The sequence below is a fragment of the Antrostomus carolinensis genome, unplaced genomic scaffold (assembly GCF_000700745.2).
Source record: "Antrostomus carolinensis isolate BGI_N321 unplaced genomic scaffold, ASM70074v2 scaffold25646, whole genome shotgun sequence".
NCBI classification, from domain to species: Eukaryota; Metazoa; Chordata; class Aves; order Caprimulgiformes; family Caprimulgidae; genus Antrostomus; species Antrostomus carolinensis.
The window spans coordinates 1-54,644 of record NW_010322872.1 but is presented as its reverse complement, the minus strand read 5'-3'; the positions used below and the strand labels follow the sequence as shown (position 1 = coordinate 54,644).

Sequence of the window (54,644 nt, the reverse complement as noted above, 5' to 3'; positions counted from 1 at the left end):
AGAAGCCGCCAAGGGCGCGGAAAAGCGGGTGCAGCCTCCTGTGAGAGGGTGGTTGTAAAACTTGCCCCCTTTGCCTTAAAAGGGGAGGGAGAGAAGAGGAAAAACGTTCCCGTGTGTGTGAGCTTTTTCAGGGCTTGATACAAGTTATTTTATTTTAATAAGGTGTAAATATGCTGCAGGCAGGCGGGTTGAGGGAAGGCAGAAGTGCAGGTGCTGAAGTCCAGGCCCAGGCCCAGGCCCCTCCCGTTTGCAGTCCTGCCCGTGCTCAGACTTGGGTTCGACCTTAACGCTCAGGAGAGCCATTGTGTGTGTGCAGTCATCTGCAAATGCGCTTGGTACGTGCAGCGGCTCGGTCTGCCTGGCACGGCGTTTGGTCATTTACCCAGTTAAATAAGTGCTCAGCAGAATTCCAAATCGTATGAGCAAAGTAGGTTCAAAAAGCTCTATTTAAAGAAAAGAGGGGGAAAAGGAGTTAAGACATGTTTTTGCATAGCTATTTGGAACTCTCAGACTTAAAGTTTTCAGTACTGTTTTGTGAGGTGGTTTTTTTTTTTTTTTTTTTTCTGGAGGAGGTTGTCTTTGGTTTTGTTTTGGTTTTTTATCAGCTATGGAATGGAATGTCTTCGAAGTAGTGTAATGTGTTTTATAGAAGTATCACATGTTAATAAAGCCACTAACTGAAGAATTCTTAAGGTGAAGTAGAGGGGCTGCAAAAAACCCTCCCTGTATGACAAACTGAAGTTACAAAACATTAAGAACTTGGCTACTCCGTAGTGATTACCCTAGTCATATAGCAGGTTATTTCTGCCTTGCTGCCTACTACTGTGTAACTCAACAGCGGGTTGTGCAACCTGTCTATAAAGACTCTGGTTCTTAGACAGATGGTTACTGTCTTGAACTTTAAACCTTTTCCTTTCATTGCTGCTATAATTCATAGATTGTTCTAGTTCCACCCCTGATAAGGTAAGACTTGTTGTCAGTGTTAGTGCAAATAAGTAGGCTGCATGTCTGAGTGAAACTTTATCTGAGTTAGAGGATACTGGAACAGGTCTTTGCTTTAAATTATTTTGTATTGTCCTGCTTCTAATGGCCTCTGTGGCATTTTTAATGTCTTGGATGCTTACTTTTTCTGTGTCAAAGTAGTGAAAATGCTCAGCAAGAGGATCTGAGTTTCCTCAATGATTTGCCAATTTAATATTATTATTTTTCTTAGTAATTTTAATCAGTTCTCCCTATCAACCAAGCAGCAATGCAAAATATATAATATATGCAAATGTACTCTCCAGTTCTTCCATTTCCTTCAGTAATTTTTCAAAGGCTGTGTAGCTTAATTACAACTTCATATTATTCTTTGAAAGCTAACAGAGTGGGCCAGTGCTATAGTAGTGCACTACTGAAATCTGAACTTTTTACACACCAAAAAGTGCTTCCTCCTCCCCCAACTTCTACTGAATAAACTTACTTGTGGGCAGATTTCATTTTTCTTGGAAGCTACCTTTGGAGGGCATCTGCTCTAACCCCCTCTGCTCAAGCAGGGCCACCTACAGCAGGTTGTCCAGGACTCTGTCCAGATGGGGTTTTTTTTTAATATTCTTGGTTTAAAAGCTCTCAAATAATCTATCTCATATATCTGCAGTTCTTTTCTCAAGAAATAGAGAAGTGCTAAAATAATTCTCTGATCCACGTTATACCATGTCACCACTGATTTCTTTTTTTATCTTTTTTCCTTAACATAGAGGATCATGATCTTTTAGGATTTATGTAATTAGAGACAGCTCTTAGAAGCTGTTGATGAGCCTAAGTAAAGTGTAAGTCTAAGGTAAGGCTCTGTCCCAAGGAGTTTAATGAATTAGGAAAATGGTAAGAGATGCAGGTGGCTACAATGAGGTGATAATTGGTGGAATAGAAAGCAACAGAAGAATGACCTAATTAGAGAGATGTCCCAGAAAGATGAACCCAGCTGTAGCATTTTGAAATTATAAGAAGTCATTTGGGTGTTTGTTTTTGTCAGAGGATAAGGAAGTTGCTGGTGCAGGAACGGAACAGGAAGACTGAATGTTGTGTGAGAAGAAATGGCAGAATTTAGATACTAAGTTCCAGTTCCTGCCAGGGAGTGGGGATGTGTCCATCAGCTGGCATATCAGAAGAAAGATGTAACGTTGTTACTGGTTGCTTTCCCAGTCAGGAGAAGAGATTGTGATGGTTTTGCTCTTTGCTGTGTAGGGTTTGGGGTCAATGTGCTTAAACATTTAATGTTCTTCATGAGACACCGATCATATGGTACCTTTGCTAGCACTAGGGGTTGAGTTCTGTATAGCAGAACCAAAGCTGATTTGTATGTTGTATTTTTCCTGATGGGGAAGGGAAAAATGGATGTTGGACTTAGTTTTACATGTATCACCTTGCATTGAATCTGCTATAGTACTGGTGAACCAGTCAGTTTTGATTGCAACCATTTTATTTCCTTTTAAGGCACACTTTTTCTTCTGTGTCTTGAAATTCATTGTGAATAAATTGGTTTACTCACTAGTATTACTGTCAAACAATCTTGTCCTGCATGTGGCTTTTTGGCCTTTAGGTGTTTTGAGAGTGTCTTTTTCCAGAGGAGACAGGTAATAGAAAACCACCTGTATGTGGAGTCTTGCTGGATTTAGACAGTCAAAAGGGACAAAGGGAATATGAAGCATGTGCTTAGTTTAGAATGTAAAATCATTGAAAACCTAGAAAGAAAGGGCCCTTCTTTAAGTATGCAAATTGGTCCTCAGACTTCACGTCACAGTAATATTAGCCTTTAGGTCAGATGTAAATTGTTTTCCTAAACATTAAGCTTGTCCGAACATAAAACTAATGTGATGCGACCTCTTGCTGCAAGCAGCATCAGTGAGGGTCTCACTGTCACTGAATGTAAATTGAACTCCTCATAGGAGATTTCTTGAAGGTTGAGGGTTCTTTTTTCTTTATTTTACTGTAATTATCCAAGAGCAGGCATAGTAATATGATACTGGTTTAAGGAAGCGTACTATTAGTGAGGGAGGAAAGAATAACTAGCAAGTTCTATCAGTTAAGAGCTGGAGCAGAGAGGAACAGAAGTGTATCAGTTTGCATAATGTTACAAGCGAGATCCTGAAATCAGTGGTTTGGACGACAGAAAGTAGATTATAATCATCTCAGTGTGGTGGTTTTATCTGTGATAGCATGTGCTATGTTAATGAATGGCCAAAAAGGTTTCTGAAAACATTTATTCAGCAGTACAGTGATTATCAGGTAAGGCAAATATGATACTATTGCAATAATATTACTGTCAAGAGGAAATCTAGCATACAGACTATATCAGTGTTTACTACCTTGTCCAATTGTTGTAATATTAATTTTAGAAAGTCTTGTTATAAGTTTCATATTGTGAGGTAATACTCTATTGCAAAAATGTGTTTATCTTTAAAAACAAACAAACAACCAGAAAGACTTTCCCTATTTAAATCTTTGTTCTATGGCTTAAGAATTTGTGAGTCTTGCATGTTCCGCATTTGTGGCTATTTAGTCAGAGATTTACAGTAATGTCCTTGGGTTTTCAGGTTAATCTACTAATTGACAATGAAGCGGAGAAGGATTACCTTTATGATGTGCTGCGGATGTACCACCAGTAAGATCTAGCTTTATATAAGTTCTGTAGAATTTTACTAATGTGTTTAAATTTCAAGAGTGAATATTAAAGATTAAGTGGTTTTTCTGTATGCTACTGGAAAAGTAGTTGAAGTAATATTTTTTTTTTTCTTCTGTTTAATGAAGTCTTACACTTTTACAGCATAGCCTGCAGACAAGGAAGGAGTGTGTCTGTAATCACCCATAAAGTTACTTTGGTTTTATGACTTCACAGTTTTGTAAAAGAACTTGGTAGATTTGTATGGAGGGGGCACTTGGATGATGAAACTCTTCTTGGGAAACAGGAAGAGAGCATTAATCAAATTGATTAATATTTCCAAATAATGCTTATTTATTTGCAACAGAGGTTGCAACAGGTTTTCGTTGAGTTTGCTTTTCAAAGACTTTTGCTAACTATTCAGATAAAAATTTGCAATAGTCTTACCTGAAAGTTAAAAAAAAAAAAAAAAATGGTAAGATGATAGGCCTCTTACCAATCCTTTTGCTGAACTGATTTAAACCACAGTTACTTAGGGCCTGTATCATTGTAAATGAGATCAGCATCTGATCCATTGTTTTTTGAAGAAGATGAGAATGTATTTTCCACTCATCATAGACAAGTGGCTCCGACAGACATTGTTTCCAGTCATATCTTAATTAATAGCATCTCAACTGAGTGAAATTTAGACGTTTCCACCTGACGTTTGCACTCAGCTATAGTTATGGATGTATTCAGCTACATATCTGATTCAGTTTCACTCAGGTCTGTCTAATTGCTTCTCCATTCATAAAGCCTGTTGTTTGGAAAGCCAGTTGATTCAGTAGCCCTTAATTATTTAAAATCTTCTTGCAGTTACAAAGTTAACAATGCATATAATAACTTTTCTTCAATTTCTAAAATTGCAGTAACTTGAGCAGAATTTCCAGTATCTCTGAGAACATATGTGGATGATATATCACTTTTTTTAATACCTTATGAAGCATTCCAGCTCAAAAATATGTGCAGTTGCTGTTGGAGTTAATATTTAATGTCTGCTTTACTGTGAATAGCATTTCCAAAAGTATTTGAGCTCAAATCCCGTATAGTATGCATTTTTGATCTGTATTTTCAGTGCATATGCCTCAGAAATACTGTATGCCAGGAAAGGTAAAGTATAATAGAGGGAACAGCAAGTAATATAGACTAAGTTTAACTGGATGTTGGGTAGGAATAGCTGCACTGAATCTTAGGGAGCTGTTACTCCACCCTTGCAGCTGGGCAACTAAGTTTGTTTTCTAAACCTGTGACTATCTCAGTGCTGACAGTATCAAGGAGACTACTTTGCATAGCTCTCATAACACAGATGTTCACAGTGGTTTAACATCTAGGGATTTCATTTATTATTTCATTTCAATTTTGATTTGAAAAAAAATTAAACTTAAACCAATTCTTTGTTCTACCTACTGAATATTGTGTGTTTTTTTTTCTTTTCCTAGATCAAAGCAATTTGTCAGTCAGTTCAAGAGGGGAAGGAGCTTGTAGCCTAGATTCACTTAGAAGGATGCTAACTAGTAAGGAAACAAAAATCTAGTAGATGGGTATATTTGTTCTGGAAAGTTATTTCTAAATAGTTCTGTAAATCTTTTGAGAACTCTGAGAATGAAATTAAAGATGTCAGCTATAAAAGTGATGTGTGTGACCTTAAAAGATAAAAGCAGTATATAGGAGACCAGTTATTTTGAAGGAGGTAGTTGTTATTCCTCTTTTCTTGCAGAAGACTTTGTTTCTCGGAGGCTATTTTGCTTTGGTTAAACTAATATTCTACATAAATAACTTTTGTAGTAGGCTTAAGGGACTTGCAAATTTTGAAGCCTCATATACAGTGAATTATTAAATGATACTCTGTGTTGCTGTGTTGATTACCTGTGCCTGTTTTCTCACTGTGTTTTTGTAGATCTATGAATCTCCCAGTGCTTGTGGGGGACCTAAAACTTGTGATTAATGAACCAAGCAGATTGCCTCTATTTGATGCTATCCGCCCGCTTATCCCATTGAAACACCAGGTGGAATATGATCAGCTTACACCCAAAAGATCACGGTAAGAGAATGCAGAACAATGCAGCATTAAATACAAGCAGGAAATAATGAGTTTCAGATAAATTCTGAATAAAATACCATTTGCTTGGATAGAGGTGGGCATAATTTTTTTACTTTTGCTATATTTACTAGAAGTACAGGTTTGAGCCACCTGAAATTGTTTGACAACTAGTTTAATCTAGTAAAAGCAGGGCAAGGGAGTCAAAAACAATGCTTTCCAATTGAAACGATCTTTTCTCATTTTACCTGCATTTAATAATAAAAAAATTCTTATCACTCTAACCCTTTAGAAGCAGACAGCACATGTCTTTTCTTATGAAAAATACTTGATGAATTTAGCTAACACACATCCATCCAAACATCAGTCAGCTTGCATTTTTTAATGCCTAAATGTTATAAGAGAAAAATAGTATGGAACTTTCATATGGAAGATTATTGCCACAAAGTGTTATGCAGCTGAACAGTCAAGTATCTTCCATTTTTGCAGAAAGCTGAAAGAGGTGAGATTGGATCGTTTGCATCCTGAAGGACTCGGAATAAGTGTGAGAGGTGGAGTGGAATTTAGCTGTGGCCTCTTCATCTCCCAGTTAGTTAAAGGAGGACAGGCAGACAACGTTGGACTTCAGGTAAGAAGGTTATGTTCATGGCTGCTGTGCTGCAAAAAGCCTTTTGTCGAGAAGCTGGCAGTATGAATTTTTGTTTAATATTTAAAGTAGTTATTGCTAAGGTGTTCTATCTCTTGTAATAAAATTCATAAAATATGTAAGTCAATGCTATAGTAAATACCATTACACCAATGGTGAATAAAGTTATTAAAATGGTTCACCAATTTTAATGATACGTAAACCTTTTTTTTGTATTTGGGATGTGATAATTTTTGAGGATAAAAGGGCTTTCTGGAATATTTACACTTCATGAATAGTGACAGTTAAATGTAAGCAGATTGAAAGAGAGATTTCCAAGTAGACTGTGGAAAAGTGTTTTAAGTTTCCAAATTCTGATTAAATGTAGAACAGAGCATATAAATACTAAAAATGTTAATTCTATCTTGTGCAGAAATAATTTGTGTAATGAAGTATTTACTTGAACTACATGTATAAATTGTGGGAGTTTTGGTTTATGCAATGGAAGCGTGTAAAAAATAATGTCTTTTTAACCATTTCCAGTATCCTTCGTAGTGCATAGAATTTCACTTTCAGTAATTAAATTTTAGACAGATGAACTGTAACAAGATTGGCAAAGGTAATCATGTATAGAAACACATCTTTTCTGTATCAGCAATTTGCATTAATGAAGTTTGGGTGTTTTTGACTGTCAGTTCTTGTTTGTATGTATCTTAGTGAACAGAGAAGTGACCAATTGCTAAGGCAAATGTTTGCATCTTTCTGTGCTTTCAAAGCTGATAAGGTGTATCAAAGCTCTGTGTTTCTGAGTAGAAAGGCTGATATGCCTGGCTAACTTCAGTTTGTCAAGTGTGAATAGTTGCAAGTATTGATGTTTAAGAATTATATTTAATACTAGTCCAAAATGTTATCAGACTGGCATATTTCATTACAGTGTTTAATTAAACTAATGTGTTTTGCAGATATGTGTCAGTGGGGGTCTGTTAACAAAAGCTCTGTCAACAAGGCAGTCAAAGTTAGGGCACCATGTTTGTATAATTCATGCTGAGGCTGAGAGCTTTCTAAAAATTAAGTAAGTGTTGCTCTCTGTTTGCAGACATGCACATGCCCTTTTGTTGGTGCATTCACACCTATATATCCCATTCACTAGTTCAGAATCACCATTGAATTAGTCCCGTCTTCTGACAGGCTGGACAGGCACATGACCAACTCCTTGGATGCTTTTAGAAGCTACTTCTTAGAACAAAACCACAAATTTGGGACACACGCCCCCGCAAATTCTGTATTTAGCTAGAATTGAGAGGGTGGCGTAGGACACCACAAACACTGCTAGATGTGTCAGGAGCCTACTTTTAGGCATGGGATTTGCCAATGGGAAACTCCAGAAAAGGCCATTGATGCACCTTCCCAGAGTTTGCACTACACAGACTTGTGTACCTCGTGCATTACATTACACAGTGAGAATGGGAAGTGTAGACAGGGGAGTTGTTCCTGGATTGTGATCAGCTCAGTAGAGAGGTTCCAGTTGCATCCTTCCTCCACTGCTAGAAAACTGAGAAAAAGACAAAACCCAGTCACTTGCATGGCTTTTGAAGACATCTCCTGGAAAATACTGGAAGGCGTTAATGATGCTGAGCAATAAAGGACTTAATAGCCACTGTCTTAAACTGTCATGCTAGTACATTCGTCTTAGTGCTGTGTTGCAGCTCTGCTTGTTTCAGTCTAGTGTTTTGACACGATCAATAGATAAGGAGTTATGCTCGCTGCTTGTGCTACTGGAAGGATGTCAGGTTTTGTTTTTTCTCAGTACACAAAAAGGCCCCACTGGCTTTGTATGACAAGGCTATTGTGCTATGTACATGTTGGTGACAGTAAAAGGGATTGCAGAGGATCTTTGCCTTGTACTGCAACTCAGAATGTGGTTAAGGTTTGACAGACAAAGTAGGGACAAAAAGGAGGAAACTTCCTTGAGGCAAACTATGAATTTGTTAGAGTTGGATTATTAATATGAGCAGATGATGCTTCACAGCTCACATAACTGTCTGACTTCCATTTTTTGATATGTGGCTTTAAAGCTCAGCCTAAAGTGCCTTCATAATAGGTGGCACTAGACACTTTGTGAACCCCACTGAATAACAAGAGCTGACAGGCAGCCCGTTGTTCTAAATTGTTGCTTCTGAAATTTCACCCACCTGCTTTATTTAACTAAATCTCTACACATTTTCTATCCCAAAAATGCTGTCTGAGAAAGGCATAATAGTCTTCTATTATACCATCAGTTTTACGTCTTGCTGGTTTTTAAAAAAAATCAAATTTTTGCATGTTTTCTCCTTTAAGTAGTTTCCAAGTTAAATTGAAATGGCTGAATAATTGTGTAGGCTCACTGAGGCATTTGTAGTTTTGACCCTTTTTAACTAAAGGCAAATGTTTTGTTCTTTCATTAAGAAATGTACTTCATCTTTTTTCTTTTTTTTTCACCTGCTTTCTGATACTTATGTCTGTGGGGATTCTGCTGAATACAAAGAGACAGAGACTGGTATGAATGATGAAAGTGCAAGAAGTATACAAAAGGAGAAATTGGAAACAGTGATGTTATTATGTAAAAACTTCAATTTCCTAGAAGCACTAAATATTATATTTCTTATAATAGGCATTTTACTCGGGAAAAGTTAGGTTTGCAGTTTTTCTTTTGAAGGTCCATCATCTCCCTGTTAAGAGGAAACAGTGATATATAATAACAGAATTATTGTTAGTGTTCTACTCTGCTCAATCCTGCAGACTTTTATCTCTACTGCTTCTGATTCAGAAGGTTGGTATACAGTGATAATAGCACAAAAGTAATGAAATATATGAAAACAACTATTAATTACTTCAGTGCATGGACATTTTTCACAGGAAAAGCTGTTCAAGTGTCCTAAAGAGAAGCAGTTTGTTACGTGCCTGTCTCCTGTAGTTCAGCCAACACTGGAGTATTTCTAAAGCACCATCAGTCAATCATACATTGTCAGTCAGTAACAGAAATATCATTTGGATGAGTGAAGAGTACTAGGCTGTCTTTTTTTTCTGTTTCTGAAGGTCAGCAAAGAGGTGTGTTAAAAATATCTACATGGGAGAAGCTCATTCCTATATGGGAGGGAAAAATAAAATATGCTCTTGCTGCCTTTATAATTTTGTGTGTGCCTTTTAGGGAGATGATATAATACTAACAGGTATGACTCAGTGAATGATGACATCCTCAGAGCAACACTAGTTCTGCTGATACAGAAGCTATGTGGAGGCTTGCAAATGGCACTGACATTTGCTGTCCTGAAACTGGGATGTTTCTGTGTTATGGCATTGCAATTAATAACAGTAGATTAGATTACCCTTTTAAAAAGCTGTTTATGCAAACCCAGGCTCCATGGTCTGTTTATAGCCTGCGTGATGCAGAAGATGTGAGGAAAGGAAGGATCTGGAACTAAATTAAAATCAAACAAAAAACCCCACCAACAATACGTAAGATCAACAGAAAAGTCCAGGTAGATCAAGTAATATCAACATTGCATACTTGAGGTTAAATAGTTATACACAAACTTCTGGGTTTTTTGGAATTGACTAATCCAGAGAGATGCCAGAGATGGGAATGGAGGAAGCTTTTTGAGCATTTTACTATTGAGGAACTCAACCTTCTCTTGAAAAGCAGAGGTCATTCGATTTCCCACCATTTCCTAGATTAACCAGCAAAATCCTAAATAAGCTGAGAGTCTTTATGGTTTGCAGAGGATATTGGGTCTTTATGCACGGTGACAGAAGTCTGACATATGTCTCAGCCATTTTGGTTCTTGGCAGTACAGTCACATTTCCAGTGCTAAACCCCGTCCTAAAAATGCGTTATTTACAATGGATTTCCTGAAGCATCGAGGGCAGTGGAACAGCTCTAGACTAAATTCTTGGCTGTATGTTCAGAAGCCTTCAGCACTGACCTATTTCTGCTCTTACAAAAGATCATACTAAAAATCTGGCTGACTTAAATGAAAACAGTCAAGCTTTTAGGGGTGCTGCAGGTGGCAGACTGGCCATTGCCCAGGGTGAGGTTTTGGGGTGTCCAGCAGGTGGAGCAGCAGCCCCACTGGTTAGGGGCTGGGGACCACACTCCTGTTCTGCCTCTGCAAGTGTGTTCTCTCCTGCAGGACAGTCACATACTGCATTTTCTTTGCTTTTGTAGTAATCTGATGCTGTGTTGAAATGAGGGTAAATTCCATTAAAATAATGCATTGTTCTGAATCCAGAATCAAACGAGGTAATACTATTGATCAAAATAGTTAAGAAGGTGTCTCAGAGGACATACGGTAAAAGCAAACTGCTGAAGTATAAAGAAAGAAAATCACTCCAAAATTACTCCAATTGAAACTTGGACACTTATGTTTAAGGTAACTTGTGCATTATAAATCTGGTGTGTAGAGACTACTTTTTATGCTTTCCACTAGATATTATTTATAAAATTGTTATTTGGCCATTAATCTGCCCTTTCAGTGTTCAATGTTAAGTTCAGACAAATACACATCTATCTGATCTGGACATCACCTGAAATTAAAAAATATTCAGAACTCAACATTATTAAATGTTTGCAACAAAATAATTACCAAATTGGATCATTGTTTAAAAACTTCTTAATGTTAATTCATAATTTATTTTTTCTTCTCTCTTTCATTTTTGAGGTTGGAGATGAGATAGTTCGTATAAATGGATATTCCATTTCGTCATGCACACATGAAGAAGTCATAAACCTCATTCGTACAAAGAAAATAGTGTCCATAAAAGTAAGACGTAAGTGACATAAAAACCCCACCTGTATCGCTAAAGATTGCTGTTAATAGTGATATGTAGAAAGTATTACTTACCCAGAGTTTTTTTCTTTTTCAGATGTTGGCATGATACCTGTCAAAAGGTAACAGTATTTAATTTGAAAACAAGTTAGATTATTCATTTTTCACGTGGCCTCTTCAGTATCCAAAGAAACTCTATATTTATCTATATATCTGAAAATACCTTTGTGATAAATGGACAGATGTCTTGTTTGATGAATCTGTGTTTTTCTGACAGTTGCCTACTTCATTGAACCAAATTCTATTTCCTCATTATTCACGATATTACCTGGAAATTTCATTATCAATGCACCTAGCTGAACAGAGAGCTCCACTGCTTCTCTATGTTCCTAACATTTGAGAGTTACTTAAGAGCTTAGAAAAAGTTCAAGTTATCTTCCTCTTCCAATTTTTGTTGAAAAGTTGAAACTTTGAGTGGAATGTTTGAGAATGTTAATGATGGGAGGTGGGTCTCTGCATAGGCCTTTGTATGAGCTGTTCAAGTTATGATTATATTCACAGTCTTTCTTAGAGTTTCCCAAAATTGTTTCACTTCAAGGGGTTTTCTTGATTTTATGTTTAACCAGCTTTACTAGCCTAAATAATTGTATGCTTGTTTGATGTTTTATTTATTGCTGGAAAATAAACTGACTGTTGTGAATGGTATACAAAATAGGAGACCATGTTCCAAAGTAGCTTCTTGAATACATTCACGTTTTATTTTGTCCCCATTATTTTAAATTACTTTTTCCTTCCAGTTCAGCAGATGAACCCCTTAAATGGCAATATGTGGACCAGTTTGTGTCAGACTCTGGGGTAAGAGACCAGTATTTTATTAATATGTCTTCTGGGAAATCTGTAATGGTTCTGAAACACTTTCTCTGACCTTATCCCAGGAGTTAGTGTATGTATTTCTATGATGCAATATCTTGTTACAAGTGTTCTGGGAGAAACATCTTTTGTGATAATGAAATTATTCTAGAGTAATTAGATAAGGAAAGGGCAGGATACAAATGAAATATCTTCTACTCATTAATTGGTACTTTATATTACTTGAGCTTATTAACTTACCAGGCTATAGTTCTACTGTATAAATCTTTAACAGATTATTATACCTATTTTAGGTATATTACGGAAGAATGACAGTTTTGAATGCAAGTGACTTCTGAGTTGCAGCAGTGAAAAGAGAGACCACAATTGTCGTTCTTTTGCTTTCAGGAAGAAAGATTTAGTTAAATAGTGAGCACTATAATGTATTTTTCTAGTTCTTTTGTCAGGGAACATCTAAATTATTATTTTGGCATATCACTTTCCTCTAATTTCCCTCACTCTTTTCTGAAGACAAGATTTGACTATTTAAACCATCTTCTCCAAATAGAAAGATCAGTTCAGTCTTTCATCTGAGCTGTGCAGCTCCACTGAAATGACTGTACTTCACATTCATCTCCAGTAGGACCTCAGAGAAATCTTATCTTGATGTTGGCACCATTTGATCCTGGCTTCGTGAAGTTTTATAGTAGTCTTGACAAGACTTCAACACAGAGTAACATCTGCAGCATTTTTTAATCCCCTACAGGAAGGAAAAGGCAGTGTTGCTGGTCTTGCTTCTTCTGGAGGGAGGGACAATAAAGAGAAAAAAGTCTTCATTAGCTTGATTGGTACAAAAGGCATGGGCTGCAGGTGGGTACGTGTTTCTTATTTAATGGCACTAGTTTAAGTGAGATATCCAAGGCAATTTTTTCCATCCTTCATTGATATGATATCATAAAATGGAGATCCACCCTGGATCAGGAAGGCAAACTGGAACAGGAGGATATCTGTGGCACACATTATGTATTTTTAGAGAAAACATAAATACCTATCTTACAAGTTCTGGCTTAAAACCAAAAAAATTTTTAAATTTAAAAATAAAAGCAGGCTGAAGCGACATAATAGAATTTATCATGGAATTGGATCTTTTAAATGCTTTTACATTTTATTTTTCTTTTAGCTTTTTCTTAAATCACAGTTTTGTGGTGTAAAGGATAGAAGATGATAAACCATTGTGTGTGTACTGGCAAATTTTGATGTTTGTTTCAGAGTAGGTTAATACCACAAAGACATTCTTTAATCAGAAACAAATTATGATAAAACAACTAAGACTTCTCACTGTATTATACTATATTATTCCATAAGTATTATCCTATATATGTTTGTTTTTTATATTACACCAGTATTTCCAGTGGTCCAACACAAAAACCAGGCATTTTTATCAGCAATGTTAAGCCGGATTCTCTTTCAGCAGAGGTGGGCTTAGAGGTAAGTATGCCACGTTCCAAGGTAGGTACCACAAGGAAATCTTGCTTGGTATTTACTACTTCAGGGATTCTGGGTCACTGTAAAGTGAAAATAAATACTGTGTAGTTACATTTCATGAAGTGAATTTCCTAAATTTTAAGAATGTGAGAAGTGCCCTCCCGGGTCAGACCAATAGTGTCCATTGAGCTCAGTATTCAGTTTCAAACAGTGGCAATAGGAAGTGTTAATATGGGAGGATGTGGAGGCCTGGCCAATTTCCAGTCTGTTGCCATTGTACTCTGCCAGAACCTATGATTATTGTATTAAGAATGTTAGAGAGTATATCTTTTTATGTTTTAATTTAATATATGTATTAATTTAGTTTCTGTACTATGATTTGGATTAATTCCTTTAGGTCGGTGATCAGATTGTTGAGGTAAATGGAGTGGACTTTTCTAATGTGGATCATAAAGAGGTATGATTGAATTTTCCTAATTCCCCACATACATAGCTATCAGTTTATTAAGCATCTGTCTGATTTTCCTGGCTGCAAAAAATATGTTGTTATTGGGCTACTTAACAAAAGAGATTGTGTATTGAACATGGGAATTTGGAGATTTGAATAAGTACCACCCTGTTTAGTTCAGATAGGTCTTCTGGAACTTACAGCCTTGACAACCAGCATATTTCATCCTATGTATGCAGGCCTTTTATCACTTAATTCAGACTGATTTTTGTTTTGTTTTAATTTACAGGCTGTCAGAGTGCTCAAAAGTAGTCGTACTTTGACTATCTCTGTGGTAGCAGGCGCTGTAAGTAGTACATTTATAAAGCAGAACATTTATGAAAATTACTATGTGGGCAGATAAATGGTAAAAATAAACAGTTAAGACATAAAGCTGTGTTTCTTTATAATGTCTATACCACTAAGTTCTGTCAAACCAGGACAGTATTGAGTGGCTTTTGATTATTCCATTGCTAACTGTCCACAGCATTCTCAGATAAAACAGTTTCATGGCAGTGGGCTAGTAAAAAACCATTCCCTTGACAAGGAAATGAAATTAACTTTATCGTAATGATTTCTCATGTTTGAGAGCTTCTGATAGCTGCTTCTGCTGAAACATGAAAGGTGAATTGGATTGGAGTCAATTTTTCCTTATGAGTAGCTGATGTATTAGTCTTATTCCCAATTAATTCCTTGTATAACTGTTTATCTGATCTCTTTATTGTATCAACACATGAAATATTGTTCCCTTTTCCATTTCCACTGTTCTGTGTAACAGAACTAAACACCTTTGGTACCTAATCTAGAGCCAACTGAAATTATTTAAATCTTCCCACTGACTTCAGTGTGGCTTTCAATAAATGTTTTAATGCATTTTCTGCTTTAATTCTTCTTATAGTAAAATGAATTGTTATAGAAGAGAATACTCAAATTCCACAGGCTAATCAAAGGTGGTATTTCCTAATTGCCTTGCAACAGAATTGTATAGGGAAAACAAGATTTAATAAGTCTTTTAAGCTACTTCCTAAGGGTTCATGTATACTGTGTAGCTGTATTAAGGAATTAATGGTTTAATTGAACTGCTCTTGCAGTAACAGAAGTTGTAGTTGTCCAAAGGCGTCATAGACATTGTTTAAACAAATGTTCCAGACTAGTTGATTGAGCTCCAGGAACTCAACATCCTAAGGACTTAGTTTCAACTCTGAGATATATTACCAAGTGTTAGAAAAGATGGGCTCTACTCCAGCATATACCACTAGGATTGCATCCTTAAAATGGTGACATTTTGCTATGGAACTCTTCTGCTCTGCCCTACTTCGCCTTGTGTGTCTCTCCTTTCCTCAGTACACCTTTGTGCTGAAGAAGAGGTTGCATAAGGGAACAGCTTCTCTACTCCTGTTTATCAGTCAGCAAAGACTGGTGCAAAGGCATTGTTCGCTGCCTTTTTTTGTTTGAGCTGTCTGCTCTGAGCCTTAGAGATATGAAAAATTCAGTCTTCCTAATTAACAGGGGATTTGATTTCAATTTCAGTAATGAAAATTAGATAAATGTTATCAAAGTGTTCCACACTGCACCGTGGAAATATCTTTATTTAAGAGAAAATAGTGCTGGTGTCTTAGCTGTAAAGCATATGAAACAGGAACAAAACCAACTGAAACACATTAGCTATATATCCTTTTGGCAGTGTATGTTCCCTGTATTTGAGTTCCCCAAATGATGGTACATTTCCACAGTAACCAGGCAAAAGTGTTAAAACTCAGTTACTTCGTAGTTCTTTTCTAGGCTGGGATTCATTCGGTGTGTGGTTCTCTAGCATTGCATTGCTCAGTGAGATCTCAGGAAAGTATAATGTGGAGTTTTTTTCTTGGTGACACACTGAGCATGTCTTTGGCATGGCCCCTACACTGTTGTTTCTGACTTCAGTAGTCGCATGCCCCTTCTGAGGCATTCAGCACATGATAACTTTGAGACTGAAACTGGAGTGGCTCTTTAGAATGAAGTGGTCAGATCTTCTAGTGTCTTTGAGAAAGCATTCCTCAGAAAAAGTAAGGTGAGGAAATGGCAGATGTGCTAGTACGTATTTTTTTTTAATTGTTTCCTAGAAGAATTACATTCGTGAGACACTTTCACAACTGATTTGAGTGGTGGCTCTGATTGCAGGGAAAGGAGCTGTTCATGACTGAAGAAGAAAGGCAGAGAGAAGCACGTCTCCGTGAGCAAGAACGTCAGGAGTTGATGCATCAGAAGCGACTTGCACTGGAGACTAACAAAATAATCAAAGAGCAGCAAGAGAAAGAGAGATTGTAAGGACTCTGCGTAGGACAGTCTTAAAAAATTAGCTTGGATTTGCAAAGGGCATGGAAGACAGGAAAAACTATGAGAAGATTCCCTTAGATTAACTTAATTTTGCTGTTGCAGAGTTTCTGCTCATAAATTCTTATCCTTTGGTGCTCTTGATGTTCTGGGTTTTCAAAGCTGATATCATTCAAACACATCTTGAGTAGAAGGGTCACTTTGTTCCCTGACTGTCATACCCCTATGATTCAGTGTGATACTAGTTATTTTCCTGATGGCATTCCCTCATATGTTTTTTGAGGGGTTTTTTTTAGCAGGACAGTTACAATTTTATATTCTTACCATAACACATTATGGAACTGTCTCAGAAGAAGATAGTGACTTAGAGTTAAATAGATGATATGCTGTTATTATCCAGATAGTTATGCATGTCCTCAGGGTTCCTACAAAAGTATATTGAACCCTTGTTGTCTTAAAGATGACTTTTAAAAAGGAGCATTTTTCCCAAATGCATATGTATTTACTGTCTATATCTTTTACTTATATGCTGACACACTTGGTGCAAGTTCTTACTCAGAAAATACTATTTTTATCATTGTGTCCTAATTCCTCTTATTATAGAAGAAAACTGGAGATTTCCCAGAAGGCTGCAGAGGAAGAAGAGAGATATCGCAGAGAAATAGATCAGTAAGTAAAAACTTACATAGGCAGTATGCTGCCTGAAAACAAGTCCTTATATATTAGATCTGTCTGAAAACATTCTGCACATTCTTTTCTAATAAAATGGTATTTTATTTACTGTGTTGGCATTGAACCACTGCATTTAATTCTAACACAAAAAAATAAATGAATACTGCAAGGAAAGGGATCAGGGAAGAAACAGAAGAATGACAAAGGAGATGGAAAACATGCATATACTCAGAGGTTTGACATATCCATTTAGTTTATATTTAAAAAACAAAGAAAAACAAACATGGAAAAAAACCAAACCAAAAACCAATTTGTTCACAGTCTGTAAGAGTGTACACAGCATGGAATTTACTATCTTTTTCAGTCTCTCATTTCTGAAAACAAAAGCTATGTACATTTAGACTAAAGTAAGGACTATGTGATGCTAATTGTCTTGAGTAGAAATTTCAGTAATCATAAATTTTAAGTAGGCTTTTGCTTTTCTGAGGAGGGAATTAACTAAATTAAAACTGTGGCACTAAAGTTGGAAGTTCCAAAACCTATTTTATTCAGGAAATCTGATTTTTATTATCACAGTCTTTTCTGGTTTTAAAAATCTATGATTCTAGGAACTAGACACATTTAAAGACTGTATCATCATGAGGTCAGTACTATACATGTAACTTAAGCATTGTTTTATGTTTGGAACTTTAAAATTAACTAGTATAACATGTCATTACCACAGTAATTAATTTCCCTTCTAAATGACATTGGGAAATTATGTGAAAGTGCAAAATTGCACATATCTGTTTTGATGCAGCCTTTTAGAGCTAAGGTTGACCCTGTAGTACTCAGCTTTGCACCTTTGATATCTTAAACAGTGTTTAATTCATATTCATTCACTTAAGTCCATTTTCATGTACCTGTATTAGCTAAAATTATCTGATGGAAAAAGAGCAGGGATTTCTGAATCTGTGGAGTGCAGAAGGGAATATATTCCACAGCTGTCACAAGAGAAAAATCTTCTGACAGTTGTGCTGTGGGCTCTACATGGGTAAATTCTTTCACATTTTCCTTTTTTAATTCCTGGGCAATAGATGACGTCCTGTTCTTTATTATGGTCTGCTGTAGAAATTCCTGAAATAGCAGTGGAAAGCTGCTATAAAAGCAGACCATCACAGGTGAAGAATGATTCCTTTCTCCAGGTCTAGATTGCCTGTCTGATATAATGAATGTTCACTATCTGCAGTATCCTTATGAACTAAGTGCATCTTTACTCACTCAGCGAGGATTTAACTCTGTGTAGTTCAGGTTACATTGTAACCCCCCCCCCCCCCCCCCTTTTTTTTTTTTTTTAATTAAAATGAAATCTAAACATTGTCCAATATTCCCTGCTATTGACTATTTCCTATTTCAAAGCCAGGTTGGACGGGGCTTTGAGCACCCTGATCTAGTTGAAGATGTCCCTGCTCACTGCAGGGGAGTTGGACTAGATGACCTTTAAAGGTCCCTTCCAACCCCAACTTCTTTGATGACTACACTTCCAAATTTAAATACTGACCTCAGCTGCAGGTTTAATAGTGATTTGACCATGTGAATATTTTTTTACTTTACCTTAACTAATTTAGAGATGCAAAAGATAATCCAGGTATAAATAGCATCATATATATCTAGGGCCTGGTAAATTTTGGCACTGTATATCAGTTTACCAGTTCAAGACAGGCTACAGCCAAGAATAGATCTTGGATCACTTAAAGGCACCATGTATGAAACTAAAAGGTATTAGGTTATACAGCAGTTCTCTTGTAACCCAATTGGGATTTGATGAATTCTCCTTCAAAATGCCCTTTTTTGATCACGGTGCCTTTCTAGGTACCTTCTAGGTACTTTCCTTATTTTATGAGCTTCTTTGTCCTAACATGTGACAATTCTCTCTCTCTTTTTTTTTTTTTTTTTTTTTTTTTTATCCCTAGAATTATGAATATAATGTGGTTTGTGTCTCATAAGTGTTCAGTTATTTTTTTGAGAAGAGTTACTTTTTAGTGTAGCATAGGACTATAGGTTTAGGAAGCAATCATCAAAATAGAAGTAAGATAGAAATAAGACACACTCCTTTTAGGTATAATTGGCCATTGTAACATCCGATTTAAGCATGTGGTTGATGCTCTGTCAATTAGTATTTTAGTTAAAATTTATGATTTTTCTATACTTCCCAGTTCTAAAAATGAAAAATAAGGTGAGAGATGTTTTTTGGCTTCCGTTAAGGTTGCAGTCAGTGTTGTCATGTGTCTCTGGGCTTAATATCTGTGCAGGTATCTAACTGGCATTAGGAGTCTCAATATTAAATGAGGATATTTTACTCAGTTACATTTTATTTTACAAAATGTCTTAGTAGCTTAGTAAATGAAAATTAGATGAAATTAATTTGGTTTAGGAGAAAGGGCAGTTTATTATGCTTTATATTAAAGAGAAAAAAACCAAACATACTGAACACTAAATAATTGTAATGAATTTAAATTTGGTTTTATACTCTGAATTCCTAGCTGCATTTTTCCCCTATAGGATAACAGCAGAGGAAGAGAAATTTAAAAAGGAGTGGGAAGAAGACTGGGGTCCTAAAGAACCTCCCAAATCTCTAAAAACTGTAACTGCAGAAGTGCACTCTGTACCTCGTTCCAAACACAAAAGTAAGTCATTGATTTCAGTCTGCTTCCTAGGGAAAGTGTTTGTTTCAGGCACATCACTCTATGGAATATGTCACCAGTTCGTGATCAAGCCAAGCTATCTATGACGTGGTTATTTTCAGAAGGCTGGAAGCATATGATAGATTAATTTAATAGCTCTTATTTAAGTTACCTAGCTCACAAAATCTGTGTCCTCTCAAAAAGTCATGGTTTTTAGCAATCAGCAGCAGCAGGAAAAAGAAAAAGCATGCTTTCCATGTTGTTTCTGTTCAGTGTTTTGCTTGTCAAACTTTGTGCAGAGCAGTTCTTGCATCAGTACACTTATGCTGATTACCACCATATGCCTAAATGGAAGTAGTGCTGTGTTGTTTATGTGATTATGTTTTTATGTCCATGTGGATAAGTTGGTATTTAAATGCTAAGTTCCATACATATGAGTGCTTTTATCTCAGTGAAGGAAGTATTGCTTATAGTAATCAGTAATATTTTAGGTTTTATGACCATTTTATTACTGAGTTTTGTTACTTCTGAAAATCAAGGTATGAAGGAGACAAGGGTTTTTTTTTCTTTCATTTGGAATTAGCTTTGAGCTTTCTGCATTAATCAAATCAGCAAATAATTTAACATCATTTTTGTATTTGAGAAGAGGTCTTCGGAGTTTGAAAGTAGGAAACTAGTACTGGATTTGCAGTCTCATTTGGAGTGAGTGAATGCACTTGGTACTATTCCTACTGTTACCTTTTTCCTTCTCCCTTACTCTAATTCAGTGTGGAGATTAAGGTTTTGAGTATTTTTATCTAAAAATTGCTTGCTTGCTTCTAACTATAAAAGACAGATATGGAATCCCTGCTTTCAGCTTGGAGGAAATGAATTCAATGTTTAATTTTCAGAAAAATCTAAAGATCTCCCTCATCTCTTCAGCAGAACCGCAGTCCTCTCTTTGAGGGCTGTAGGAATGTCTTGAAGTGTCCTTGCTTCTTTTCCATGAGGAGGAGTAAACAACTTGATTGAGTAAAGAGCTTAATATATTGAATGTGGTAAAAAAATGGAACAGAAACCGTTGTTGCAAAAAATCAGTAAGACACTAGACAAAAAAGAAAAAATCAAAGATTCTTAAGAATCAGCGATTTTGAAACACCTTTTCCTTGCCGTTTTTCTGTTTCTCTCTTACTATCATTTTTCTTACTGAATCTATCTCTTTTTTTTTCTCTCCTGTTTCCTTTTTCCTATCTTTTACCTCTTTTCATCCATTGCAGCAGGTCTTTCCCAAACAGGCTGTAATCTACACAGCCTGAAAATTGGTTTGATATCACTGAGCAGTCTGCTTCAGAATTAGTGGAGAGACTGAGGAGGTACTGTTTGTACACTGCAACTTTTCCATGAAGAATTGCCCTGAAGTGTAAGTCTGATTTAGTTGTCTGGAGGAATTTAAGGTGCTTGGAGCTTAATTTGCGGTTAAGAAGCTGAGTTGGGAGCTTTAGATAGTATGTGGAGAGTGTAGTAAAATGGTGAAAAAGTAGGAAGTGCCTGTGGAGCAGATATTGCATAACTTAACGGAGACCTGGGTCAGTTTCTAACCTGATTACATTATTTTTTTGTGTGACTTTGTGGAAGTCACTTAACTTTCCATGGATGAGAAACTGAGATGGGGAAATGTTTCTTCTGCAACCATCTGTTATCCATTTAGTTTTCTGATTCTTCAAGACAGTGTTTTCTCTGTATAGCATTTACCCCACTGACAGAACAGTAGCAGGCTGATATTTCTTTTTGAAGCCAGATATCCCAGAACTGCTGATGGTTTGATTATAGGAAAAACCACCTACCTCTGCAGGCTTCCCTTCCCAGCAGAGCAGACTAATTGGCCATATGCAGATTCTGACTGCTCTTCAGGGTTGAAGGAGGTTGGAAATTTGATTTAAGCAGGAGCTCAGGTTTTTTTCAATTATGTGGAGAAATATCCCATTGCTAACTTCTTATTTCATGGTAACTTCTAGTCACACATTGCTGATCTCTCTTTCATTTCATCGGAGCCTCCAGTTAGACTGTCATTTCTGTCTCCTCACTCTTTTCCTCCTTTGTTTCTCTAGTAGATTTAAAGGGAGTTGCACATGACCAACTTGAAACAGATGACATGGATGAAGTGATCACGAAGCAGGACAAACAGGTTTGCTGCTCAGCCTTAACGTCCTATCCTGATTCGGATTCTTCCTGTGTTTCTCTTCCTCCTGACAGTCAGTCTTAACCCTGAACGGATCACTTGGTTTTGCTAGGGCAATATGTGTGGTCCTTTCATAAATGATGAAAGGTTATGGCACTGTTGCTGTCATTGCTTTCCAAAGATGCCTTGGTAGGAATACAAAATCTGTCAGTCCTACAGAAAGGTGGATTGTATTCAGAGCTCTGTGTGTTATCAGTGTTTCTTATATAAAGTTTCAGTAATGGATTATTTTAAATGTTTTTACTTAGCAATGTGGTTTTTAGTATTTATGCTTTTGGCTCAAAATATTTTATCCTAGGAAGTGGAGCTTTTCATGTCTCCTCAAATGCCACTGTGTCCTGCCACAAGGTTGAATGAGTTGGAATACTTGTTTCATTTTAGGAAGGCTCGTTAAAACTGGTGTCAAGTAGGACTGTGCCATAGAAATCTTAGCAATGCATATGGCTGTGTGGTTCTGTATGAAGATCACTTGTTGCATTTGCTTTGCTTAACATAAAGTGTGCATCAGTAAAATAAGGGTAACTTGTGACTAAATGTACTAGCACAACTGATCAAGAAGTCGTCTAAGAACTTGTCATGTAATGTTGAACCTTTGGTGTTGCGCCTTCAAATAAATTTTAATCGGTGACATGTCAGCATGGTTTGATCTGAATCTGAAACAGTCCTTGACTTCTTCAAAAAACAACTTTTCCTTTACCTTTTTGTAGCTTTTGGATGGTTTTATCGGTATGAAGGAAAATTTCCCACAGTCCGCAAGGTACAAAGTTTGCTGTGTGGATGTTTGCTGTGCATTTCAATTTTAGTTGCTTTTTTTTCCCCTCTTCCTCTCTTATTATTCAATATTATTTATAGTCAAATGCTGCTTCTTTTAATGTGCACACAAATTAAGATGTGTTTGGGATGCGTCTGCCTAGGAGTTTGTCCTTTTGAATACTCTGGACTTTTCAAGCCCTGCCAGCTGCAGTGGGAAGTGTATGTCAGTACTTTGCAGAAGGTGTTCAGTACAGGTGGGCAGTGCATATCTTTGTGCTCCAAAAGCCCTCAGAATAATGTATTTTAAAAAAAATACAGAGACAAAAATCTAATGGTAACCAAATATGCAGTTCCCAGTTATACCTTTGCAAATCTCCCAGTAAGAGGAGTGCTGAAGGCAAAAGGCTTTCAGGCATGTACAGCACACAGAATACTTTTATATCTGTAGAGCTGCTGTGAAAGTGTTACAATTTCAAGTTATTAGTGTTTCAAATAATACTTTATTCTTGCCATTGCTTTATTTCTTCCAATGTATATTAGTCATATTATAGGATTTATGTGGTTGTGTTTGGGGTTTGTTTTTTTTGTGATGACTGATGGTAATTAACTGGAGTAGAAGTGTCAAGGAGAGTTCATATGTCTATCTCCTGAGAACTTAAGGTTTCTGAGGAGCTCAGGACTGTATCTGACAGGTGAAGTATTTGTGTCACCATTTAGGACTATTAGTTTAACCTTCTCTGTGAACATGAAATTTCTTTTCTCCTTAATAGAGAATAAGAAATGATGGTAGGCTCTGATACCATTTTGTACTGCGAGTGACTGTAAATCATCATGGATCTGAAACTTGTGTGAAAGCCAGTACGGTTAGAATTTCTGTCTGAAAAGTATGAATACATGTTATGAAAACTGATGATCATGAGGTGATCTTGCTGCTGACAAAGATAGTTTAGAGAGCTTCCAAATACCTTTTCATATAGTAATGGAGACCTTACTCAGTTCCTGTTGAACTCTACTATATGATGTGGACTAGAAGCTTGAAGAGGTGCAATTTTAATCTTTTTCTTTTAGAAATATTTTTAGATCTGGAAGTGTTGAGTTTTCATCCTACTCCAAATTGCTAATTGCTTTTTTGTTTGTTTTAAAAACAAAATTTGACTCTGTACTAAAAATGTCTTTAATAAGAAGTAAACTGAATCCATGGGGAAAATGGATGGAAAGGGTGACTCATCCTGTTGTATCTGAATGCAGCAAATGCAACTAAGATTGTCTGATAATATGTTCCTATTCTGGAACACTTTGGCATGTGTACTGCTTGATGTGCCTTTAAATTCAGTAATTTTTTCAAATGTTGGTACCTAGCAGGTTGACCTGCCAGATGTTACATTTAGTAAACAAAACTAAATGTATCCTCTGATTTATTAGAGGATAATATCAGCAATCGTTATTGAGGTACAAAGTAATTAGCCTTGAATAAAACGTGCCAACAGAACTATGTATTATTTTAAAACTTTAGTGTGAAAAGGTAGATTTTTTTTTTTTTACAACAACTTTTTTCATTTTTTTTCTTTGACAATTATTGGGTTTGGTGGGTTTTAAATTTTTTTTCCCAATGCTACCACCATGTAATCGTGAAGCAATATACAACATCCCACTGAACTCAGCAGTAAAAAGTTCCAATTAACTACTTGACTGGGAGAATTGACTTTTGTAGCTGCTCCAAGACTTTATTGTCAGTATTACATGTGAAAGGTGGAAGGAAGACAAAAAATGCTAAGGTGAAGCATGTTCATGCTTTGAATTCCCAAAACCACCATGAAAAGTCAGAAGCTGATGGCAATGAGCAGAGCAAAATCAGACCTGAAGCTTGGTCTGTCTGAGCGCTGTCAGTGATTGACAATAAGTGACCAGCTGTGCCTTCTTTCTACTTTTTGATGAATGAAAGGAGAGCATGGGCTTTCAAATATGAACTAGGCACTTGCCAGTACAAACAGGAGAGGGTAGCAGAAATGTGACATCATTAATGTAGAAAAAAAAGGAGCAGAATGTATTTCAAAGACAACAGAAACAGAGACTCTGGAAAGACTGCAGTTTTCCCTTTTGGTTGCACTCTACCTGTAAAATTTTAGAGTTGATTTGTGTATTAGATCACTCACATGAGCAGATTTTATCCAGTGCTTGTAGGACCTACTTCGTTTTCGTGATGCAGTGTTCTTTCCTGGGAGCAATTCAGTTTCTGCACTGATCTAGGCCTTTCCTTTGTAATTGCTCATTTCAGTTGTGTTGCAGGCATGCAGTGCTGGTTTTGGGACATATGCACAAAGAAGTTCTGTGCGTAGAATATTCACATGAGCATCTGTCACCTGAAGGCAACCAGTCTTGTTTTTATTTTAAAATTCCAAAGCAGAGAGATGGCAAATCAAGACCTAACCAAAACTGTTTTGAATATGCAAAGTTTTGTAGCAGGCCTGTGTGCTCCGATGTTGTAACTTTGCAGGGGAGCAAAAAAGTTGATCTGTCCGAACTTGTCCGACTTGTGTTAATGTGCACAGGTCCTCCTACAGTACAATTTCCTGCAGATTGCTGGGGCAGGGGACTTTGGATTTTCTTTTAAAAGAATCTCCATACTTGCACAGATTCTAATGAAATTTTCAAGACAGGCACTCATGTACTGAGTTTGGAGTTTGTGATGCTTTTAGCTGCTGTAAAAATCTGTTTAAAAAAACAAAACCAAAACCACCTTTTTTTTTGGGAAAGAGAGAAAGAAGTCAAAAAGTGACAGCCTGTGTGAACAGAAGAAGAATAAAAAGGAAATGGAGTTTGAGCAAAAACTTGCCAAAGAGAAAGAAGGAATGCTGGAGAAAGAAAAACAGCTGAAAATAAATCGTCTTGTGCAAGAGGTATGTTGTATTCTTCTATCAAGGGCAAAATTATATTGAAAGAAAATGAGCTGAATCTTTAGTGGAATTATCTTAGCAAGACACTTGTTTAATTATGTCAAAGATAATGAGGTTTTAAAAAAATTGCTGTTGTAATGCAAAACTCTGTTCCCAGGTTTGCTTGTTTCGACAGTCACTTTTTGCCCAAATCAGGATATCTCTGCATTTAATGAGTGTCTACGTGTATTGATGAAATTAGTGAAAGGCAGCAAAATAGGAAATCAGTCTCAAAGGCATAATTAGTTTTAGAACTAATTTAAATGGGATTTCATACTTCTGAAACATATTTGTATTTTAACTATGCCTATAACCTTTTTTCATGCACTGATGTTATGGTTAAGGTATCTGAGACAGAACGAGAAGACCTGGAAGAATCAGAAAAGGTGCAGCACTGGGTGGAAAGACTTTGTCAGACACGGTTAGAACAGATTTCCTCTGTGGAAAATGAGTCTCCTGAGGTAAAATTCTGGCTTGTTGCATGATCTCTAAATACCTCACTAGTTGTCTCCTAAAAGCAACAGGTTTTTACCAAAGAAAAATCTGTCTTCATCTTTACCTCTCAGCCTTCATTCTAAGAGAGGGGAAAGATGTCAGTAATTGATGAATTACAATCTATAGTATTTGCTGTTCCTATATTTTACAGATTTTTAAATTTTTATTTTAATGAACTGGTTTTTATTTTGTCCTTAACAATTTTATTGGCTCATAAGCTGTTTGGGCTAGGTGGGGCATGCTACCAATAATACAACTGACACTAGAATGCCTAGCCATATATTTTAGTATCCTGTGCAAATAAGAACATCATTGATGATGAGCTCTTGAATGCTTCCTTGTATTGCATGGAATAAAGGTACAGGTTAAGAAAATAACAAAGATAAGCTCCCAAAGAACAGGGTCTGGTTTTGTGTTTTAAATACTCCACTTAAATGAAGGGAGTTGCAGATAGTGATTGTGCCTTAGAGCCTGATGGTTCTAGATGTGGAGTGAGGCTTTCCCACCATCCTGCTGCTTTGGATGTCTTCCAAGCACAGCTGCTTTCAAGAGGAACACTGCAATCTGCCAAACTCCCCCGGGATCCCCGAGAAGTTGCAACCACAAAGAGGACCCTTGGGGAACACTCTCGCATGAATTTCCTTCAGGTCAATGTGGAGCAGCTCTGAAAAAAGCATTTGTCTCATGTTCTTCCTGGCCTCAGGCTCAGATCCATGTGGCTCTTCAGTGCAGGTCTCTAGGACAGTGGAATCATGATGCTGAGTTTTCTCTCACTACCTAAATTTGTCTGCTTATATTTTACTAGATCTTTGTCCCCCTTACTTTGTAAAGTAAGAGGGAATGTTGAAGTTTAAAATCACTGTTAGATTTCCAGAGCTCTACTCTGATTTAAGAAAAGCACCCCATGTTGTATTTGCTCCATCCATTCTTCTATTACGTTATATATCAATATACTGTTACAAGTCTTCTGCAAAACTACCCAAGCAGTTAAACTTATAAACACAAAATCAGAATGCTTCTGTGGGATAAATGCAGCTGAACAATATTCAGGTGCTACAGGGGTTCAAGAGCAGTCAAGATGTCTTGACCTCTTGCCAAAGAAATACCTATTTTTTTTTTAGTACCAAAGGGCAAGTATGGCAGATAAGGAGATCCCAAAGAACGTCAACAGAGATACCCACTTGAGGGAAGTATTGTCCTATTAGGCTGAAATGCATGTGTCTGTAGGACAGCTCACCTCTAATATTTCCTTAGCTGGGTCTACAAAATAGCAAAATGAAAGAGTATCAACTGGATTTTCTTCAATACTACAGTTTAATCACTGATAAAATAAATGTTAGCAACTCTAATAGCATGTGTAGAATGCTGCTTCACATGCACAGCCCTATTTTTTGGGTGAGCTGCTGATTATGTTCAAACCCTGGAGTTTGTTAGCCCCACAATGCATCTGGTGTTGATTAACAGAAATTAGAAAGTCCAGAACCTCCTGAGGATCTGAATTTCATAGCACCCTAAACTTGTTTGGGATCTGCTTAAGCTTGATTCCCCCTCTTGTATTAATGTCTGGTTATGTTTACACCAGACTTTACCCCCTTTCCCTTTTTTAATGGCATAGAGTTTCAGGATCTGTCTTCAATTACTTTCATTTTATATAATCACCTTTGCATGGAGCAATTCTTGCTTTCTCTTCATAAGAGTGAGAGAGGCAAGAGTTGTGTTACCTGTGATTTGTCCTATGATTCTACCTTCTGAAGGCTTCATGCAGTTGGGTGATTTTTTTTGTTTGGTTGGGTTTTTTTTTTGTTTTTTTTTTTGTCAGCCCCCCCTGCCCCAGCAGCCAAGGCTGCTGTCACAGCACTTCAATTTACTTCTTCATAGACTGAAATCCCAAGGAGCGCTTTTTAAAAGGCTTTCAGAGGAAAACATTGTATATATTCTGTGTCAGAGAATCCAAGAGCTTCCAGTGCAGGAGCAGTTAGGCTGAGTAATGTTCTAGGATTTGCCATTAATTTCTTCAGCACTGTTGCAGGCAGATGAAGTGTTAAGGCAGATTTCTGTTCTGTTGCACATAGTTGACAAGTGGACGTCCTTCTGCTTCTCCTTCCGCTACATCAATGCGGCGTTTTGCTGGTGGCCTGCAGCTTCATACCACAGATCTTGATGATATAAACTTAGATGAAGTTGACAAGCCTAAACAACGTGTGGCACCACCTCTGCCACCACCACCCACTGTTACTCCAGCATCATCAGCTCATCCTCTTCCTACGGCAAATGTTCCACTTTCAAGAGGTCCAGCCCTGGCAGTAACACCAGCTTCCCAGGTGACCTCGTGATCTGTTTGGATGCACGTGCCTTTACCATTCCCCTGCCTGGCCTCCCTCCCCTGCTCCATCACCCACTCCACCCACTGGATCCTACCCATCTGCCATGTGCGATGTTAAAAGAAGGAATGTGATGCTTTCCTTGTTTCATAGTAATGAATGCAGTCCAGAGGTAGTTTTGTTTTGGTTTATTTTATTTTTTTTTAGTTGAGAGGGTTTTGCTTTCTCCTCTGTAGGTGCTTTGTAACCCTACCACGTGCAGGTATCTTGAGCAGAATGTATCAGTTAAAAAGACAATTCAGACATGATTGTTTAAAGATTAATTTTTAAAAAAGCAGTGGCAGACAGCAGATTGGACTAATAGTGGAGAAAAATATCTGTGTAGTAAAAATGACTTGTGAAAGTGTTTTAAATATGTCATCAAGCTGCTTTGTTAGGTGAGAAGAGTGGACAAAGAAAATTAGCTTAAAATCAGGATCTCAAACTTTTAAAACATCAAGACAGTATAAATTACCAGTAAAACACTTCTAAATGAGCAAAAACTGGCAACCAGTTTTGACTTTTTTTGCACACACAGGAGTTACGGATTTCTTTGAGAAAACATTCTTTCTCCTTATTACAATCTCAGTCCAGAAGAGGATCGAATATAAGAAATCCTGTGGCAGATCTCACTTTAGGAGAGAAATGGCAGCTGTTTCATCATAATTCCCTTTGTTAAGCACTGTAGTGGGATTCATGTACTCATTTTTGTGGCAAATATTCTTATTTGTTTCAAATGGCAGAAGAGGATCCCATGTGGTTGCTTCTTTCCTACAGTTTTCTGCATGGTTTGACTGACTGCGTTGTTGGCTTTCATTGTTTTGCATGTTTACTTGGAAATACTAGGCTTTGTGTTTGCATGATTCTGGTTGGGGTGGGGAAGGATATACAAATTAATCGCTTCTCAGGGGAAACTGGCAGATTATTTCTATGTGAATAATTACCCAAATGTGAGCTATGATTCTCTTCTTACAAGCTTAAGTAGACCTCTGATAGTGCTCAATCTTTGTGGTTTGTCTGTTGGAAGTGCCAAGAATGTGCTAGGTCCACTGAAATGGAGATGTCAGATGTTCTTATGGATTACAGGTTTCCCAAGTTAAAGTGAAGTAAAAGTTATGTGCAATGGCACAAATGTACAAAATATTAGTGTTTAGAGGAGAAATACATTCTCCTAATGCTAATAGAAAATATTCAGATAAAAGAAGTATTATAGGAACCACCATCCTGGATCTGATGGCAAAGCCGTATCTTCCAATATGTGTTTCTAGCAGTTTTTTCACTGCTAGATATGTTAGAGAAAAGAAGTTAATAATTAAAGAAAAATACATCAGGTAACAAGAAAAAAATAACTTGGCCTTTGAAAACAGTAAGTCAGTTTTCACTGAATATAATTAGTGTATATGAGGAGAAAACTAAGTTGTTAGTAAAGTATTAATACTGAGCCAAAGCTGCTTTGTTTATAAGTAGATAACCCAATATTCTTGATGTGGTTTCAGAAATGGAAGAAAAATCAGAAGCTGGACAACTTATCCTTGCTAGTTTTTAAAAAGTTGTTTTTAAATACCAGAGATAAGCAGAAGCAGTGCACTTATTTGACTTCACCGATTAAAGATCTTGTGTTTATGCCTGCTAACGCTGAAAATAAGACAACTGTTGTTGTCCCAAAAGTCTACTTTTCTAATATTGCTCAAATTGGTCTATCTTCTCTATGTAATTTTTTTCCCCCCCATTTGTTTAATTTCAAATTTGGCTCAAATACCTGACAAAAGGAATAAAATTCTGTCAGATATGTTCTTAACAATTAACTATTAAAACATCTGTGATAGTGGTCTGTTTTTCTCAAAATTATTATTAGCTATATACTTTATATGAACCTGGTACTAAGTCTGTTACTGTTTAGGTTGTAAGAAACACTTCGCACGTCGGCAAAGTGTCTTCTGTGTCAAGCAATCCACTGGTATGTTTTGCACTGTAAATAATTACTTTGGTTTTGTGAACCTCCTGTGTAATGCTAGTGTCAAGGAAATGTCAAAGGTTTGACTCTGCATGGCTGATTTATTTTAAATTCAGCACTTCTGTTAATGTATGTGGGTCTGTTGTGTTACAAGGTAACACCAGGTAGTGGAAGTGACTCCTAATAGTCTCAGGACTTAATATTTCAACACTTCAGGGACACATGGTCCATGTTTGCGTGTTCTGTATGTCTGCATGTCTTGGAGCATATACTTTGTTCTTCTGTCAAGACAGACAAAAGGAGCTAGGACCAAACTATATTTTAAACATAATGGGTGCTAAGAAGCAAGCTATCTTCTCAGAAGAACCAACATGTACACTGATACTGATTCAGGATGGCCAGAAGTCAAGTTTCCCCATTCTGAGGCACTCTATAGAGAAGTCTGTCTCTAAATTGTGCAACTCCGTGAGAAATCATCTAGTTCCAGCTAGATGGAACTAGAAAACTTGCAGCTTTAAGAAGTTGATATCTGTGAACCTGTTGATTCTTCTGAGATCAGAAAGCTTAATGATACAATATATTTTGGAGAGTGGAACAACATTAGTTGGAGGATATCTACAGGGTCTTCCAAAGATGTGGTTCCAAAATTTTTGTTCTTGAATTATTTAAAAAACAAACAAAAAAACCTACCCCAAAAATTCCCCTATTAAAAAAAAAAAAACAAACAAAAAAAAAAGAAGTATCTTAACCAATTTGCTGGAAGCAATTCAAATATTTTCAGAGGATACAGCTTGTACTATATGAATGATATCTGGAATACATCTCGTTTCCTATGAGAAACATTGACAAGAGTGTGCTGGGAGTTGCTGGGGTTAAGTCAAACTAAACCCCCAGGGCTGTTTTGAACTCTTTTCTTGAATAAAACTATGCTTGATGTCAGTGGGAGTTTAGACTGAGTAAGAAGTGTACAATTGGGTTAGTACATGCTGGATGATTAAGACTCAGATTAAGTCTTTGGGTATCTCTGTACTTTGTAGAGTCAAGAGTAGGTAATTAGGGTGACTAACCTTTGCTCTTAAGAAAAGTTATATTGAAATTCTTTATGGGAAGCTGATGGCTGCAGTCCTGGTGACTTTCATCTTAAAGATTTCTTTAGCCATGGATGAATCAAAAATCTAATTTCAGGTTCACTATGTTCTTACATTCAACTTTAGCTTTTTTCCCCCATAGTTTCTTATTCAGTTCATTGCCTTTATGGTATAAATGCCAAAAGCAGGGATGAGATTTTTCCATGATCTTGCTGGTGAAGTCAGAGTTTAGGGGAAAAAGGTGCCATTTGAACACAAAAGAAATTATGTTTTGGTTTTTTGACTTTGTAAATCTTGGCTAAAAATAATTCTCTAAGCCTTTTGTTGTATTGCTGTCATTAAGTGCGTTACCATAAACTATATGAATTGAGGCGTCTTGGTGAAATGATGGATTTGCACAAATTAGATTGTGAATTGTAATTTTCTAAATTAACCCCATAGCAACTTGCTCCAAGTCCACCTACCCAACGACATCCAGGGGTACCAATAGTCTCTAAACCAGTCATGCTGCATCCTGACCCAAACTTTATGGTCAGGCCAACAATCAAATCAGAGGCCCTGGTAAGCCTTTTCATATTCTTTTTCTGAGTGGTACAGTACTGTGGTTTTTGTTGTTGACTTGTACTCAAAGAATCAACGCTTGTCTTGTTTTCTGCTAACTAAAATTTGTGTAGATTTTCAAGTGATCACTAATGGTAAGTACAAAAGGGTATTTTTCCATTTTTCTTCCATGATCTAAAAGTCCCTTTTAGTGACAGTTTTTGTATTGGGGTCCATAGTTCCAGAGCAGTGTAGAGCCTTAGACTCTGTAGATCTTATTTTTCCTTTTTTTCACATGCTGATTTTTATTTTTATAAATTCTTAATTCATTTGTCAGAAATGGAATAGTAAAAACTAATTACACTGGATTTACTTTGTAAATAGTCATTAACATACTTGAAATGTCAATAATACATACCTCATAGTTTCATTTCCAGAGGAAAAAAGTGTGTTGCTATATCTTAGACTCCAATACATTGGTCATGCAGTGTAACTGCAAAGTTAACTCACAATCAGATTATTTTTCTTATTTCTTTTCTATTTCTCTTTCAAATGTAAATGAAGGAAAAACTCTTAGGCTAAATATTTTAGGACCAGCCATGTAGCATCGTTGGGAATTGTGATATATGAGGGAAGGTGAGACAAAACTTATTAGAAAAAAAAAGATAATTTTTTTTTCATAACTTAATGAAAAAAAAAAAGAGAATCACACAGGTGATAACTCCCAAGTGACAACCCTGAAAATTCATCTAAAATAGCTAGTGGACTAGCAATTTCTAGTATTTATTCATGAGGATCATCATGACTTATGCTGTTAGAATTAAGAGTTGTGTGTGTGGACATGTGTGCCTATGTACATTTATATGAGCAAGGCACATAAATGTTGTGTATGGCAACGTGAGCTTTCTAGGTGTTGGAAAAAACATCATATTTCCATTTCATTTAATTACAAGCTTATGCTACATCTCACAATAAGTATGTGCAGTATTCTTAGCTGTCGTTCATTAAAAAGTGCAATGGATTTTTTCTAATTTTCTGCTTTAGTAATTTAGATACTCTTGTTCCTTTGTTTTCCCAGTTACAATTCACATTTAAGTGATATTTAGTAATCAACTTTCCCACAGGCATAGTTGTCTTGAAACTTCTATATTAAAAATGGATTGAAATGATAAATGAAAGCAATTTTAATAAATTGCTCAAGAGAAGGCAGGTACACAAGCTAAAAATAAATCCACATCCATCTGTGGAGATATTTCCTTCAGTTGTATGCATTGGAGCTTTCATTTTGATTGTGTTCAGTAATTCAGCCTCTCTAAGCAATATGAAATTCCTTAGGGGAGGAATGAACAGAGTAAATAAAAAAACTGCAGTTAATATAATCTAGCTCTTTAACATAAATACCTGGTGTACAAATATAAAGTAGTTTGCAGAATTGATAATGCCTTTATGTGTGATCAGACGGTCTTGGTACAAATTGAAAATGTTGCTTATTTTGGGGTTCTTTTTTGGTTACTGACTACTTACAATTAGTTTCAGAAACTGGCAATGATATCCACCACCTCCATGGGGAAATTTCTTATGATTTATTATGAATGCATGCACATTTTCCAAATCACAAGTCTGCTAAAATGTTTCAGATGTTAGCTTCCATTTATGACTTAATGCAGTAAAGAGTATTCATCCTTGCTGCAATGAAGTCACAGTACTATGAGGAGTAAGACTTGCATGGGTACCAACGTAAAGAGGGAGTCTACTTCTATTAGTTAAACAATGAAAAGGCCAGTGGATGACAAAACAAAGAGGTACCTACCTGTCTCCAGAAGTAGAAGATTTATAATTTGATTTCATGCAGAAGTAATGTTTGTTTGTGGGGATGAGGGAAGGTGTCCTTATTTAAGTCAGTGATCAGATACAGGACCAGTTCAGATTCTCTTAGTGAAGGGAGGTATCAACAAAGGCAAAGGATCTTCTGCTCTTCTCTGGCTAGATTTCACACACCTTGTGGAACTCCAGTGTTTATGTCTTAATATGACTTAATGCACATAATTTCTTCTACATTGTTTTCATCTGAATTTAGCTGTCCTGAGTACCAAACTCTAGAAACTTATCCTGGTGGATTCATTTGATCCAAACAGCTAATCAAGTGAACCTGTTATACTCGAGAAAGATTAAAATAAACATGCAAGAATAGATAAGATAACATTCTTGTTATCTGCCAGGTAGTTGAACCAGATAGGAACAGTGAAGTCTCTGTTGTGACTTAAATTTTTGTTAACTGAATTCAGGTCAGAATTCCCAAGTCAATTGAGAATTCATAAAAATAAAATTGTTCTCACTTATAAAGGGAAACGATGGGTGAGGATTAAACATTGAGTGTGGCCTTGAATACCAAGGGCTGCTCTGGGTCAAAATCAGTGTGAGCTGTTTGTCTCTGCTGTTCTAGAGTGAATGAGAATACATTCATGGCAAAGCTAATTGAATTCTGGTTTAGAGAACAGGAGAGGATTGTTATGACTTAGTGGTGGGGTTTCAGAGAAGCAAAACCAACGTGAACATTAGTCTCCGCTCTCCCAGCTATCACAAACATCCTGTTGTGTGAGTTAGAAGGCTTTGATGCACTTGCTGCTGCTAAAGGTTTTTCCTCCCTCACTCCTTTGTGGTTGGATGCAGCATTTTTTTTTAGTTCATTTTATTTTTGAAAATTTTCGGAACATAATAAGAGGTTCTGTATTTTAAGTGATTCCAAACTACAGTGCACCATTTTGTTAATGCACCGGAAGTGAAAGAAAAACAGAATCAATATGGGATTAAAATAATTGAAGCCATACACAATAAAATAACAGCAGCTGTTAATCAATATTGTTAAATTATTTGCAGATATTGAAGCAAGACCACTCAGAAATAAGTGAATTAAATTTGGGAGGAATTCTTTTTTAAGTAGAAAGAACCTGTACTAGTAATTTGTATTTAAGTAATTCTTTCAGGATGAGAGCAAATACACATATCTTCTTTCGGCTTGTCAGATTCACAAGTAATTTAGTAATGGAATTCACCTTTCAGTATAGGAAATCTATGTTAGTAGAGCAAATCTTAAATGTATAACATCTATTTATCATGACTTTGCAGTATTTTGTAAATTAATTGTCTAGTACTTTGTCCGTGGGTTTTTTTTTCAATTCTTTTTTCAAAAATCATGGAGAAGAGACCCCAGCACTGTTCTTTAGGAATTTGGGATAAAAGGAGTGATGGAAAATAGTTTTTATAAATCTTGTGGTATGGAAATGTGTATTATTTACGTAGCTTCTCTAGCATTCTATCCTCTTTGTATTCAGTACTATTTCACTGTGTGTGTTCTCTCATTTTGAAATGGAATAGGAAACAAGCACTAAGTGTGTCATTCAGGCCCTAGAAGAGGATAAAAGCAGTGAGATTATTTCTGAGTAGGTGGTACTTATTTACAGCAAAACGTTAATATCTGGTTTGGCAATTTTTTTTTCTTTTGCAGCCACAAGAGATGTTTAAAAGGATGGTGGTTTACAATTCATCATTTAGATCTAACAAAAAACAAGTAAAACAACATTTTCCATGTTTTGTGTGGTACTTCTTTTTTTGACTGATCATAGATTTAAAACCTTCCTTTCTAATCCTGTTGCTCACTTTCTAAAATGGAGGATGCAAGACAGCCCTAGTGCATGAACACTGCTAGTCTTTGTAAACTTCCAGTGTGTACCTGTGGCTCCTGCTAGTCTAGACAGGTAAAGAAGGAGAGGATAGTAAATCCTTCCACTTGAACCATCTGTAACTACTTATATGGTTAGTGCAATCTTTAAAGTAGTTGAACACTGAGAACTGATCTGATACTGGCAATTTTTTTTTAATATCCCTAAGGTGTCTTTTAGTCTTCGTTATAATGCTTTCGGTACTAAAGTATTTTCTCAGCTTAATAAATAGAGCTACTATCATAACATAGTTATTGGTGGGATATCTGAGGAACTGGTGGTGAAAAGCACTCGTATTGCCTTTCTATATTGTGTAGGATTTTTCTGCTGTTTTACTACTCTTATTGCCTTCCTCTGTCATAGTGATGAAGCTTTCATCTCTTGCTCTTTAGTTGACCAGTGGTTCAATAAATGGTCCCTTGAAGAAGTGAGCTTTGTGCTTAACTTCTCTGCTGCAGTTAAATGTGCCAGTTCCTGTGCAGAACACCTTTGAAGTTAGATGCATTGCAACGTTATATGAAAATGTTGATGCGCATTTGTGAGCTCACAATGTGAGCTTTTGGGTGGTAAACCATTAAAATTAATAGTGATTTTTTTTCTTCTTTTGATCAGTTTCAGTCTAGATCTAGAGGAGAACACTGGATTTGACAGATAAATCAAACTCTGAGATTGTTCAGAATGTGAATATGTACTGTGTATATATAAACAGTTGTGTTCTCAGCAAGTGTGGTTTTTGGAAAATTTTGTTATATCTGGTCAGGGGTTTCTCTTTCAGTTCTTTTTTGTTTATTTCATTCATATCTTAATTGCTCTTGACTAATGATGCTACAAACTTTAGTGAGCAGTGCCAATGGCTTAGGTGCTCGTGTTTTGATTTTGGGGGTTGTTTTTGGTTTTTTGTTTTGGTTTTTTTTACAGAGTAACTTTCCCTTCCATCTAGAAATCCAGACTGATAGTTGCTTCAGTGCTGTAAAACTTTGTAACTCTAGCTGCTTGTGTTCAGTCCTGTGAATGTTATTTTAAGTCAAGAAAGGATTCAGATGGTCTTGACTCTTTTGCCTGAGATGTCCTGAGTAGTGGGTAGGCTTAGCACTGTGGTTTCCACTCAGTGTCGCTTGGTTCATTAGTCTCTGCTTGAGTATGGAGTGTGCTCGCTGTTCTCCAAGTTTGTCGTGCCCATTTCTGGGAAGATTTATTACAGTTCAGTGGATCATTTCATTGTATCATAGCTTTATTTGTACCTTATTGGATCCAGATCATATAACTTATTTTCTTGCAGGTTTTTTATTGTATGGTTTAGGTTTGGGGATTTTTCCTGTTTAAAAATTATTTTCCCAGGAAAACTTTCTTCAAGGGCAACATCTGTTTTTCATGAGGGCGACCTGGGACAAAGAGTTCAATGACTTCCTTGAGGTTATGTAATGAATTAGTGACTTGTATGAGTTAGGAGTTCTTTCCTCTAAGTTGCTTACTCCAAGACCATAGATGTCTACTTCAACCATGATTCCAAAGGTCAATACAAATTCAGCAATTCAAGCTATTAGTTGTTTAGGTAGCTCTCATTATACAATGCTTCTCTTACAGTTTTAGTCAAGCTATTCATAATATTAGTACACTCTGTAAATGAATGAATGATTGGGGCTTTTTTTCCCCCAGGATCAAATTCTACCCTCGCTGAAGTCTGATCAAATTCCCATTTGTTTAGCTCCTCAAAGGTAGCAGTTAAGACATGTAATGCATCCCATACAAACTTAAATGTTAAATAAGGTCTCTCATGTTCCTATTCCCAAAAGATCCTTTTAATACATATTTCCCTATGAACAAAAAAAAAAAAAACAACAAAAAACAACACTTGTGGCAGTAAGCAAAAGTTCTGCAGTTGTGCCCTGAAGATAGAGCTCTCTGAAGCCTGGGGAGACAGTCGTGCTTCAGCCCTTGCAAATGTTACTTCTCTGTCAGAAGAAACACAGAACAAGGACATGATTTGCCAAAGTTGGTCTGATCTCAGGGAAAAGATGAAGAGGGAGGTAGAGTTCATGCTGGACGATTCAGTATGCCTGTGTATAATGACTGCCAGTCCATGCAAGAGTCCTCAGCACCACTGTTGCATGGTTTGCAGAAGTGTGGTTAGATAAACGGGCAGCACTATTGTACATTTGAGGGCCTGATAATGCAGAGCTGTGTTGTAGCACTCACTAACTTTGTCAGAGGCATTGGTGGTAGGGATGAGATCCGACCTCAGAGGATCATTCATAGTCATGTCAAAATTAGGTAACTGGGAGAGATAACAATGATAACAGGAGGAGCTGTTAGTGTTTTCTGCTGCAACTTTGTCATTTTACAGACAGCCTTTACAGATACTACAGGAATCTTAAGCTATGCATTTGATTTACAATTTGCATTCGATTTTACAAAGTGGAAAAAGGCTTAGCTGAGTCTGAGAGTGGAATAGACTTTGTCATCAGATGGGTCCAGTAGAAAAGAGGGCAGTAATGAATATATCAAACTTGATCATGCACTGAACCACTGGTCTGCGTCAGGTATTGGCTTGCCTGCTGTGTCAGCTAAGGGTTGTGTGGTTCTGCATTGTTCCTGTATCCCCAGGTTATTGCAGCTTGAAGCCACAAGATTGATACAGCATTTAGGTGCCTCAGTAAAGTTTTCTTTTTAAGTAAGTCCTGAAGTCTTGCCTTTAACGTGAAGGATAAGTGCATAGTTTTTATAAATCTCCAGCATTGTCCATACAGTTTCACCTGGTAACTACTAATCCTGCTCAAGAAACCACCACCCAAACACTATTGATTCCTGATTACTGACTCAGGAACTCCCATCTTTGCAGAAAAGGTAACTCCCACTTTTTCCCTGCAGGGTTGGTCTGACAAGGGTAATGCACTAGACTTGGGAAGTTTCAGGTGTGAGTCCTCTCAAAGCTTAGATCTTGCTCTACCTAACTGCAGTATTATCTTCCTTATTTCAAACATTCCCTGCCAAAACTTTTAAGTCCTCCACAGAACCATACGAAAACAAAATTGGTTGTTGTCCTGCACTCACTTGTGGTGTGGAGCAAACTCCATGGAAAGGAGGAGAAAAGGAGGCTGGAAGAGGGTCCTACAACTCAGGCACCATGGAGTAGTGTTGCTGACAGGTGAACTGGAGCCTGCCACTTTCTGCCTGTGTTAGATAGTGCCCAACATAGTGATAGTCCCAAGCAACATTGCTTAGAAGACTGGCAGAGCATACCTGCTTGTGATGCTTTCAAGATTTGTTTCTGTTCTGTCAGAATGTAGAGAGGAACTGTGGAGCTGACAGTGGTAAACTGTTCCTCAAAACTGTTCCATAGTATGACCAGCTCAAACTGCTGATCTGTCATCAGGTTTTGAAATGTCTTCTGACTGTCAGGATGGACTATTTGCTGCCTTTCTGTGCTTTTCTCCATTTACTGTCTTCTTTCATAGCTTTCAGAATTACATGTTCTCTCACTAATAAATAAAATGGAGTTCGTGAGTTTGTGTGTTAAGAGTGTGCATGAGCTTGATGTTTTTACAGTTAAATAATGTTTTATTCTCAGGGCTTCCAGAAATACTTGGAAGATTTTGATCCATATTCAATGGTAAGGAGAGAATTCAAATATGTCTCACTGTTTAATATTAAATACTAGAAAAATAATTAAATACTAGAAAAAACACATCCTTGATTTTGAGGGCTGGGAGGGGGTAAGATCCTTGCTTGTTGGTTTGCTGGGGCTTGTGTAGTTGTCTTTTCTAGTTACATTGAAAAAGAGCTTTCTTAGAGGAAGATATGATCTGGTGTTCTGATCTTCCTCTTAACATTATTTTGGAGGAGGGAAAGGTTCCTTTTCTCCCATAAACTACATAGATCAACCCAATTGTTTTGTGTTTCCAAGGTGAAAATGACTAATCATTATATCTTTTCATAGTTTACCCCAGAGCAGATTATGGGAAAAGATGTACGGCTATTACGAATTAAAAAGGTAAATACTGTATTTGATTGATACTTAAAAGGGTTCATGTACATGTTCCATGTTTATTCCCATTTACTGGGAAGAAGGAAAGATTAAGCTCCCGTTGATGGCAAAAATAACAGTCTTTTCTCAACTAAAACTCCTTTTTGATAGGAAGGATCATTAGACCTTGCAGTTGAGGGAGGAATTGATTCTCCAATTGGGAAGATAGTCGTGTCTGCCATCTACGAGGGTGGTGCTGCAGACAAACATGGTGAGTAACAACTGGGAATTTGAATGCTGCTGCAAAGTGGCTCCTTAACACTGGCTGAGAGGTGTTGTCTGATTTCATAGCTATACCTAGTAATGAGAGGCATACTTAGATTGTCCAAGGCAGCCAAGTTCTGTTTCAGCTCTAAATGCTGAAATTTATTTATAAATAGTGTTTAAGAAGAAACGATCACTACTGCTATATTTTGATCATTACAAAATTTTCAATAACGTGTCCTGAAAATATAGAGCTCATAAGGACTTTCATTTTTCCAGTGTGATTAAAAACAAAAAAACCCCAAAACCCCACCAAAAAAAAAAAACCCAACTAACACCTGATTCTCTGGTGTATTCTGTTAATTAAGGAAAGCAGAATATGATCTCCATTATTTCACAATGTCCAGGCAGTTACATTTGTGGTGCTTCCATGTGCAAAGCAATTACCTGACCATGGTTATGCTACACCGCTTAGCTTTGTTCTTAAAGCTACTTTCAATACTAATTTGTTTTGTAAAACACCTGGCTTTACTCCCCAAATCCCACTAAAGGCCAGAGCCTTCTGGCTAACAGCATAGCTCTCTGGAAGGCACAAGAACATGCATACCAACACATCTGGGCTTTGCTCCCAGTGGCCAGTATCTCTCATCCTTTCCATGAAAACTCTGGTAATTACCAGGTAGGCAGACAGGACAGCATCTCCTTATGTTGTTTTTGCTGACCTTATCCGAACCTATACCTAAGCTCAAGCCACTCTTGCTGAGAAAACAGCTCAGCCACTTGATCTCTTAAGTACTGTGTTTCTCTTTGACTCTTCGCTGTTGTGAGGGTCTCTTATAGCTAAGGCTGTCTCCTTGCCATCTTTGTTTTTTCCTCTTCAAACTGAGTCCCAGTTAGCTGGTTGTGCTTCTTTTCAGAGTAGCAAGTCAAAATCAGTTCTAAGGACTAAACATTACAAATGCTCTTGCAAAGGAGCAAACACTTGCTGCAAACACTTGACAAATGCCACTTATACCTTCAGGTCTTTAAGTAATGCTGCCATTTTCATAGTAGTACAATCAACTACAGTTCGTAAGCTGTGTAGATGGATTACCTGGACAAGCAAACTGCTACTATGGAAAATCTTATTGAACTAGTTTCTTACTGGTCCTGATCAAGAGAGATTAGTGTAGTTTTTCCATGCCTGAAAGTTCCTTTTGCTTTTTCCTGTAGCAAACTTCCTTCTCTGTCAATTTTTAGTGTAAGCCTTCACATCTAGCGAAGACACTTTTCATTCTTGGTACTGCATAAATATGGAACAGAAATGACTAAGAATTTTTTTTGCTTATGTGTATGTATACCTTATTGGTCTTTTCACCAGGAGGCATAGTGAAAGGGGATGAAATACTAGCTGTAAATGGCAAGATATTAATTGACAGCAGGCTGGCAGAAGCACAGGCAACTCTAGCGAAAGCTTGGAACATGGGTGGGGTAAGTAACCTGGAATACTTCTTCATTCTCCTGGCAATGCTCGTATAAGGTATACTTTTCTTTCATGTCATCACATCAACGCAAATAAAGTTGCAAACATCACTGCATGTAGGTCATGTAGCACCAAAGTGAGCTGAAATCTGCAGAAGATAATGGTATATAGCATCTCTGAAAATAATTTTTTATTGTGAAAGTTCATGGCATTTAGCCACCTGTCAAGATTGGTATTTAAACAGATTACATTCTGAGTGTTTATAGTACATTTAGCTGTAGAATCTCTCTTTGATATTGAAAATGACGTGCAAGCTGATTGGAATTTTATGGTAATAGCATATATTATCTTTGATTTCTTAATGTGGAAGTAGCTCTGCACTTCAACTACAGTGAGTGTTTTCTCAGCAAGAACTCTTATTAATTGCTAAGATGACCAGATACAGGAAGATTCTTAAAATAATTATTTTTAAAAGCTTTTTGCAAGACCAGTAGATTTTTCTTTAATTTCAGGATACAAATCTAACAGCTCAATCTTTTGAAATGGTCTTCCTATAGAAGTCTGTAATAGACATCTTTTTTTGTGCTGCTCCCTGTGGTTTTCCAGGAATAGATTGCTTTCATGATTCTCTATCTGATATTCCATGGTGTCCACTAACCATCTCTAAAAGCAGTATTTAGCAGCATGTGTTTGCCTGTCCACTTCTTTTTCAGGATTGGATTGACTTAGTCATTGCAGCATCACCCCCAAAGCAATACGATGATGAAATGTAAGTGCATAAGTTTTCTTTTCTCTGGGGATCAAAAAGCTAGTGATAATAGTTGATACAGTTTGCTTTTTTTATCAGACATATTTCAAGTATTTTCTTCTTGTGGACTACATAGCCTTCTGCATCACATGGTTGCTAATTTGACAGTTATAAGTAGCTATTATGCATTACAGCAGTGGTTCCCAGACTTTTCAAAACTGTGATTCTCAGAATTGGTCGTATGTGACTGCACAGTCATACTTTTGGTTTAAAGTTTGAGGATTTTTTTTGTGTTCTGTTTTTTGGTTTGGTTTTGTTGTTGCTGTTTTTTCTTTCTTAGAAATGACTTACTTCAGTCTGGGTCATTTACTATGAGACCGTAGTAAATTTGGGGAAACAAATTCCCATTAGCATTCTTTATCACAACCAGAGATTTTAATTCTGTTTTGTGGTATGTTTTATTGTTTGTTTGGGTTTTTTTCTAATTACATTGCAGTTACTATCCTTGTCTAAGCCAACCTAAGTGTAAAGTTTCCAAAAGAGCTAAGTGATTTGGGTGTCTTGGCAATTTGTGATGTTCACAGAGTCCTTCTTTTTTAAATAATCAGTGTAGGTGTGAAACAGAAGAATCCATGGTTTAAAGTGTGATAGAGGTGTCAAGTCGACACAACTTGCTTTACTTTGGACAGTTTCCAAAGCAAGACCAATGTTTTCTAGCTTGACTGAAGGAAAAGATTTGAAAATATCCTTAGATATCCTTACTACCAAGTAAAAAGTAGAGGAAAATTTTGTAGTCACTGTTAACCCGGGTTCTTTTTCTATGCAGAATACTGGAGCATTAGGTGCTGTAAATCAGTATAGTTTTACTGGCTAATGCCACCTGAAGATTGCTGTAAAATTGTGTTTAATACCTGTGCATAAACTAACAAGCAAGGAAATAACTGTCACTGTTATTTTTGTTTTCATATCCTGTATATTCAGCCCTACTATTCCCTCATCAACAATCAGTCCCAACACTCAGAGAAAGGTTTTTGAAGGCAGTGCACCCGTGTACAGACAAGGGTATCTCCTGCAGCTGTAGCCACTGCAGTGTTCCCTCATGGTGAATAGCCACACCTGGGTTAACATGACTGTCCATTGTGAGGCTGCTTTATTTTTTCAGCATGTGCCTGCCTGTGCCTTGCATGCCACGCTTGCTTTTGTTCCTGGCATGCTGAAGTGTTCTTTGGGCTTTTGCCATGCGTGCCCTATGAAAACATAAGTATTTAGTTTCTACTTCATAATGTCCCTTAAATGTCCTCTGCAGAATTGGTTTATCATCTGCCAGACTATAAAATAAATAGGTCCTGCCTAAACAAGTAGAATTAATCTAACTTTTTTCCTTATCTGTGGACCACTGCTGTGGATTTGTGAATTCATAAGTATACAAGTAACTACAAATTACTTCCTTGTTAAAGCTTGTCCAAAGAACAAATTTCCATTTGTATTATATGACAGTGTGTTGGTAAACAAGTATTCATGACTGGTTTTTACTAAAGTTTGTGTTAATTTGTCACTATACCATGGGTTTGTCCCAAAATGGTTTGTCTCCTTGTGTGACAAGCTCAGTTTACTGTCTAAGGATTCTCTATGCTGTAATTACTGTAAGTACAGCCATAGATCTCTAGAAAAACCAATAAGATTTCATGTTGCATGGGTATTTGTGGTCTTCTCAATTCTTACAATACAAAACAAAATTACTCAACTGAGATCCAGCTATATAAAATTGTGATTACCAGAAAGACTAAAAGTTGCACTACAGGTAAGGGCATCTCTTTCACTACTCCTTTTCTTTTTTTTCTGCAGGACATTTTTTTAAAGAAGGCTACACTGGAGAAATTAAGTCTTTCCCCTGCAGAAACCTCCTGCTCTGTAAATTAATAGGAAATAAATAACCACATAAAATGCATCTGGATTTTAAAGAAATGTGAGCAATCAGACCTATAAATTGAACTAGAGACTTCAGATTCTTCAGGTAATTTGAATAATTTCAATCATTCTGTAGACATACAGCTAGGAATTTTTGCAAGATTATTGAGAAGGACTGCCATTGAGCATAGTTTGGTCTGTGAGAACTCAATCTATTTTTTGCTATTTTGAGTGGCCAAAATCTTGCAAATTATCTTCCAGTTTTCCTAGAAATAGATACCAAAATGATGAACAAAGATAGAACGCAGATGTCTAGGCCAGTTTGGGTGTGAAAAGGATTATATTTTTACTCCATACATAGTGATTTTTTCCTGGGGAAATGGGAATGTATATAGGTAACTTCTGTTCTCACTCATATTCTTGTAGCTCTTTTAATATCCATTTCTGTTGGCACAGTTGTGAGTTGTTCTGGGTATAAAGACCTTGCTGGTGGAAGAACTGGTAATATTAGGAGTACTAGCCTTATAAAGAATAATTTTGGTGATGCTTATACAGTGTAAAGCATCTTTTCTACCAGCAGAGTAAATAACTAACAAGTAGTCCAGGTAAAATCAGTATGTGTAGTCACATTTATACTACTGAGTACTTGTATTGGTGTCAAAAATTACTCCCATCATGGTGGAAAATTTGGGTGTGATTCACAGTCTGTAGTTATGTGCTTTGTTCTCAGTGATGCTATATATGTGACCGAACTGTGCAGGAAGTCATGTAACATTTTGCTCTTGGTGACTGTCTTCTGTTTAAGTAAATTCCTCAAGACCATAAAATCTATACCAACCTGGCTTTAAATAAGTATGATTACAGTTGTAGACTTTGTAATTTCTTTATATTGTCAAGATATCTCCTTAGAAATGTCATTGTCTTCCTTCCTTCCTCGTATCTGCCAGTTTGTATTCTGTTTTTCATGTTGTGCTTAGATTTTTCTTGCCTGGACTAATGAGAGCCAGTTTACAGTTCTTTGGCATCAAAATCCCACTGAAGTCTTGCCTTTTCAACGTGTGGAAACTGTCCTTTATGTAAGACAGGAAAAAAACAATTATGTTCCTGAGAGCTCTGTATTTATACAGAGATGATCAATTATGTTGACTTTCTTAATTTGCAGTATTGTTCCAGTATGCCAATTAATGTGTCTGGCAGGGTACACGTGTTAGAATGTTTAAAATTTTAACTCTTACAACTAATCCTGAAATAAAATTGTGTTTGCCAAACAGAAGAAGTTGTTTCCTCTTTGTGTCTGGGTTTGTTCATCATAGTAATAGTTAATCTGCTGAAGTACACAGATTCAACAGACCCATTTGCAACTGAATGCCACCCTTTTGGAATTCAAAAGAAAATTCACTCAGTAGGGAATTGTCACTTGGCTAAGCTGCAATAATCTTTTACTGATTTTATATGGGCAAATCTGGGCATTTGATAGTTGGCAAGCTACTGAGTGCAGCTGCTCAGACTTAATGTGCTTGCTAGGTCTTTGGGTGGACCAGCCCAGAGCTGTAGACTTCCTAACCAACAGACTAGTCTAAATGTATAAAGATTAGCACTAGAGGGAAAATTGCAGCAGGACGTACTCCTCCTGCTGCTCTGGTTCCTGGTTGCCTACATACTGCAACCATCTGGGCTGTATGACAGTGCAGATAGATGAGCGATGCTATCAAATGTTCCCTTAAGGGATGCTCTGGTGCTAGGTACCAGCAAATAGAGAGCCACAGTAATTCACCAGTAATGAACTTCAGTCTGCAATCAGTGCTTGATTGTGCTAATCTCTGTCTCAGCACAGTAAGAAATATAACACAGAAAACTTAAGTGTTAGGTATCAGATATGTTTTTACTGGTGGTATTTTGTCAGAGACAAAAGGAGCACAGAAGACTGAGCTGGGAAATCTGTGGGAGTACCAACAGTTGAGTTGTAGCCTTGCTTCTTAGTCACAAAATTATCTTTCTTCTCCCCATGTACCCTGGTAATTTGATTTGCTTGAATACAGCTTAAAATGCATGAGAGGCAGTTGAGGAAATAGTTACTACTCCTTCTTGTATACAAGAAAGTGTTACTTTGTGTGTTTAACCTGTGTTAGGAGGGCAGAATTGCTTTAGGCAGTGTAAGGAGGTGGTGTTAGAAAAAAGGAGGCCGACACTTCTGAAATCTTACAAATGATCTTAAGCCATTGGTCAGGTAGTTTTTACTTTATTTCTGGCTTTCAGCGCCCTGGGACTAGATCACATCTTTCATTTGCCAGCTAGCTCAAGTAACTGGAGAAAGCTGCAAGAAAATACAGTTTTCAAACAGCTTGCCTTTTCAGTTAGTTTAGTGTGTGCGAGTAGAGTGTCCCAGATGTAAATAATTTAAACAAGCTCCCATTTGAGCTGCTACTGTGTTGTTTTCTGGTGGCTGTAATAGTCACTGTTTGTGCCCATGGCTCCCCCTGTTCAATCAAGCCAGCTGTGAAAAGATAACAGTAGGGCAAATGAGACTTTCTCTTTTTTTTTTTTTTTTCAGCCAGTGCATAGTTTCCTTTGGGAGTATGGAAACTCTGATCTGATGCACAAAGCAGGAAGAAGCCCAAGTACTTCACTGACACTATCATGAATGCTTCAGACTGCTTTTAACATGAGATGGTTTTTTGTTTTTCATTTGCTGTAATCTCAGAGGGAATATGTCTAGTTTCTCAGAGCTGTTTGTTTGGTTAAGACCACTAAAACCCACTATCTCTCTCTATGGGATAATAACCCAGAGGAAGAGTTTCTCAGAACTCTTAACAATCATTCTTATTCTCTCAGGAATTTCTTGGCTGTCCTAGTCACAGCGTTGTCTTCGGCATACCCTCACAGTTGCTGAACTGGAGCATGAATTACATTAGAGACTTTCACATTGTGAAATTGTGACTTTCACATCTGCTCTGTGAGCCTGTGCGTGCCTGCGTGCAGGCAGAAAAATGTAAAGCCTTAAGGATTGGAACCATGACATTCATTACAGGATAGGAAATACTGTTGTTTATTACTCATATGGTTATTAGCATTGGGAAATATTTGATCTATTTATCACTGCTACTCTACCATTTTAAGAACTCATAATTTAGCCATTATGATAGTGTTATCTTTTAAAATTTGTAAGTACATTTCAAAGAAATTCTGATTTTATTTTTTTAAAATGCTCTATTCATAAACAGATTTATATATATAAAGGGGGGGTATATATGTGTACACACCAATAAGATTTTTTTAAATCAATTTAATTTGAGTAGTATGAATGTTCAAACAATCTCAGCACTTCACAGTATATGAAAGTCAAGCTCTGAATGTAAATAAGTTGTTATAAACCCTATTGCCTTAACAGGACTGAAAAACATTACTTCATATCAAAGGGTGTTAAGGAGCTTGCTATGCAGTAGCTGATACATGTTTTCTATATGTTGACTTTGATAAAGCAGGGTCAGACTCAGAGTAGCTGCTGTGGAATTCTCAGCCACCTTTCATTAAAGAGATGTCCACCTGGGACCTGTGCTGATGTGAACAAACTGTCACCTTTACACCATTTAAGGACCAGATCTAGTTGTACAGAAGCCAGCATCTTACCTGTAAGGAGCTGACCCTTAAGATTATAAATCAGATGAGTCTAATATCCCTTATTATCAATTTATTATAAACTCCTGATACTGAGTTTGTCCTCCAGTGGTTTTCTGCCCATTTTCTCTTTTGCCATTGTTCTTGTTCTTAGGGGTTCGTGTTTGTTTTTTGTTTGCTTGTTTGGGGGTTTTTTTTGTTGGTTGGTTGGCGTTTTTTTCCTTCAGCAATTTCTCGAGCAGATTCCAAAATTTCCTTCCTGCAGACTTGAAATCTGAAGAGGCTCCAGGTGCTCACAAGTCATGCAAATTATTTTTACGGAGAAAGATTTATTTCCTTCTTCCTAAGGAAGGCAGCAAAAAAATTGCCTCTGCTGGAATACTTCTTCCTCTATTACTAGATCTGCATTTGCTGCAGTATTGGAGGAAACAGATAATAATAGTACAGCACTGTGGTGGGACTCAGGGTCTATCTATATTTACAACAATGTAACTTAGGTTATTTTTGATCTTCACTGAAAGCAGCTAAAATGAAAGAGGAAAAGCAATCAGTAAGACTTCTGTTCTCTAGTAAGGAACTTGCTGAAATGTTAAGCGTGTTCATCTTCAAGAGGATCATGGACTACAGGTAAGAAAAAAATTGTTCTGTGGACTGTGATGCTGGATATGTATGATAATACAGTGTCCAATGAAGGTGCTAAACTATTAGTGTAACAACCACTGCAAGGAAGTTTTAAGGAATTAATTTCAAAGTATATTGCAGACTGGCCACTCTTGGATACTTAAGTCTGAATGGCTGATGTTCAACTCAGACTGTTTGTCTACATGGAAAAAACGTAGAGTCTGATGTACTGCAGATACCTGCTTCATCCAGTATCACAAAACCTGCTTCATGATTAGCAATGGATATCCCTCACACATTTGAAAGGTAATTCTGCTTGATAGATACTTCCCACTTATAAGGTAACCATAGACTAGAACAAACAAGGCCCTGATCCAGCAAAGCACTTAAGTACATGCTTAAATTTAAGCATATGAGCCAATCCCATTGACATAGGTTGAGTTCAATAGTACTACTCAGTCTGAAGTACTTTGCTGGATTGGGGCCTGAAGTCAAAATTTGAAGGCAAAGGATGCCTTAGCCCTGGAAATGGTTATTATGGAAAACTATTATTGTTAATGCTGAGATTCTAGTATTTGTATTGAATTTCAGTTCCTCTTCATTTTCTCAAATAATCTTTAAAGGTTATTCCTCCCACGAGCCCCTACTGCCCATTTTTTTTTTTTTTTTAGCTTGTCCTTCTCTTATCTTTTCTCACCATTTATTTTCCAGACATCAGTAGAACTCATTAGTCTTCAATAGCTATAACAGAGTTTGTTTATATGGTGCTTAAAAGAAAGTTTGGGAGAGAGAGAAGCTGAGACCCTCCCAACATAAACGAATTAACACAGAAATCCGACAGGTTTTTTTGAGGACAAAGACTTTTCTAAACAATAGGGAAATGGGGGGGAAAGTTGCTCATGGTTATTCTTTATGTAAAGTGTCGTGTCGTGCATAGCAGAAATCAGAACCTGAAGAGTTCTTCAAGCTGGGTGAGAGATTCCAGTTCAGAGCAATCACTTATAACAGGCATCAAGCCATTCATACAGAGATTGTAGCTGGTTCAGAGAACAGAAGGAACTGAGATGATTGAGGTGTGTTCATTGTACTCTTGACTCCAGGTTGCTTTTTCTTCACACAGGGGAAGGCAGCTTCCCCATCACATACACATCTAGGTATGGGCAAATTTTCTATTTTCAAATAAATCAGTATTGTTATAAAGAAGTCAGTGCATGTGGCATGCTGTGGTCTACAAATCATGCAAATGATTAAGACTCAAAGTCCAGACTGAGAGAAGGACAACAGAAACAAGTCTGTTCTCTACCTAACATACATATTTCTCACCAGTGATTTCAGCGTTAACAGGTGGGTACAATGTAGTTTATAACAATGCTTTTCTTCTTGGAGCAGAGAATTTGACTGCAACAAATTTATGTTAAGTCTCATAGGACAGGTTAAAACAGAGTGAGTGGGCATATTTTGTGGTTGAATTGTTCACAGGAAAAAGTTATTTGTGTATTAAGTTGCCTGGCTTACTTGCAATGATTTGTCCTAGGTTGTATGGGTGCAGGAAAGCTGTGTTTGTTTTTTAAACTATTACAATATTCACGTTTCTATGCCTCTAGCAAGACAGAGGCAGAGACATTTTTTTCTGTTGTGTTAGTGAAGTACTTAATGAAATAAATACTTTCTCAATGATAATGGTATTGCCTTTTCTGAGGGTATATTTAAACCCATGTGTACATGAACAGCAATGTTTAAAATACCGTAGTAAATAGATGGAGAAAAGTAGCTAGATTTATAAATGACACAAAGGGTCAACATGCTTACCCTTCTTTACACTAGGACAATGCAAGTGACTTTTCTATGAGGCATGTCACCATTTTCTAGAAGGCAGATCACACTCAAGGATTAAATCTTAACACTTCTTTTTTTGATGGTAGCTTCATTTTGTTTCTAATAATCTTTAACAAAAAATTCAAATCTTAGTTTTCAGTTAGTTTCTGGTTTTGGAAGAGTTCCTAGAAAGGCCAGTGACTTTTAGCCCTGCTATCTTTTAGAAATTAATGCTACTTATGTGTTTATTTGTTAGTGTGTGTGATTCTTGTAGTATAAACAGGGAAAATAATCTTTTATATACAAGACAAGCACCATAAAGGCATTTAACTGAATCAGTGATTAAAATAGCATTTGCTGAAGGGTACCACACTGGAGCCAGCACACGAGTTGTTTATTGGCATGAGTTAGTCCACAGCACTCAACGTATTCTCCTGAGGAAAATGCAACACTTGTACTACAAGTACTACACAGGGAGTAGTCAAAATATTAACCATTTAAATACTGGAAAATAAGCTAAGGTACAATGAGATCAGTGAGATAATGTGGATACATTGAGATCAGTGGATAATGTTTGCAAGAGTACATCTATGTATAAGGACAGTCAGGAGTGAATAGAAATTTGGTTTAGGCCTGATTGTTCAAAAATTACTGCTGCATTGGTTGCCTCAGCATTTCTTGTCTTAGCTTAAAATTTTTCTAGTTTTGGTTGCACACCAACCAAACTAACTGGAAGTTACCTTGCAAAATACTTACAGGATGAATCAGCTATAGGTGGAGTAAATCAGTGGGCAGGTAAAAGGAAAAGTAAACCTTTTACTGCAAAGCTGTCTCCTCTTTTGGAATGAGAAGTGGATGCCCAGAGGAGAGAGAACTGATGAGTGCGACAGTAAGAGCGAGATGCAGAGTACTATCACTCAAGGAACACACTGTACCTGGAGAATATTGTCCTCATTGTTGTGAAGAATCCTGGTGATGCAAGAGGGCAGTGGAGCATCAGGCATATCCTTAGGCCAGGCTAGTATTATGCTTATTGCACTATTTTTCAAAGTAGTACCGTAGACAATTTTTACAAAGAAATTTAACTTCCTCTGTCAAATGATATTTTCTGTGAAATAATAGATTGGAATTCTTTGTTCCATGAGAATAAAATAACAGTTTTCTCTGGAGGTGATTTTCTCTGATTTTTCTCCTCTCAACCTTTCACAATGTGCTTTTGAAAGGGATTGGTAGTTTCCCTCCATTCCCCCCAAAAATTGCTTTTCCTCTCTACCTCTAAAAGCAGAATTTAATAGGAAGCTAAAGTCATAGATCAGTACATTTTGTTTAGCAAATTCTAAATCGCAATAAGGATTTGCTTCATTAGGGTTTTTTTCTGATTAAGATTTCCTCTTAATACTTGGTCCCATTAATGGCTTTAAAATACAAGGGAAAGGGAAATTCTGCTTGATGCCTAAACTTATATGCCTAACTAACTAATTTTGAATATGAGCTATGGCTGTTCAGAACTTTCAAAAATTTATTTTTCTTTTGTATCTGTTTCTAGATGCAAATAAAAGCAAAAACCTGCAGAGCGATTCACAGTAGCAAAACATGATTTTTAGGGATAGACCACTTCCCCTACATAGCACTGTTGAGAAAGAGGGGTCAGTGCAAAACAGCTGAATAAGAGGAGCAAGAAACACATGACAAAGGTAGGAAAGGAAAAGGAAAACTTCTGTTTAAATGAATATTCTTATCTGTTAAAAATAACTATCAGGTTTTAAATTCTGAGGTGTCAATGCTTTACTGCAAATACCAAAACCTGTCTGCATCCCGTAGACAAACTCAAATTCCAAAGCAAGCATAAAAAGTTATTTTTTTCCTAGAATTAAAAGCATTGCCCTTGACTGTCTGGAGTTCAATTTCAAATAACCAAGGTGCTTCCAGAATATTTCCAGTCACCTATTGAATGTGCTGGTGGCTGCCAGGACCTAACTTGATTTCTCATTTCTAACAGATGTGCTGAAACAGTGAAGTAGAAAACTGACTTCTGATGATATGGAAGTAGTCAGAAAAGAGTGAGGGAAAGAAAGATCTAATAGGACTTTTGAGAAAAATTAGGTTGCACTTGCAACATACATATAAATATAGCTGGCTGACTGTTGGTTTCATACTGTTCCTTTGCCTTTTCTGTAGTTGGAGAAGTAATTCTGTTCTCACAAAACTTTACAAAAAAGTGCAGCTTTGAGGAAAAAAAACTATTCCTCTCTGCCCTGCTTCAAAGCCCACATGACACAGGACTAGCAAAGGTACTCTGTCTAAGTAGAGACAGTCCTTTGACACCTTGGGCAATCACATCTAAGCTTTTCAAAAAAGGATCAACCTCTGTCTTACAACTAATTTGTGAAGTCAGAGAATAGCTCTTTTACCATTTGTGAGTGAAAAAGAAATAGTCATTTGATGCTTTAGTGAACAAAACTAGTATTAGTCCAAATTCAGCACTCTCTTGATTTTACTGTTACAGCAGGGACAAAATTGTGGCATTGTTATTGAAAGGGTAAGTTCTTAAAAGATTTAGTGTGTGTATGTATGTGCATTGCTAAGAATGCTTAGCTTACCAATTTCAGTTTATCAAATGCTTCAATTTCTGTCAGTGGGGTTTTGGGGTTTTTTTCAGTATTTCCTTAAGTAGCTAATTGTAAACCAAGATTCTTCCCCATTTAATCCATCACCTTTCTGTTCAGGTTGCCAACCCATTTCTGACTCACCTTTAGCTCTGTGATGGGTGCACATCTGTTGTAGCACCTGAACTGAGACCATAATTTTTAAACCATCATCTTAATTACATCATTTTGGCTGCATTTGAAAACCATTGAAAAGATAAATTTCAAATTCCAAACTATGGAGTCTTCAGTGTTTTGTTGTTTGAGAAAAATGTTTTTTAAAATATTATGATTGGCATCTTGTAGTAAAGGAAGATGATGGTCTCAAGGTTTGGAGACTGTGCAGAGGCTGGGGACGTGAGCTCATTTCCCAAATTCCTTTGGAGACTTTGGCAAACTTCAGTTGCTGTGTTTAGTTCTTGAGCCACAGTGAAGATGATGATGATTCCTCCCCCAAAACTTATCCCATGATTTCAGTCTCTAGAGTGTAAACTGTCAAGAGCTCTTTGCTGCTATTTGTTCATCTGTAACACAGAGAGCACCCTTGTCTTATTTGGGGCCTCAGGAAATACTAAAATATAAATTCTTTTTAAATTATCTACTTGTAAACTGCACGTACTGTTTATTAACTATTAGGATAACAGAGATGAGCTTAACCAGAAGCTCAGATGAATGCTGGGTTCTGTCCAAAACTTAAAATAATTAAAGGCTTTCCAGTGTGGGTGTAACTTTAACATTTGAAAATACATATACATAGGAATTTGGCTTGGGGTTTGTCTTTTAATTTTTATTCTTAACCACACTGCTATAGCCCCCAAAGACCCTATATAGGAAATAATACGCTGTATGCAGGGAATAGCTTTTTCTTTCCTCCTGTCTGACAGCAAGATCAGTAAAAGCAGCATGACAAAAGTAATCTTCAGGTCTATTAGTGGAGCTGTCTCTCCTAGAAATCGAATGATCTCCCTTTTGTTGAGCATCCATAGCTTGATCATTGAAGGAGAAACAAGGAAAATTTTCATTTATGGGGTCATTTCCCTAAGAGGCATTTAGCCAACATGTAGCTTTTGCAATTTGAAGAGTTAAGCCCGGATCTGTGGGTATTATTTGTTTGCAGGGTGTGGCAAGTTGTATTATATACTCAGCTAAGTAATGGATAAGTGTGACTGGGAATGCAAGAAGCTCCAAAGTAAATTATTTGGTTATGAATCCTAATGTTGAGTATTTCATGGCTGCATACCAGAGATATTTGAATCTCAGACTTCGACTCAACCTGTGCTGGGAAGCATGAGCTGGTTGCAGACTTCTGGTGCACACCACGTTTTCCTTCCCAGTACTATCCCTCAGCATGCGTGTATTTGATTAGAGTTTTTGTTTGGCTTTGGCTGAGCTAAGCCTAACTTCTGCTCAAGACAAAAAGGTTTTAAAAGTTGGATTTATAGATTATTTTGGTATACAGAAAACTGCTTAGAGAGTGATGTGGAATCCACTCCGTGGTCGGGTTCCCAAAGACTGCAACAGTCTTGGTGTGGAAAAAAAAAGAAGTTAGGCTTGAACTCATTTTAGGAGTAAAAAAAGGTAAAGCAGGAGCATGATCGGTGTTTAGGATCTGATGTAGAGGTCTCCTTTGACAGCTGTCATCACTAATTAGTGCGCTGCTTTTTTTTTTTACTGCTCTGTCTTACTGACGATGAATAAAATGCTGAATTATCGAGGCCCAGAAACCGGGAACGCTCTTCTCTGTTGCTCTGATGTAACCGGGGGCTGTCACGGGGCTTTCCCGTCGCTCTCCGGCCCTGCCCGCAGTCCCGGGCTCCCCCGGTCCCTCCGAGGCTGAGGCCGAGCACCGGCACCGGGCTCGGGGGTTTCACCGTTCCCGAACAGCCCGGCCCGCGGGGGCGGAGCGGGCTGCGGGGGCGGGCCCGCGGG

The 54,644-nt window shown here is 37.0% G+C and overlaps 1 protein-coding gene across 1 annotated transcript; it reads left to right on the top strand.

The window, feature by feature from the left end:
- Positions 1–3,195: 3,195 nt before the first annotated feature.
- On the top strand, positions 3,196–43,192 carry USH1C (USH1 protein network component harmonin). The gene is made up of 28 exons (XM_029085563.1): positions 3,196–3,264; positions 3,573–3,640; positions 5,574–5,717; positions 6,204–6,342; positions 11,037–11,145; positions 11,242–11,266; positions 11,942–11,999; positions 12,760–12,863; positions 13,397–13,481; positions 13,876–13,935; positions 14,216–14,272; positions 16,126–16,268; positions 16,882–16,947; positions 19,492–19,616; positions 22,539–22,588; positions 24,611–24,628; positions 25,347–25,481; positions 25,862–25,978; positions 28,085–28,333; positions 30,273–30,329; positions 31,856–31,975; positions 35,460–35,522; positions 39,242–39,283; positions 39,611–39,664; positions 39,809–39,908; positions 41,262–41,371; positions 42,077–42,132; positions 43,093–43,192. Exons 1-28 carry the CDS (start codon positions 3,196–3,198, stop codon positions 43,190–43,192), a joined length of 2,523 nt encoding a protein of 840 aa, XP_028941396.1.
- The last annotated feature ends 11,452 nt before the right edge of the window (positions 43,193–54,644 follow it).

Bases quoted from the DNA above. Each gene is read 5' to 3' on its own strand.
- USH1C (XM_029085563.1), top strand. From the start codon at position 3,196: ATGTGCTATGTTAATGAATGGCCAAAAAGGTTTCTGAAAACATTTATT. The intron at 11,267-11,941 runs GTAACAGTATTT...TTTTCCTTCCAG, and splicing joins GGCATGATACCTGTCAAAAG to TTCAGCAGATGAACCCCTTA. The intron at 41,372-42,076 runs GTAAGTAACCTG...CTTCTTTTTCAG, and splicing joins AAGCTTGGAACATGGGTGGG to GATTGGATTGACTTAGTCAT.